At 41.3% G+C, this 60948-nt stretch overlaps 1 protein-coding gene across 2 annotated transcripts; it reads right to left on the bottom strand.

Annotated features, from left to right (window-relative positions):
• Nucleotides 1-18317: 18317 nt before the first annotated feature.
• Nucleotides 18318-58333, bottom strand: NPR3 (natriuretic peptide receptor 3). 2 transcript variants are annotated; one of them, XM_034073012.1, is made up of 8 exons: nucleotides 57628-58333; nucleotides 52828-52950; nucleotides 48081-48247; nucleotides 29953-30088; nucleotides 25575-25669; nucleotides 22162-22297; nucleotides 20652-20736; nucleotides 18318-18433 (listed from the first exon to the last, which is right to left on the bottom strand). In XM_034073012.1, the coding sequence occupies exons 1-8, from the start codon at nucleotides 58331-58333 to the stop codon at nucleotides 18322-18324; spliced, it is 1560 nt and encodes a 519-aa protein (XP_033928903.1). In that variant the 3' UTR covers nucleotides 18318-18321. The 2 variants fall into 2 exon arrangements, with proteins under 2 accessions (XP_033928903.1, XP_033928904.1); XM_034073013.1 differs by having other exon boundaries at nucleotides 20652-20739.
• Nucleotides 58334-60948: the final 2615 nt, after the last annotated feature.

The following is a 60948-nucleotide window of genomic DNA, read 5'->3' on the forward strand; positions in this document are numbered from 1 at the left end:
GGGGAGTGAGTTTTGGACATTTCCAGGCCAGAAAAGGACAGCAGAAAATCCTTCTTGTAAACAAGAAGTGGTTAAGTATTTGCTTGGAGACAGAGTTCCTATGTCTTTGGGAACAATGTTACTTGAAACGTTTGTTATCACTTCCTCTTTTAAACAGTTAAATAAAGAGTCCTTAAACCAAAGGTTCACAGTGATATTAGCTAAAGGTTAAGATAATATTTTTAGATTATTTTTTTCATCAATGATTTTAAAGCGGAAAAGTGTAATTTAATTTTAATTGCTGGTCCCATTTCCACAGAATGGTATGTATTGATAAAACAGATGTAATCACACCCTCCCTGAACACTCTTCCATACTATAGTTGCAGACAAGGTAAATGAACTAGAATAGAATAGGAGGAAGTATGGGCTACACGAAAACACTACAAACTAATGTGTAAATACTTTACCAGAAATGTGCTTTTATACAATACTGTTTTAATCATTTGGTGGTCAGCACTCCAGAGGCTAATCTGGTAGTCACTCCTGGTCCCTCACAGTCCCAGTGATACAGCACTGCAGGTGCTCTGGAGCATTGTGAGGAAAGTGAAGGCATCAGCTCCATCAGTAAATTACCTCCATTTTCTCTCAGCTTGGGCAGGAGCAGGGGCATCCTAGTGGATATTGCAAGGCTTCAAAGCATTTCTAGTTGCAATAGCCCACCGCAGGCCATTTCTTAAGCAAAGATTACTAGAGTACAGTAAAGCTTTGTCCATCCTCTTTTGGTCCTGTATGTACCTTCTTGGTACATTTTACCCTGTGAATGCAAGCCCATGTCTGTGCTGAATGGGCCTGCTTGAAGTGGTGTCTGAAATAATTTGAAGTATTCTCTTGGCATTCAGGACATGAATCAAGTTTTGGTGTGTCTTTCAAAAAAAAAACGATTTGTATCTGTGGCTTCAACAGTACAAAGAAAAGTTATACAGGAGAGAGAAATGAGGAAGCAAACATGAAATAATGAGAGGGCAAGACTGGAAGCTACTGATTTGAAAAAAAGATGAAAGATCCAAGCCGACTGGCCCAGGCAGCCAAAGAAGCTGGGATACAGTATAAAGCAATTTACTGAGATACATTTTCATAGTATTAGAAGTTCCTGAATAATCTCTATTCAAAAAAGAAACAGATTCCTTTTCCCCTGAAAAAATGGCAACATTTAGTGTGAGGTGTCCCTGCCCATGGCAAGGGGGTTGAAACTAGATGACCTTAAGGTCCTTTCCAACCCAAACTATTCTATGATTCTATGATTTTAGATATTTAATGGAAGAAAGGGATTAAATGATATTATAATATACAGCCCAGTTCATGTTTTTGCTTTATTACTAATTAAATGAACTGAAACACTCATATGCAGATAGAATGATAGACTCAGACCAAAATGAAATAAAAACAGGTTGTTTTCCCAGCAAAAGATCAAAAAATCCAGAATCACAGAATCCCAAGGGTTGGAAGGGACCTCGAAAGATCATCTAGTGCAACCCCCCTGCAAGAGAAGGGTAACCTAGAGTACATCACACAGGAACTTGTCCAGGTGGGCCTTGATTTTCTCCAACGCAGGAGACTCCACAATGTTTCAGATTATCTGAACTCTACTGCTTAACACAAAATAAATGTTTCATCTGGTGATTGTTTGGTTTGCTTTTTTTACCCTTTTCAGCTGGAATAGTTTTGTCCAGTTGCACAGCTGATACAGGCATTGTACCTAGAGGACAAGCAGTACGTGTAGAAATAAATACAGGTAAAAAGCCAGGAGCAAATGCTGAAATATTTTCAGTCTTGCCTATTTTCAGCATCACAGATAACAAACCGAAATCTTTAGGAATTCTACCTTGAAATCCAGAGAGACAGTTATCTGGTCCAGGGAGCTAACCTGACATCTTTTTCTATGTTTTAAATCACTGTTACTGCAAGAGTGACAAAGAAAAGCAAGTATTTGAAAATGCCTTTTAAAAATCTTATAATGGAACTGTTCTTGTAAATGAATGAATTAGGATACAGAACTGGCCTGAAAAATTCCTTATGGGTTTACAAGTTGCAGCAAGTCTCTGTGGAGTTAGATTCTGAGCTATAAAACTGCCAAAGTACACAGATCTATGTGGTGTAGACAACGTTTGGGAGCTGACAACTTTCCACAACAAAGACACCTCTGATACTGAAAACCAGACCTCTCTGGTTTTCTGTCTGCTGTGTTAAATCACACTTAGCATAGGCTTAAATGTAAAGTATTAATGATAATGTTAGGAAGAAGGAAAAATCCAGATAATGGTATAAAAACAAAAATAAGTGTAGTCATTCTCAATTTAACAAAGTTAGGAGGGTTTCTTCCTTGTTTCCTTTGATTTGCAAACTCTTGTAGAAATGATTTAATGTTCATTAGTGTTTTAAATGTGCTTTGCAAAAATATTTATCCTTCCCTTTCCTTGTCCTTTTCCTCTTTATTTCAATGCCAAATGAAATATAATGACTCCAACTTATACTACCATTCAAAACTGTTGTTGTGCAATAGGCCTGGGACAGCATGCTTCATCGCCCTCTCAGCGCATGGCTAGCATCAAGCCAATGGAGATGATAAATGCAGAACCCAGTTTTGATTCCTTACATCAATAGAAACCTTCAGCTCTTTCTCTCTCCCACTCACTCTTACTGCCTCCTTGTATTTAGTCATCCTTTTGCATGAAATCTCTGAACTCCAAGTGTCTTTCAGATCCATCTACCCCTCTGTCAAATGTGGTTGAAATTAGCCAGCTGTTTCATTCAAAACATGCCACTGATGGACAAAGTAGCAAAGCAGGCAAGCAAAGGGGAAATCATGAAAAGACCCTTAATTACAGAAACCCTTCCTTTATGTTTTATCTTGTTACAAAACTCCTGCTAGAACCTTTGAGGTTTTTTTCAGTAAAAAATGGTGAAGGTAACATTATTTAATGTATTTACCTTACCTTACCTTTAAGTCATTTCTTTGTGTTACACACTTGAAAACAGCTATTCAAAAGAAAAGGGAAAAGTATGATTTTCCTTGACTGGCAGAAAAGGTTTTTTTTTTTTAGTTCAAGAAGATGTAACAGTCTTTCAAATATTTTGAAGGAAAGAGGACTATGAGCAGGCCTCAACAATCTTTTTCGCAGTGTGAATGAACAATCTTCAGTCAACCTCATGTATAAAGCTTTTCACACGTGATCGTCAAATCAGGAGTAAAAATAGCAGCAAGTAGAAAATTTAACAAGAAGTTTCATAACTTGGAACAGGCATTGAAAAGCCTTTCACCCTTGAATGCATTTTGCTTTGATAGTGTTACATACAAGTGATGTAGACATATGTGGAATGTTTTTGAGAACTCTTACACTTGTGTCTTAAGGGCTAAATTCAGTGGTTAGATAGTAGAAATAATTCTACCAAATTTAATTTGGTATATCGTGTCTTGAACAATTTCTAAAACTTGTCCTTTATTCCAAGAGCTGTCTTTTCCTTTTCTGAATACTAAAAACTCTAAACAAGGTTGTGTGAAGAAGCATGGACAGGGAAAAAAGCCTCATTTCCATTAACTATTGTTGCTTCTCAACGACTAATTTTCTGTCCAAACACGGGGGAGAAATGTGTGTACCTACAGAGGCAGCATGATTTTTTTTGTGGTACACAAAGCATTTAGCCCTGACTCTTTGAAAATAACACATACATACACTACCTAACTCTGTTTTCACTATGGAGTTAATGCATGCTTTTAGTGTTTCTAGTATATATATATATATATATATATATATATATATATATAATAATCTAACAGGAGACAATGTGTTGTGCATAAGAATACACTGATAAAATTTTGGTAGATTTATTTAGTTGCAGTTAATGCAGTATTTAGTTAGTATAACATTACCTCCTTGATTTTTAAACTGTAATTACAATACAGAACAACTTACTCCATTAGCAGAACAAGGTGGATAGTTAGCAAAACTAACCTTCTTGAGAACTGTAAATTAATCCAGTTAGCTCTGCAACCACAAGGGAGCCTAAGCAACATATGAAACACAGAGGACTGAAGAACTGTAAATGTAATGTAAATATGTGGGTATTTAAAATTACCAGAACTGCAAACCTTAAAGGTGATGGCTTGGATTGAAAGCCCTGTTTCAGACTGCATCTTGAATACAGGTGTTAGTCAAGCAATGACTTTAGGCTTGTTACATCCACAGGGCTGGCAATGCTTCTGGAATTCCAGAAGATATTTGTGTCAAATCTTAACATCAAATAGGAAAAGAATTTGGATAATTTTTTACTTTCTAATGAAAGAAGCACATATGTTTCTACACTAATATTTAACTTTGTTAAAAATAATTTGTCTGGGTTTGGGGTTTGGTTTTGTTGGGGTTTTTTCCTATACAGTTTTCTTGCTGTTTTCTGTTTTCCGTATATGTGCATTTGCAAAACTACTAGTGAGAAGAAACCAGTTATCTAAAAGAGCTCATAAAAATCAGGTTTTTAACTAAGTAACTAAGGATTTGGGGGTTGAAGAGGACATATCAACTTATATATTTTCAGGCAAATAATTTATTCCACAAGGAAAACTGAGCTGGCATTCAGCCAGAATAAGAAAACATTCTTTGAGAGGCAGCACTGCTCACTGTCAGTGCCACATGTTGTGTGTTGGTTAATGTTCCCATAAGACTTTCTTGTCCTTGGGAAGCCTTGTGTAGGATGTAGTTACTGTCAGTATTCAAAGATCTTCTGCAATGTAGCTCTCTGCTGCCTAAACACATGACTGTAGGCCAACTGTTAACACAGTCAGTTTCAAATTTTACAGGCCTGTAGAAATAGGAAGGATTGTGCTGGCATCATGGGATACATATGGGTGTGTCTTTGCCTCCTCCCTCTGGATAGTACCAATGGTACTATCCTGTTAACATTAGTCTGCCAACTTAGGTACATTATGTTCTAGCAGAACATAGCCTCCTAATAATGTTTGTTTGACAGACAATAAACTTCATTTTCAACAGGTGGTCTGTATGTGATTGAAGGCTGCAATATTGCAATTGGATTTTGATCATTTTTCCAGTCCAGGAGGTTAAGGACTGAGGTGCACTGAGGTTAAGCACTCTTCTTTTATTTAAGAGAAAAGCCAGTTATTTCTACTAGCAAAAAACCCAAACAAACAAACAAACAAACAAAAGTTAAAAATATCCTAAGGATATTGTTTATGAAAAAACTAATCACACACTGCATGGACTACTAATGGACAGGTGATGTAAGCAGTGTCGTCTGAAGGAATGCAGTTGTTTGTGGTTATTTACATTTATGCTGTGAGCCAGTAATAAAATCAGAGCTCCATAGCATTCGAGAAAGGTATTTCCTCCCTCAGCACAAGTCCCTGCAGCAATAGTGGGTAAAATGACAGTAAGAGCAGGTCAGTGGCCAAGGGGCAGAATGCCGCACTCTTGAACACAGCTTGCAGGACCCAAAGAAAAGACCCCTGAGGTACAGATATGTTGCCAGGCTTGTCTGAGGCTTTTTCTCAGAGGACAATCCAGATGGACTCTTTAAGACAATACAACAACAATTTAAAAAATAGCTTTAAAGAAAGAGAAAGCAAGCACTTAGTAAAACTGAAACACAGAGGAAAGGAAGGATGTTAGGTGTGGAATAGGGAGACCGGAGAGGATGATGTAGGACAAAGTAAAAACCAGTGATGAAAGGAGGGACTATAGAAAGGACTGACAATGTAAAGAGGTGAAATAAAACATGATCTCTTCTGCAGACGTTCATGATTAGAGAAAGGTTATTTCTCCTTCATTTTTATTTCCTTGGCAGAGAAGGAGAAGCTGTAGGGTGGAGGAAATTAAGTGTTTGGTGCTTGTGCCGATGGAAACTTTTGTTTCAGCCCCACCTCAGGCAAGAGCAGAATTTCCCCCATGTCAGATGCAGGTGAGGGCTTACAGAGCAGTGGTATCTGTGTTGGAGGCAGAAGCCGCTAATATCTCTATTAATTTGTCAAGCCTTTACTAAGGAAAGCAGTGTTAATGAGGCTTTAACATACTTGCCACTGACATGTGACATGTATCTATAAATATTCAAGAAATGATGGGATCACTTAACCACTCCTCCTTCATTTCAGTCTCGGTTCCCATCCCAAACTGGAAAAATTTTTATGCACTTTGGCTTGTCTCAGTTAAATTAACACCCCCACCCCTCTTTCTATACCTCTTTTCCTGTCTACTTCTTCTGAATCACTCTCTCAAGCTGTGTCCAGGCTGCTTTCAGCCCTGGCGTTGAACTGCAGCTTGTCACTAAAGGCATCCTGGCGTGTACATAAAGGGATTTGGAGGTGGAAATGACCACCAGTTAAATCACCTCATCCTCTCTCCAGTCAGTACAGGATTGTTCCTGCTGCACACTCCCAAGGGTTTGGGGTTTTAATGCTTTGAGCAACAGAAATTCCACCTCCACCCCCTTTGGGAGGGGTGCCTGAGGGCTAATAGACCACAGTGTTATGCAATTTTTCCTGATACATAGCCTACATTTTCCTTTGTTTGATGTCTTTACTTCGTTATTCCTATTTATAACTGGTGCTGGGTGAGTCCCAGGTGGCTCTGAGGTTTATTTTTGTTTAAGAAGGCATGCAAAAAGGCAGAGACTCATTCACATTCTTTAAACCTTTCGGTGACTTCCTGACAGGCTCGTTATTTCTTCCCTAAAACTGCCCAAGACGTGGTAGAAAGCCTCATTTCTCTCTGTCCCAGGAGGGTAGAAGGTGGGATACTAGCCAGTCCTCTGCTCTGGTAAATCTCTTCTGAGAATGAAGACTAAAGCCCCAATCTCCTCAATCTATAATTTGCCTTTTCTAGTCATTACCCAGTAGCCTATTCCTCCAGTTTAATTTCCTTTACTCGTCAGGCTGTTGATGTGCTTTTGGTTCTCCCTGACCTAACTGAGGGGGTTTATCAATTCCTTTTTACTAGACCTGTTCCTTTGATGCCTGAGCATGGAAGGCACTTCTCGAGTATTTTTTCTTCAAAGTATTTTTTCTTAAAAAAGAAAGTTCTTAAGGTATTATTCCAGTTGATAATCCCATTACTGAAGTAATCATGGAAGCAAGTGGAATCCTCTCCCTTGTTCTGAAGAAATCTTGCACGCAGTCAGGGGCTGTGAATTCTTTTCTCTAGACTCTCCCTCCATCCTGCACATGGAGACAAGTACTGCAGAGGAGTCTCAGCATAGTCCACACTTTAAGACAACTTCTTTAAGCAATAGTTCAACATAAATGTTACTGGCAATCCTATTCAGCAGGAGCATATTATACATGTGTGCAAGTTTAAGGACAATCAGTGTTGTTGGGACTCTCTTACTATCTGAAATTCTTCATCATGGGAGCAGCTTTCTCTTTCAGATGTCCGAGATGAGTCCAATCCTTCACAGGTATCTAATTTGGCCTGAACACATAAGCCGCACTCAGAGGTACTGCTACTACTATTGTCCTTTTAAGAAATACTAGTTACCAGGGCTATAACAAGCCCCAGATTGTGTATTTTCTTTTGTTTGGTTTGAAAAGGGATTAAAATCCACAAATCCACATTGCTGTCAGAATAGCCCCTGTGCTATAGTGTATAGTCTGTCTTCTCACTCTTTCCCTTTGAAGGCTAACTTACAATAATAAATTGTTCAGCTGCAGCAAGAGAAATAAGTGAGAAATGCCTGCTGTAGTCTGGTAGTCTAGGCATTTAGATTATGGAAAAAATATTTTTACATGCCTTTACTAGAGGCATTTCATTTTTGTATGACTGTAAATGAGTTCAGCAAGACACTAGTTCACAAATAGTAGTCATGTCTAGATTATTCTTTCAGGAGACAGAAATACTGTAGTTCTATCCCTGATCCCCATCCAGCACACTGGTTTTCCCCTAGTCATGCTACTGCTACTACTCTAACACTAGGCAATAGGTAGGAGGAAGAGGCACAAGCACTGCTTGTCCTGTATGTTTTGTATTGTTTAGATATGCTATTAGCTTGCTAGACCCCAGAAGGGAGACAAAAGGAGAATTAATGAATTGTGAATCTTGCTGGCTTCTAGGCAGTACAGTAGTAGCTGGTCTTCAATGGCTGTTCATATAGTGAATACTAGGAATAGAATAGGATGGGGATATTGTCTGCTTAGGTACTGTAGAAATATAGGTGGGAGAAGAACAGGGCTTTCATAGACAAGAGCTTCCTATGTCCCTTGTCTTGGACAAACATAAATCCATGGTTACAGGTTTTGCCATCAGCTAGTTTTGGAGCTACATATATATGTATCTACAATTTGAAAGCTGATGTTTATTGTCTAAATTGAATGGCAGTGTCAATACACACTGATAATAAACCACTGCACTGCCAGAACAAACATCTGAACAGCATAATTACTTATAGAAAGGGAATTTTAATTTTTTTTTCTGAGACAGAGGACTGAGGACCATCAAACCAACCCTAACATGACTCAGGAAGATTTATTTAGAGTAGCTTATATACACAGGGAGACCCTTTCTGGCATTACAGACTGTAAATTATGGTTATTCCTAGGAGGCAACAGAAGAAGTTCTGTCAGTTGTACAATTTCTTGTTATTGGCAGTGCCCTTTCAATTCAAGAAAACATTGGCTGAGGTTCAAGACCAAGATTTGGCTCAAATGCCACCATAATTTTTCAGAAATGTAATGAATGTTCCTCAAGAAATAGTTTCCTAAGAAAGCCACAAAAATGTGTTCAGCTAGGTTACAGGGTATCTAGAATGATATCCAAAATTTTTACCATTGAAGATCAATTCCCTTAATTTCACCAAAGGAAATTTTTACCTGTTCAACTGGCTTACGGCTCCCTTACAAAAAGATATCCAACACATTTGGATGGACTCTTTCATAAATACCAATATGTGTATATATGCACACAACTCATCACACACATCTCAAACATTCGTTTTGAAGGATAAGCTATAGGAAAAAAAAAGGAATTAGTGAGAATGGAAGAAAGCCCTATCACTGTGAAGGTAATGACATGTCGGATATGCACTAATAGCCTGAGGGTCACATACTCAACATAAATTCAGTCAATAATATCTCATGCTATATTCCCATGCCTGAGTGAACCTTATCTTACAGAAGTTGATGAGATTTTTTCCACTGCTGGCAGTGAAGGCAAGACATCAAAAGCTTCTCCTGCTGTCTTCCCTGACAATGTATGCCTACAATATAGAAGGGGTAAAGCATGTTTCATTACTGAACTCAGTTCTAGGAATCATAGAATATTAGCAAACATTAGTAAACTAACCTTTAGGTTACTCTTACTAGAATCTTAAATTGCTAGAAGGGACTGGAGACAAGTCATGTAAAATGCACACTTTTGAAAAGATCACAAAACACCTTTAATGGTTACTGCAGTTATCAGGAATACAACAGACTACTTGTACATTTTTTTTCTACAACACTTTATACAAAATTACTGTAAAACTGCTAGATTCTTCCAGAGAATTCCTGTTTGCAACAGGATGAAGACATAAGAGCACAACAATCAAGCAAAAGCAGGAGAAATAGTAATTTCTACCTGTACAACATTCATACAATTAGAAGTGTATCTCTGAGGAGGCAGATGTAAAATTCTAACATATATTGGGAATATATTCTTTAGTTTCAGGAAGTTAAGCCCTTTGTACCTTTAATCAGCTGTCCAAACTGGTAATATTTATTTCCTTATAGACAATATTTAGTTAATTAAATTTGGTGACATATTTAGAGACTTAACAGTGAAAGGCACTGCAGCTAAGAAAGTAGTTCAACCCTTCCCTAACTGAATGGGCCTCTCTAAGCCTGTATTTTTATTCTTTCTTTTTTTGTTTCCTGGGCTGCAGAAAGATTTTAGGTCTGTAGTTAACACAGAGGTTCTTTCCATCTCTCTGTCAACTCTCCAATGAATTTTTTGGTACTTGGATTTTTGGTACTTGCAGTTTTGATGCTAGTGTGATCAGATACTTCTTTATCACACTCATTTCAAAGTTATTTTAGATTACAAAGGTCTGGCATACTCTCAAGCACAAATCTTAAATCTGGCAACATTTCTCCAACAGGCACATGCAACAGAAAGCAGAAGGCTAGACAAAACAGGATAATTTGAAGACTGTATCTAATAGAATAGTAAAGAAACAGAATTAAATTCTCCCAATTGGATAAGATTGCTGCAAAGAAACAAACTTGTAGCTCAGTAGAACGTGTTTTGCCTCTCTGCAAGCTATAAAAATTAATGCTTACTAGTTAAGGTTCCAGTGTATATAAATAATTTGGTTCCCATTTAATTGCATTTCTGGAGGACTGAGGAGAAATAGACAAATACCCAAAGTTTATTTATACTGATTAAAACCTTTCCCAGACCTTAAAATACCAGGGAGAATTTTCTTCCCAAAGAAAGGTCAGTTTCCTGATTTTATCAGTTGCTAATCACCATTAATATCTCAGTCTTAGACCCAAGATAACCCTCCCATACCATCTGATAGTACCGTTTATATGAAACAGACCAAGAATGTAGTATACAGGTGACAAACGACATCACAGAAACATATTCCTGTGTCTTTATTGAAAAATTTTGTTACAATTTAGGGTATGTGATATTTTTGCATTTTTAAAATGTGTGAAAGAAAATGCACAGAATAAAAAGTTGAAAGACACCAATGAATGTAGATATTTTAAATGACGAAGTCATAAAAGCAATAAAATACATTACACAAATAAACAAAGGTTATATCCACAGTCACGAATACACACTCTCCTCTACACAACAAAAATAAATAAAATCACATTATATGCAGATAGTTCTACTTACATCAGTACAATATACTGTGCAGCTTTCTGTTTGTTTTCTACTAGACTGGTATTATGTTTCTCTGTTGTCCAGTATTTTTACATTAAGAATGAACAATATCACCAATAAAGGGGGACAAAGTTAATGTCCATAGTGTCTATCCTGAGTCCTTTTAGTTTTGTGATAATCACACCCTTTGCACAAGAAACACAGCAAATTCTACCCATTACTTTCATCCTATTACTCTACCCAAATCTTCTCAGCACTTTTAGACCAGCACACAAAACCAACATTGTTACTAAGTGAAAACTCAACCTTAGGGCATGGTATACACCCTGAGCAGCTCCTACACACCACTTAAATCCTGCTTAAATTTTAGATAAGGGGACTATGTAAGATTTAAAAGGTGAATAAGTTTTCTGAATCTTCCATAAAGCAGATATTGAACAATAGGGACAGTGTATTGTGCAGAAAAAGCTTGATCCCAATCCTCTGTAGAGTCAACAGTATCATCATAGTAGTATCATCAATCCCTGAGCATTTTCCCTCTTCTCTCTCCCTAACTCAACTGCACAGACGTCTTCTGTATATTCTCAAGAGATGTTTTCATCCTTTGCATCCTATACTGCATAAGGCATCACAACTTCTTCCACAAAGCTACATCAGGGAGATACTAAATATGGGAGGAAACATTTATCATCTCACATGGCACCAAAACAAATGACCTTTGATTAGTAACTGTGGTTTTGACTTTTCAGAGATGGGTTTGTTCTTCTGTCACACTACCTACGCAGTTCACAGAGAAAGAGAAGTCCAGATCACCATCAGGCACAAGCCAACATAGCTGGGCTCATTATGTCTGCTGATAGTGTAGCGTAACACTAGCAAGACCTCTCAACATTGTCTGGGGAGGAGACTTGTGTGTTCCCTGTGCATATTAGTTGAGATTACAAAAAAAAAAAACCCCAAACATTAAAACAAGATTTTATTTTTTTTTTAAATCCCTTTTTTGGTACATTTTCTTTGCTTGCTCAAGTGTCCTCTAGAAACATTCACATGACAAACACCAAGCAACAGTTCACACAGAGTGGATTTTAACCTTTCAAAGATTTAACATCTAATGAATCCACATAAGATTTCTAAAGTATTATAGCTTAACATACAAACTTTAACAGTGTCAGGTTACTTAGAATACTTTGCCTTAGATGCAGCGTAAAAACTTAGTGGTTAGCGAGAGATTCTGAGTAAGCTCTAAGCCTCTCCTTTTGAAAGCTGGCTTTGTATGCTGCAGTTTTGGTGCATGTCAGGTAGGAGTTATTCTGAAAGGTACATTCTGGATGAAGTAATAGCATAATAAAACAGTCTATGTAATGATATTCTGGACATAATTAAACACTAGCCCAAGAAAGCCTTAAAGCTGTGGCAGCATTGTCTTCCTGATCAAAACCAGCAGTAGCCTCACAAAACCACCCTCATTAACCTGTGTCCTTTCTCTCTCGATGGGTGAGATAAAGGAAGAGCTGCATTTATGCCAGACTTAACGGTTCAGTGAGGCAAACCACAGTGCTAGGCCTCTTCTCATTCTTCGGAAAAGACACTATCAAAGTCTCCCACACAGTCTGATGATCCCTGTAGACAGCCAAATATGAGGTCGCTCACAAACAGCTATTTGTTTTAATTTCAACAATCATTTTCCATCAATCTCAGAGCTCAGATGTTAAAAGGTATTTAAGAATACAAAAAACACAGGCCTCAAGCCATTTGGTTTCATTTCTGCCTCTAAGCAGGGATACACCCATTGCAAACACTTCCATTCTTCCACTTGAAAGATTTCATATACGCACAATCCTGTTGTGCTTTCAACAGCAGAAAGAAAGGGTGGGAGGAGACATACACAACACATTTGAAGGTGAAACTTTTGTTAGCATGACCTCGAAAACATACTCCCAAAAATAACTTTTGTATTTCTTTGTTTCTAAAAAGGGCTAAAATTGCCTCCTACAAAACACCCAGTTTACTGAAATTTGTCCCTTCATCACTTACTCTTGTGAGCCAAGATATTAGGACATGTTGCTGACCCAGAAAAGGTAATGGACCATTAGAAACTCAAATTTCTATTCCCATATGCCTTGTTTTGTAGAGAGATGTCACTAGATTTGGTGTATAGTAACAACTAGGGCTTAGGAAAAAAGAAAGACTGGATGACATCACCTGGCATCATCTCACAGTGTTGGACTAGTTAATTTTTGCTGATCCCAGTGGCACCTGGTTATCATTTTAATGGGATTTTAATGGGATTGCTTTTATAACCACCTTTATTTATAGAAGCCTTGGCTGTTTTTAAAAGGAAAGGATACTAACTGAAAAAATCAGATTAAGCTTCAAAAGGTTTTGTTTGATCTGATTTTTCAGTTTTGCTTAGTTAAAAGGTGGGCCACATCAGATAATTCTGGATCTACACCTCCAGTAACAGCCAGTGTGGCTATTGCCCAGCACCAGATGTGAAGGCAGCTGAGAAGCACTGCAGCAATGACAGTGGCTGAAATTATAAAAAGCCACCTCTTGGTGAAGAGGGAGCATCTCTGACTAAATGCTGGAAAGGAGCTGTCTCTTTTCAAAGTACTTCTGAAGCTAGAGAAAAGAGCCTGAAAACAATGGAGAATTCAAATGTTCACACCAGCCTGGGAGAGAAAGAGGAAAAATAACCTCAGCTGCTTCATTTAAAGAAACAGATCAGCTACATGGCTACTCTGAAGCACAGGGGAGGGCAGTGAAGGATGTGGAACTGTCTTGAGCTCCAGAAAAGGTGGACTGAATTGCCACAGAAATTTATGACCAGGACTATTAGCTTCCTGTCTTTGATGTCTATTCTTGGCTTTCCAGGAGCATTATGGCATTCATGAGGTGAAAACCAGGCCAGAGCCAAGGTCAGCTAAGGCTGATGCAGCTTGTTCTACTGCAAAGCTGAGAAATTCACTCTGAACTGCTTCAAAATGCTGAGTTTAAAGCCTGGAGACACTTCAGTGAGGGTCCAAATCTACTTCCACTGAATCAATGAAAGGGTTTTTTGTCATCAGCTTAATGGAAGTGTGATCTCATCTCCTAGCTAAAAAATCAGAGATTGATTCAGTAAAACACTGTTAAAGAGCACACTCTTCTTTTGTCCAGCACAAATGTTTTCAAAGCATTAGATACACTTTAATAATTCTACATTAAAAAACAACAAAATACTTTCAATAATGCTGTAAAGCATTTGATAAAACCAAATTGAAAATAGATAAATAAAATTTATTTTCAGAAGTGAACAAATATAACTCTTGAATAAACTGAATTCTAGCCACGATCTTGCAAGGTGCACAGTACTCTCAATCAAAAGTCTCAGCAATGACTGAATGAACTTAGCTGAGAATGCTCTTCAATTAAGCACATCACAGAAGGAACTGGAAATTAACTGGTGATGGTGATAATCACAGACAACTCAGGACACACAAACTGTCCATAAACAAAACTTCCAGAACTACCAGTGTTCCAGGACATAGCATCCAGGCATCTGACTCTAAAGTTGTGGGTCTCAGCATACTAAATCACCAGTACTATGGCAAATTTTGCTTCATTGTTAACTTGCAGTGGAAGTCTAAATGTTGGAAGATAACAATGTGGAAGTCAGATCACAGAACCCTCATGAACTGTGAGATTAACCAGACATTAAGCTGACCAGCATTTAGTAATTAAAAAAAAAGCTAAATTAGCAGAATTTATCAAAATTTGACAAAAAAAAAGTATGAAGCCACTAGTTCTATTTAACAGGCACAACAGTAAGATTTAGCAATAAATGTATTACCTGTGAGGCCAGCCTTTCTCTGATTCAAGCATATGGCAAGATTCCCTTTCATTCAGTGATGGCTATGATCATACCCTTGGTTCCAAGTGAGCAAAGCTCTTATCAGCTGAAGTTGAGTGATTTAAAGTGTGTTCTAACATGCTGAGCTGTGTCAAAGTCCTCCTTGTGCTGCTCTGTAATACAGTTTTATGTTTTTAATATGGCCACTTTATTAAAGCCAAAAATTTAGGTTTTGAAAACTCTTTCAAGAATAAATTATTTTAATTAGACATTCCCTTACAGAGATTGAAGCCTAAACATTCTGACATTGAGCTAATGCAGATGGACCAGAAAGGAAGAGTGCATTAGCTGGTAAAGAATCTCTCTGCTGAATATCCTAAACTCCACACAGTTTTTGATTTATGGTCTATGAAAGACTTGGGAAGTATTAGTAGGAGCACTGTGAAAGGCAGCTAAGAAGTGCAAGTTTATTTATGCTATACAGTTATCTATTTATGTGGAATGTCTTTAACAATCTCCACACTTCCGTGGCGAAAATTAACATCTAGGTGTGCACCAATGTAAAAAGATTAAAGCCCATTAGTATAAAATGGGCAAGAAAGGTTCTAATGTGTAACAAAGTTTCACCTTTGCTGGGAGGTGTTCGGATGTAAAGTGTGGCTAGGCCTCCATCAGCATCCCACTAACAGTTATAATAAAATTTCATTATTAAAACCCTACACTGTTTTAATTAAAAAGTAGCCCCTCATTAAACTTTTTTTTTTTAATATGCTTAGTTACTTACAGTAAGATGACACAATAGAAGAGCTGTACTGACAATTTATTGTCCCAGACACATCTCCTGGCTTGTGTCTTCTCATCTGACCTGACCAGAAACATGCAGACCTATGGTACTGTCCTGCTCTCTAACTAGTGATTGTTTCAGTACCAATTCACACTGCAAGACAAGTCATAAACAATTTCAAAAATGTTTATGCTTCACATCATACCCTCTTTACATATTTGGAAATTTTCCTTCACTTTTTCTGGGGCAAAGTAGTCAAGTGGATTAAAGAAAGTAAAAATATTGAAACCATAGTTGCAAAACAAGAAGTAGATCAAAACTCCCTGGGAAATTATTTAAAAAACCCCAAATCTTATGCATGCCCATGAGCTAGACAAACTCAACTGCTTGAAAAGAATTCCCAAAACTGATCAGGAAGCCTTTGGTTCTCCAGAACTACCAGTGGCCTAGGACAAAGCATCCAGCCATCTAACTCTGAAGTTTTGGGTCTCAACATACTAAATTAGCAGTACTACAGCAAGTTTTGCTTCGTCTTTGTCAACTTGCAGTGGAAGTCTATATGCTGAAGATAAGAATGTGGAAGTCAGCACTCCACAGCATTGTGAATGTTGCTCTAGCCTACATTGTTTTCTGGTGCTCATGAGAAAAAGAGGCTACTTCAGAAAACTGTCCACTGACTGCAGTGTTACTTTGGTCACACAGGCTCAGACTGGGAAACAGGATGATGGAAATCTACTGTGTAACAACACCTATTTCAATGAGTCCTAAAGATAGCAAATCTACCTGGTCTACATCCACCAGCTATACTGAAGCAGCCCTGATAGTCAGGAAATCTTTCCCTCTGGCTGTCTGGGACATGGACAGTATTTTACAAGGGCAGGTGAAGAATGTGCTGAGAGGCAAGTGTAACATAAGGAAAAGAGTCCAAGGAAACACTCCATTGGTTATTTCCCTACCAACAAATGAAAGCAGAAACAAGGCAAAAGCCAGGTTTGCTCTTACTTCCAGCTCCTCTGAAATGGTTTCTATGAATTGGCACTCTTGCTTTTCAGGGCCTAGAACTTCTGTAGAACACAGGCTTTAGGGCCAGTTTTGAGATTAACTTTGAAGCCTGACTGACTGCTGAGACCAGGAGGTTCTACTTATGAAATCAAAATAGGATAAACCAAAAGATTTCATGCACTACAAAGACAGTCATAGCTGGGTTTTCCCACAGACAATATTTTTATGGATCTTGGTCATCACATTCATAATATGTACTGTTCATTTCCATTTGTTGACTAGAAAGCACAGAGCTCTCCTTTGTCTAGTATAAAATAACATGTTAGTAGCTAATTCATCACAGATTCAGTTTTATTCCTGGTAAAGTCAATGGCAAAAGTCCAAGGGATACCAACAGCAGCAGGACTAAAGTCAGCCCTAGAGCAGTATTTTACCACCCCAGTTCCTGAAGGTAGCTCTTCGTGTGTTTAATTGTACACACATGAATATTTAGTCTCACTGACTAATGTAGAACTATTTAACATGCGAAACTTCATTCAGGATCAGGTCCATCATCACATGGACAATTCAATTACTGCATGTATATTTTTTAAATAACTATCAGAATGTCTCACATGCCTGGAGAATAAAGTGGGGCAAAAAGTCTTTTACTATTAATAAAGTCACTTCTCCTTCCCCAAATACTAGTTCTAAAACATATTTACAGCTGTTGACTTTCCCTGCATGTTACTCCTATCATAAAAAATACGTCTTCAAAACATCCTCTTCCTTAATTTTTAATCCTACCAAAGCAAAAATAGATACTTTAATAGAAAAATACAAGATAAAAATATCCTAAAAATAAAATGGTAGCATGGAATGTCATTTTTACACAAAAAAAAAAGATCCCCTTTTGAACTGTGTCAGCTATACAAACACTTTCATATTTACAATTTTGGATGCAGCCCTGTGATCACTGAAGTTAATGGGATTTTTGCCATTGACTTCACTGGGAACAGAAGCAGGCCCTACATGGACTATACTTGTCTATTTAAAAGTCACGGCAGTGGAGAGTAAGAAGCTTGATAAAACACACATAAGACTGAGGAATTAGGCAGTCCTTTCTGGAGGCCTGATTGTCTTCTCTCTCACTATGTCATATCAGTGAAACTTCACATCCTTCACTGGAGTTTTTCCTAACTCCCAGCATCTAAGAGGGAGAATCAGTGCTTTTGATTGTGATACTACACACACAAGGAATTTCTTTGTGTGTGTTTCCACCTCCCTGACTTTCTTAGTGAAGTTAATTATGCCCCAATGGAATTAATTACACCCAAGTGCCAGTTCGCTGCCAGAACTAAACTCCATTTGCCCAGTCGTGTATCCCCTATATAATCAATGGCAATGATTCAGTGATGCACGATCATCCCCAAATGAATCCCTTTCTTCCTTTTGACAACAACCAACACCTCCACCTGTGAAACCATATTTGGTATCTATGAGTGAGATACAATTAAGGAAGGAGGTGGTAGGAGCTAAGGAAGGAAAAAATAGGGAACAGAATGAGGCATTCCCCATCAACTAAATCCAGATCCGCTCCCCTTTATATATGCTTTAAGAAATATCATCTTTACATACTAGGTACGTCCTGTAACATCAAACTGCATCATTTTCTTTTATCATGAGATGAAAGGCCGTGTGGCACAATGTAACTAGTAAATCATTCCTGAGCTTCTGAAAGAAATTAAGACAAAATTACTGCTTAAAAGAGTGAGTTCAAGAGCCTCTTCTTTTTATACTCATGTCTTTGGTTGTGTCTTTTTCTCTAATTCTTTTTTTCCCTAGGAAGAACTGGATTCTTTTTCTTCTTCTTTATGCGGCAGAAAAATGAGATCTAATGGAGTCTTCACGTAACTGCCGATGTTTCCCCATGTTACAGTCCTCCTGTCGAGTTCGTCTCTCAATAGTTATTCTGTATTTCTTTCTGCATGAAAGGAAAGGAACAAGAGTGAGAAATCCTTCTCCAGCTATAGGGTAACAGGACTTCCCTCATAAAGAATGCCTGTAGGGGACAGCTGGGTGCCAGTTGAAAAATGAAATATGGCAGAATGTGAAACCCTGGTCAAAGATTAAAGTAGCTTGCCTTGAAACATTTTACCCAGGCTCAAGAATGCCTGTTAATTTCTACACAGTAGTCTCAAAGCACCAAGACACAGACATTTTCTTCTTTGAACATTTCTGATCTAGTGTCATGTGAACTGTGTCACATCACTGCTTTGTATTGATCAAAGCCAAATTTCTTTCCAGTACCAGGGGTGGGGGAGCACTTTATGCAGAGTTCAAACAAGAGATCTGACTATTCAGTTGCATTTCTCACTGAAACTGTATATTAACTAACTAATCCTCCCTTCTTCCTCTGAGAAAGCTACTATGTTTGTAATGTCAGAGGAGGAGGTAGTATGATGAATTAAGAAAAGGGACGTAGAGGGTAGACAAGAAATAAATACAATTGCTCATGCATCAGAAACAGTTTTTCCTGTGTGTCTTCCTCTAAGGTCTTTTGAAGAATTCTGTTATGTTACTTTATACATCAAACAAGTCCTCTGACTGCCTTTCAGTTTCCCCCTTAGTATCCACAAAATCATTAAGAAGATTCCTATCTATATTTCATGCATTTATGCTTCTCCTCATTTTCAGGACCAATTTTTCTAAAAGGCATTAGTACAGCCCCAAATGCATATAGCTCTGCTTGTGAAGATGCGTGACAGAAAGCTTGTAAGCCAAGTTTGCATTCTTGGTTGTGGTAATTACAGATCCAAATGAGATGTAATCAGAAGTTATATACGGTTTGAAAGGTACCAAAGCCGCAGGTACAAGTTACTGCCAGGCACACAATTGCTAGACCTACATTTTATGAAAATCTGACCTATACAACTTCATATGGTATATTTCTTATGTTTACTCGAGTGATGGAATTAGAGGGTTGTCCCTATACTTGCTTTGAGTAACTGCAATCAGATGTCCAGGGTGAAATTCTCCCATGTGTCTTTAGGTGTCTCATACATGAAGACGTATCTGACAGAGTACCCAAGGCTTCCTTCAGCCCAGGATATATCTTTAGCGTCATTTCATGTCCTCACATAGCAATTCCATCCTCAACATCAGCAATGATAAAAAACACAGCTCAAATTTTTTATCTCAGATTAAGAATTTATAAAAGATGCAAGTACCTCTGATGACATAAAATATAAAGACAGACTTGTATTTTCTTTTAAAGAGAGTCTTTAATCAGTCCTGGCTAACTTATCTTCTTTCAAACAACATATTATATAAGCACCAAACACATGTAAGAATAATATCATACTGCAGAATTTTAGCTGTAAGCATCTGATGAGTAATCATGGTTCTGGGAGCTCTGAAACTCTGGAAATGTGCTGGTGAATTGAAGCATTTTTTGCTTTTTCATTTTGTTAACATTCTTTTATAAACAAATACTTTTACTGGATTGAAATGGTTAATTCTTATATGCAGAGGTTAATTTTATTCTCCTTTTCTTTTCCATAGTATAAAAGGATAAATTATAGTATAGATAGTATACTGAACATGTATAACTAATTTATTCTGTTAGTGTAGGATCAGCTCTTAAGACTTGAGATTTGTTGAAGAGCTGTGAAAGAATTCTTTTACTTAACCAGAAATAAACCACTGATCACCCTGCACTGACCTCAGCTTATTAAATTAAATGCACAGCTTTGAAATCCAAATTCTCTGTTATAGCAAAACAGAAATCTCTTTCCAGCTTCCAGTACAATTCTGCTCAATACTGAAAAACTAAGCATGGTACCAGGCAAGTGATATAAATCTCTTGCACAACCACAGCCTGCACAATTGTGCTGGCAAGAAGTACCAAAGGCAGCTTTTGAGGTCAGGGTACTTTACTGAAGCAACTGTGAATGACTAGAACTCATTGGAATTACTTCCACAAGCAAAGTTACTCAGAGATGTAAGTAGTTATGGGATGAGCCTTCAGTTAAAAAAATGATCTGGATATACACAAAAGGACAATCCAAGTGTGCTGTTTTGGTGGGAATTTTACCACAGATTATTATGGTGCCTCCCTGTCTCACATCAGGGATGTGCTGCCAGGAGGTAAAAGGCTTTGAAGTAAAGAATTCACAGAACTTTCAAAGAATTGGACTAACCTGAAAAAGTAAAAAGCCATTAGCAATCCTGCTCCGAGCAAGGCACCCACAACTATTCCTGTAACTGCTGATTCTCCTAGACCACCTGCTTGAAAAAGGAAAAAATAAACAATGAGAGTTCATATTGAGAACTATCTGCATTCACATGTTGGAAAATACACACAACTAGGAAATGAGTGACCAACATCAGAAAATACAAAAGCCTTTCAGAGCTCAGGACTCCATGGGAACTTCTTTCTTAGTTTCAGTTTCTGCATGTTTATTTTTTGTCCTTGCTTTTCTGGGATTAAGTCCTGAAGATCAATGTCAGACAAAGACACAGTTCTAGAGACGTGATGCACAGGAATGCTGTTAGCAAACCGGTCTGGACAACTTGGTCTGAATCATAACACAGACTGGGATTACAGTGACGCACATAATAGGAATCAGCAGTTAATATACCCTGAGTGATTATAACAGAAACAAACTCATTTCGCTTAGCATCATAACTCTCTATCACCCAGATTTATTAAAATAAATGTATGATTATCCAATAGTTCCCCAATTTATTTATTTCCTCTGAGCCCCTGTTGTTTCAAGTTAAACCTGTATGAGCTTTGCCTTGCTTCAAATCTCAGCAGATGCAGAGCAAGAAGCACACTGGCTGATGGGGAGTCCAAGTAGGGACTGTTACTGTGTAAAGTGCAAGGCAATTTTGTCTGTACATTAGGATGTGTGGAAAAGGGTGCAGAGCTACACCATGCTAAGCATAAAGGATGTGGGCTGGAAATAACCTCTACAGTATGTATATACACACAGGTTTTTCAGGAACTGAAGAACTGTCAGGCTGCAGATACCTTGTCACTGCAGCACTAGCAATTTGTTCCCTGTGGATAGGTGAGACCACTCTTTGCAACTGAGGCACCAGTATCTTCCTACCCTTATCTCCCTGCAACATCCTGCTCACTAAAATATGATCTGCAAGGTCAGTACGCTGCAAAACAAGGGCACCTTCTCTGTGGACAGTAGTCACAGCCTTCTGGATTCACAGACTTCACTTATTCTCAGTCTACTGGCTCCTCACAGTGCCATCTCAATAGCACTGAAAATCATTCTGCACTGGAAGAACACTACTCCCATCAATACTGCCCTCCCAGCCGCTAATTATCAATATGGTTATTCTTTATTTGAGGTTTCAGTTATGTCCTTCCCTTCTGGCTAAAACAGATTTTAGATTTCTCACTAAAAGAGATTTTAGTCCCTGGAAAGTCCTAAAGTCTCCAGGGCCCTGGACTGTGCATCATGATTACTGTCACGTTTAAATTCAAGGAAATAATTCAGACCACATATTACCCACAGCTGCCAGACCTTAACTTCCCAACATAACTTCCCCAACAGTCAGCAGAGACTTAGTCATGATGTCTCAATAGGACAACTGTGCTAACGAATTAGTATGTCCCACTATGTTGCATCACCACATGGATTTCTCTCTCTGACAGGCTGGGCAGAAGCATTAAGTCACAAAACTTACATGATTTACATGGTGTGTTGTTTGTGTGCTCTGAAACCCGGCTTTCATCTAGTCGCAGCCTGCCATGATTCCAAGGATATTTCACATTTGGCCGAATTTCAAAACGCCCCTGCTTTCCGTAGTAGTCCCCAATCACCTATGCAAAAAAAAAAAAAAAAAGGAATGAAAAGGTTTTCCAATCAATTTAGGGAGATAAAACTAAACAGGAGAGCAGCATCACTCACTTGGATGGCTGTGCAGGATGTTGAATCACAAAGAATCAGGCTGAAGGGGTCTGTAGGAGGTTATGCAGTGCATGCCCTGCCCCAGGGCAGGATCAGTTGAACAAAATCATTCCTGACAGACGTTTATCTAACCTGTTCTTAACAGCATTCAGAGACGGAGACTTGACAATTCCTGTAGGCAATTATTTTGGAATATAGCTATGCTTATTGTCAGTGTTTTTTCCTAAGGTAACCTAAATCACCCCTGTTGCAATTATCTGTCACTACTTACTGAACTGCCAATGGACAGATACTTGCTTTCTGAAACACTGCTTTACATATGCACAGTATCCTGTCTGGTGTGCCCTCAGGCTTTTCTTCTACATAAACCCAGTTCACATAGCACTTTTTAACCCTCTGAATACTCTTCCTGCTCTCCCTGGGCTTTCTTCAATTGCTCCATAGTGGGTTGAGTGATCAGGACTGTCACCCAGCTAAGTGAAAATATCATTTCAGATGTGGGGAGGCTCCTGAATAGACACACTCCAGCCTGAACTTATCTGTTTTGCAAGGATCTGCAGGTACTTGATCATGTTCAGCTAAAATCTTTGAATCTTCTGAAGAACTAAGATGGAGCTTGTCATTCTTCATTTTCCACCTTTTATTTATGCAGTTGTTGACATATACAGAGACTTTCATGCTTATTATTCTGGTAGAATAGACTATTATTTCAGACCAATTCATCAAGATACTTTAGAATTTCAGTCCTGTCCTCAACAGCAAATCCAGGCTTTATTCAAAATAATGTATGTTGGGTCTACTGAAAAGCTGCAGGACTGAATTGTGCTAGGTCAGTCACTGGAAAATAGTTCAAAACCCACCTAGGTACAGTAGTAAGTCAATTATTATGACACTGAAGTAGTCAGAAACAATGGTAGAAGCATGTATTTCTATTTGTAGTGTTTCTACCATGGATAAAAAAAAATCTATTAATACACTAGGTTTATAATTTGAGCTACTGATAGCATGTTCAAATCTTTCACTTCAACTTGATTTTGAAAGGAGTTCTGAGATAACGTTTGTCTGGCTTATGTACAGAAAGGCAGATTTCACACTAAATAAAGAAATTACTTAGTTTTGCTATGGAAGATAAATCCTTAGAAGACCTTTTTTAAACATTTGCTCAAAAATAAAGGCAAATTCAATGAACTGGAAAAAGTAAAGGGAAGAAACCTCTGAGACCATTTGCAGGCAGCAGACTGTTCCTTAAGAGACTGTTTAATTTATCAAACAGGAGTGGAAGAGTTCTCTACCAGCATGGCTTACTAAATACAAAAGCATGCAGAAAGGCTTAATAAGACCAAATAGTTATAAGCAGCCACCAAACAGATTCAGATCAGAAGTAGGATATATATCTTTAAAGAGCAAGTGTAGTTAAACAGGGGAACAAACATCGAGGGAGCAAGTGAGGCAGCCCCCGTTCTTTCAGTGCCTCCAAAAGAAAAACAATGCCTGTTACAGTGTGAGCTTTCATCACATGTAAATTACAGAGCTTTATACAACAGCAAGAAACCTGCCTGCAGAAGTCAAACTATGTCATCTAGTGTTTTCTTCTAGCTTTAAACTCTGTGAATGAACTTGGAAAATCAGATCTGCCCAAACACCCATTCATCTGGGTCAGTTCAGCTAAGAAACATCTCATACAAACACAAAAAATTGGCAAAATTAATAAAACAAGACATGGAAGAAACAATGTTTTTAGTGTGAAGCATAAGGGTAGAAATGAATGTAGCAGACACAAGTAGTAAGTAACCACATGAAAAATATATTAATTTATATTATTGTATATTATAGATCTATATACATTACATACAAAACAGAGAAATTAAAATGAGCAATATGGTAAAAGAAGAAATGTAACATCAAGAAATAAAAGATAGCTTAAATTGTGAGTGAAAGAGTAATGGAAGGAAGGGTAGGGGAGTGGGATTACATTGACAAATGAAAGAAAGAGCTAATGGGGTGAACAAACAGAGGAGATACAAGTAGCTCAAACCAAAGTTATCCTAATCAAACTGTACTCCTAGCTTCAGTTAATGATGACAACTCCTATCCTCTGGAGTGTCTGCAGTTTGCTGCTGTAGTTTTTCAGTTACTTTTAAACACTAAAATACATAAAACCACACCAGACATCCTGATGCTTTTAAAAAGGCTTCTTGAGTTTTTTCTCTGCTGCAGCAGAGACAGGAACATTATAACTTCACTGGATTCCACATATAGAAATGTCCAGCTCATACTTGCTGCTGCTGTATGGTTGAGACTGATGAAACAGGGGAGGCCAGCAAAGCTTAGGTAGATGCTGACACTGCAACTAACAGAAGTTTTACGCTGCAGCTGGAGTTAGAGCAATGCATGTATTAATAAACTCAAGCCAGTTGTGCTATTGTCTATGTGCAGCTGGTGCTGTTTCTCATAGACTGCTTTTTACTCTGACTGCTTCCACTCCTGCTGCATCCAGTGGAATAATCCATGTGGTGTAAGTGGAGCTGTCTGATTAAAATCATAGAATCATAGAATAGTTAGGGTTGGAAAGGACCTTAAGATCATCTAGTTCCAACCCCCCTGCCATGGGCAGGGTCACCTCACACTAAACCATATCACCCAAGGCTTCATCCAACCTGTTGTCAAAAACAAGACACTCAGATGTTGCTGCCTGATGGACAAGGTGAGGCAAGGTCTGCACTCCTGCCTATAGTTGACCACAGGGTAAGATTAAAATACCTGTAACTCACTGTGCTCATAAATCAGGGTGATTGGTGCAGCCCTATTGCTATAAGGTTAACCTCTCTTCTTACCAGTGAACAAAAAGTCCTGCTCATTTTAAGCAGCAATTTCCCATATTCAGAATTTACCAGCGCTTAGCTAGCTTCTAGGATTTCACCTTTTAAATTTTAAAGACTCTAGCATCATGTGAAGAAAGATGTCTTGTTGAAGAAAGGAAGATAAGAAAATTTTAAAAACCTTAGGATAACTTATTCAAGACAGTTATTTTACAGAAAGGATTTGGTCTTCTGGTTGATAAAATTAAGCAATACCATTTTAAATTGCATATTAAATAAGCAAATGTTCACCAAGTAAACAGATGATATCGTGTGGTATTGCATTGGCTAATTCATCAGTGGCCAACTGTGACGGTGTTTGTTTCCTTACCTCCTGTGTGCCTGCCTCTGGGTCCGTCATTCCAATCACAGAGAAATCCCCGTATCTGTCTCCATTGGCATCGATGGACACCTGCCCTGCAATGCCTACAGAATGGCATGTGAGAATTTAGAAAATTAATTAAAACACTGAGTCTTTCCAAGGAAAACAAGAAAACAAGTGGACAGGTTTTTACAGACCAATATGACAGGAAATCTCATCAGTCTCCCAGCATTTTAGCTGGCATTCCAAAAGAAATTGTAATTTCATCCCAATGTCTGCATTCCTGAATTCTTAACATTTCTCCTTTTTAAATATCAAATGTGTGAGGCTGTTTAGGGAACACGTGAGAAAAATCTCATCCAAAAGCCAGCATGCAAGAATAAAAAACAAATAGATTTAATGCGAATTACTTTACAGAAAGACTAACTCTGAAATACTTAATGATGCCTCAGTAAGGAAAGTCCCACTCATGTGCTGCAGAGAACACAGGGGCACAGCCCTACCTCCCCCAGACTAAAGGGGTTGGTGCACCCATAAAGGCAATCCAGTGTTGTTTCCACCTGATGTGGTACTGGAAGCGCCATGAAGAAGAAGCACCATGTGCACTATGCTTAAGTCCTGTATTCAGTTACATAGGATTAATTTCATAATATGGTGATTTTATTTTATATTTTTAGACACCCTCCCCCAGTTAACTTTCTTCCTTTACAAGTTCTAGGAAACTTAATGGAAACTGGGAATTGTAGAGATAGGGTAACTCAAGTTTGAAAGGACTTAATGCGGTCTGGAGTCCAACCTCCCACTAAGAGCAAGGTCAGCCAGAAGGTTAGAATAGGAGGATGTTCAGGGTTTTATCTAGTCTTCAAAACACCCAAGGATGGCAACTGCACAGCCTCACTAGAGCAACTTGTTCCAATGGGCATGGTGAATAAATACTTCCTTGTATTCAGTCTGAACCTCTTCTTTCAATGTAGGCCCTTGTGTATAAAGAGCATGGCTCCAGTCTCTTATGCTGCAAGTCAAACAGGTTCTTAAAATACATTACACACTAGCAATTAACAATGATGAAGAGACTGTAAGTCTTTGCTGATACGCTTTATCTCCTTAGATATTCCAAAATGCAATCCTCCACTGCCTGGCACCAGATGTACACATTTACACCAGTGCAAATCAAACACACATCATTATACATCCACATGACACCAACTTCATGACCAGACCAGGCACAAAGCAGTAGAGAATCAAATTCTCAGTGACTTTACATTAGAAGAGAGAGTGGTCAAAAATGCAGTCAGATTATAAATTCCCCTCAACATACCTGATGATAGTAAACATGGAACAGATTAACACACCTCTATTTATCTCTGTTCCCATTTAGTGATATTAGGAATGTTTAAACTTAAATGTGATCTTCAAAACACACAACGGTCACTGAAAGATTATTGTTGAGCATCTGTTTCATTACAATACAGTTACCAAACAATTCCTGATTTGATTACTGCAGAAAAACAGAATGGATATAAAAATCACTTGGCTGTGAAAGCACTGGAAGAGGCCACTATGACAAGCTGCAACATCCTTGAAATTTGTATTCTGGATCCTTCCTGGCTTAGAAAGCTAAAGCTCAGTTTTTGGAAGTAGGTATTAAATTGGCTGCAACTTAGAATTCCTATGCAATTTTTTAATGGGGTAGACTAATCTTTAACTTTTCCATCTGAAACAAACCAAAGAGTTTGAAATGTCAACATTTCCTGCAATATTCTTTCATGAGAAACATACTTAAGAAATTTTGAAACAACCTGAATGAAGAACTATGTTTGGATGAAGGTGACCAGCTGGTCGAAGGAGGTGATCTTGCCTCTCTGCTCTCGTGAGAACTCACTTGGAGTACTGTACTGTGTGCAGTTCTGGTGTCCTCAACATAAAAAGAACATGGAACTGTTGGAACAAGTCCAGAGGAGGGCCACGAGGATGATCAGGGGACTGGAGCACCTCCCGGATGAAGACAGGCTGAGAAAGTTGGGGCTGTTCAGCCTGGAGAAAAGAAGGCTGCGTGGAGACCTCATAGCAGCCTTCCAGTATCTGAAGGGGGGCTACAAGGATGCTGAGGGACTCTTCATTAGGGACTGTAGTGACAGGACAAGGGGTAACGGGTTGAAACTTAAGCAGCAGAGGTTTAGACTGGATATAAGGAAGAAACTCTTAACTGTAAGGATGGTGAGGCACTGGAATGGATTGCCCAGGGAGGATGTGAATGTTCCATCCCTGGCAGCGTTCAAGGGGAGGTTGGACGAAGCCTTGGGTGATATGGTTTGGTCTGAGGTGTACCTGCTCATGGCAGTGGGTTTGGAGCTAGACGATATTAAGGTCCTTTTCAATCCTAACTATTCTATGATTTTATGAAAGTATTTCATCTGGACTCATTTTTTGTTCTGCTAGGTACATACAGAAAATTTTGCTACTTTTTCAGAGGAAATGCCAATAAATAGAAAATATTCTCCACAAAACTTGCCCTGGAATCATACCAGGGTGTCCCTAGCAGCCCTAACAGTAAGAAATCCTTTGGTCACCTCAGTCTTATCCTTTCCTAAGCACATGATGTTGTCCATGCAGTTGCGGCTGGCAGACTGCAAACACTGCAGAAAACAGAATCCACATTCTATTAGAGTTGTGATGGGTGAGCTATTCAGAGCTGGCTGCACAATGAGGTGCCCTCGCAACCAAATGTCTTATTATTACCAGTTAAATTAATGTAATTAATGAAACTGGAATTCTTATCATCAAGGCCTGCAAAAGTTTAAGTGAATTAAAGTGAATAAAGCTTCATTCCTGCAGAACCTGGTGGATGTATGCATGGACCATACTCCAAGATGCTGCATCAACTTCAGAGAGAGGCTTCCAGGCAGAATAAAGGGACAATGTTTTCCTAAAAGGAAATCATGTCCAACAAAGTACTGCCACAGAGAAGAGATGGCATGTGACTTACTTGGCATTTTGACCTTTTAAACTGCACCCTCAAGGCTCAACATGACAGTTACATTTTCAGAGTAGGTGTGACAGGTCAGCCAGCATCGACAAACTGGTTTTCACAAGTGGGGAAAGAGAACATTTCTTCTTCCCTGGTTGGATTTACAAGGTGTGGGAATCAACCATGTAGCCTGCATGGAGCTCATGGTACTGTAAAAGTCTTGCATGGACACACCTGCTGGTGGCTTCCTAGGGAACAGAAAGCACAGAGAGGCTGTGCTGGGGCATCTGTCCATACACAAGATAAGCAAACAGTAAGGCAAATCCTTAGACACCAGATTCCCTCTGTTAAAACAGTGTGTTTTGGGAAACCATGTATGCAAAGGGAGGTACTAGGACATCAAGCACAGTCTGCATCTGATGCAGGGCTCCTTATGGGATGACTACAACAAGAACAATTTAAAGCAATCCCTTGTGTTGCCTTAAGCTGCCTTGGGAACCCTTCTGCCTTGTGTTCAGGACAAAAATTGAGAACAGAAGAGAGAAGCTGCTATACGTCATGCCTTCCTCCACTAGGTCCAGTGTGTCCTTAGAGCAGAGAACCTAACCCCTGAGGTTTTTCTTGCACATTCAAATATATTATTCATTCTTTATCTAGGGGAAATGTCTCCTTCTCTTAGGCATTTTCATAGGAAATCTTGCCAATCCTACACCAGAACATTGGAGTATTCTAAGAGATAAAGAGCAATATTCTAAGATATGACTGATTAATCCAGTAATACTCAAGTTTCTTTATGATGATCCCTACCTGGCAAAAGCACTTCCATCACCTTGCACCAGCAGGGTGACATGCAAGTGCCAGTTGCACTGTGGAACCACAACCTACAGGATTAGGTACAGAAAAGCAGAGTGCTGTTCAGCTGCTGCCTCTGAGATAATAGGCTCAGCTCCTGAAAGAAGGCTGGGGGACATCCTTCAGGGGCCCAAAGGAGTCCTGTCAGGAAACAAAAAAACCTGGCACCTGATTCCTTTTATCTATTCCCAGGCTTTTAAGATAAAAAAAGTCAAATGGAAAAAATGAGGCAATCTCAGAGCTAATAGATGCATATGAGTAAAATGAGCAGCTGTAATCTTTTCGAAAACAAAGAAAGAGCCTGAGAAAATTACTGGTATTTCTTTACAACATCAGTGAGGGTCATGAAATTGTTAGGAGTTTTTTGAAGTGAGTAAGACCTGAAGGGGTGGTGCAGAAGAAAGTCAAATGGGGGAGGTATGTGAGCCAGCCTTGAAGATGTATGTGGTTTCATATGGTTATTCCCCTCTCATTTGAGAATGGAGTAGGCATGGGTATTTACTCTGCACACAATAAATACCTGATTTTTTTTTACTCTGAAAGCTGGAATTCTATATTAACTCTTACCTTCATATGTTCTGTTTCGTGTTTGCTGAACAATTTTTTCACCATCTTTCTTACTGAAACCAAACTTCAGGACTTCCTGTAAAGCTAGAGCATAAAGAAGAATAGCATCATGGAATCCTTCCACAAACATGTTCACCTAAAAAAAAAAAAAAGCAATGGCAATTGACACACAAAAAACTTTTCTTCCCTATGGAATTAAATAACTACAGGGAATATTTAAATTAACCATTATGACTGATTCAGAAGGCTATTTTCTCAACTGCTAGAACACAAAGGAATGTGTCTCAAGAAAAAAAACAAAACACCAAAACCCCCCAAGCCCCCAAAATCCAGGAGGAAAATGGCAAGTTTTGACCCATTTTTAAAAACAGTTAACCACTATCTGTTATTCTGAACATTCACATCACATTTTAATGTTGTGTCTGAATAGCTCTGCAGGTAGGGGAGAAATCTGCAGATCAGAGTTCCCAAGGCCAGACACACAAATTCTGCAGCTGACCATGTAAGATTCTGTAAGGTGCTGAGCATTCTCACCCCACAGCACCAAGCATATCTTCTTCCCACTGCACAGAAGACTTAGCACTTCTCAGGATTGGGAAGTATGTTGTGCCATGATTTTTTTTGGAGAGCGCAACTAGTGGATTTGCTTGTTTAATGATTACCACTTCCATGTCTGGCCATTATTCAGCTGAACATCTCTCCACTAGCAAATGAGCAATGGAGGAAACTACTTACCCTCTACAGTAATGTGTTCTCTGGAATTGCCAGGGGAACAGTTTCCTGTCTTTCAGTTTTTTCAGTAAGTGACAAGAAATGATTGAGATGTTGCTTTATAACCCCAATGTAAAAGAAGACTGCTGCCTATTAGGTCTGCTTCCCATGAGTCTGTGCAGGCAACCTACAGTTTTTGGTCTACACCACTGTGAGTAACATCAACACTTAAAAGCAGAGTGCTGCAGAAACACTTTGGGTTTGTTCACAGAAGCCTGGTGTGCTTCAGTGATGAAGCAAGATTTATTTTAGGAGCTCAGTTCAAATGGAGACCCATCAGCACGAGCAGACACAGATGGCTTGAGTAGCACAGCTACTCCTCTTCTGTAAGTAGCAACTCACACCTCAGTAGTGCAATGCACCCTGGCTTGATGCACAGTAATTTAGAATGAATTCTTTTCAGCTGAAAGAAAGGTGTTTCCATTCACTTAGAGTTGCATAACAATGAAAAAGCTCCTGACATCCTAGCAAAGACATAACCAACAATTGTACATTACCGGGTCTCTTACTGCTGTTTCCAGTGAACAACCCACTTCCACAAATCTGCATAGCAGAAAAATTGACCTTATCTTCCACCTCTATGTTTTTAAACAATTTAAAATGTTGGTAAATAAAGTGATATCCTGACAGTCTTAGTTGGACATTAACAATGTTAAAAGATAAAAACATGCAGCCAGTTAAGTAAATAATTGCTCCATAGATAAAAAGTATTACATAGTTGATTGGCTAAGCTGAACTAACCAAGCCCCTGGTAATGTAATTACACACAAGATATTCCTTCACTGTTAAACCAGCTGCCAACGCTTAGAATTTCAGAATTATTCACTGATAATACAAAAGTTTACATTGCTCTGATATTTAAAATTTGACTCTTAGATAACTCCAACCTTTGTTTTATTGAGAAAATGCACTACCAGTTTAGGGGAAGAGCCCACAGTGCTATAGGAAACACAGAACAGCTCAGCTCAGCCTGACAGCCAAAAACTAAGAGGCAGCTGCAGTTGTTTTAACCTAAGGAGAACGCATGAAAGAGGAGGTGAAAATCAGGCTTTCAGTGGAATAACAAGAGCTGATGGACAAAGTGCACACTGGGGCAGGCTTTGCCAGTGGGGGGTTTAACTTTTCAGAACTGAAAAAAAAACCAAACCAAGAAACCACGAAGCTTGACAAATGCTTTATGTGCCAGCACTTGAGTCCAAGTGGCATGTGGATGATCAAACATGTGCTTTCTTCATGTGACACTCATTCTCCCGGGAGTGAAACTAGTCTCTAGCTGTTCTACCTCCCTGCTGGCTGATTTACAGCTTGTGCCTGGCATCTATTGCAAGGAAAGCTATTTGTCACTTCCTTTGTCCGTGGCAAAGACCTCTCAGTGTAACACAGCAGCCTTCAAAACCTGTTTTGTCAGCTAATTTGCTCCATCTGAAATCTACAGGTGCCACCAGTCTGAAAAAACTCCTGTAGACACTGCAGACTTCCCAGATAAGTCCCGTCAAAACTCACTTGGCAGTGTAGGAGGTTATAGCCAGAGCCCCTTGCCTTGACTCCTGGCCAAAAGCCCTAAGGTTACATATGAAAAATCACATTAGAAAATCATCAGATCACCTGTGCCACTTCCCAGTTCCAGCACTTTATCTTACATTGTCAAGGAAGGTGAAACTTATGGCCTTTTGTGCCATTTCAAATCTCCTAAAGGAGTAACATTCACTGTTTGCATGTGAGACTGCACCTACACTCTCCAGCCAAACTGGCTGCTTTTAACATTATTCCAGGAACATACTCAAGCACCAGTTGAAACAGGACACAGGATGCCATGAAGGGCATAACGTTTTCCTGCATCTCACCTAGCCTGATCTTTAAGAAGTTGCCACGATACTACACAGAGAATGGGTTGCATGCTGTGTAGGACTGCTCTAACCTATAAAAGGAGAAAACATTGAAGATGGAAGGAATATTACAGTGCAAAGTAACAGCTGCAGATAATTCTGAAGGGATTGCTCTGTCTTTGTTCCATTTTCCACCTGTCCAGAGCTTGCTTACATTAACTCTGCAGCCTGTGACTGTCTACAACAGATCCTCTGGGTAAAAAGAGTGCAAAATTTGCTCCAACTGATACTGCTCCTGATTTAGTAGAGGTTTCCCAAAACCATACAATCACAGGACTTCCTTTCTCGAGAACATTAGCTCTGTTAATGATACCTCATATACCTCATTGATATGAAGGATTTCCTTTCTTTTCTTAAGACCCAAACCCAACAATTTTCACACTTGCTGCCTTGGGTATCTTTGAATTTTAGAGTATCTCATGGTGAGAATAAATAATACTTACAAAAAAAACCCATCCTTCCTTTGCTGCAAGAAAAGGGTTAAAAGGGGCTAGAAGAGGTAAAATATTCCACGAATGCTTCAAACAGGGATGAGAGTAAATGTGAAGATGTCTTCATAGTTTGCTTGAAGGTCTCCATAGTAATTAATAATGTGTGATTCAACATCAGAGAGCCCTCAGGACAAAACTAAACAGATTATAAAAGCTATTAAAGATCTACTAATCTTGTACATAATTAACAGCTCTTTCAGTTAAGATCTAATAAAAAGCAGAATTTTTATTATAGTAGTTTCCATTTTTATTTATGCTTTTTTTTAATTACTAGTGTGAGCTTAGCTCCAAATGGTGTGATCGCAATTTATATGTCAGTTCTACTAAGACGTTTCTGTCCCTGACCTTAGCTGCACAGCAGAGCCACCCCTCATCATCAGCAATACAAGTAGAGCTGCCAGGTTTGCTGAACATCCTTGGAGACTGCAAATACGAGTATGTGGAAACCCTTCCTGCTGAGGTATCTTCCATATTACTTTCACATCCGATTCAAGATACAATATAACTAAAAAGCGGGTAAGCTAATTGCATAGTAGGAAGAGATAAGTACATATTTGTGCCTTTTATTTTCCTACTTTTCTACTCTAATTAGCCGTTTTCCGTCAGAAAAAAAAAAAAAACCTCTCCATGGAAATCACATGAACAAACTTTACACAGTTCAAAGTTATAGTTCCCCAAGCAGCTATAGTATGACCACACTATTCATATATACCAAGGTGTTAACAGCATATGCAGCAATACAGAATACTACCAACATGGAAGACAGCCAAGCTACAGCTATTCAGGACCCATAATTTTCCATATCCAGCCCACTGACTGTTAAGTAAGCTTATTTTCTTCCCTGTCTGGAACTGCCCAGCTCTAAATCACAGCAATTACAGCAATTCATACCACTTGTGTGCTAGGTAGGGAAGACTATCATCACTTTTTTTGTACTGCAGAAGCACACAGAATACACTCCCCAACTTGGTCTCTGCATATACTTCCCATTACATCTGCAGGGATTTTCAAGTTGTCAAACTATAGTCCCAATCAAAATCAGTTAGGACCCTGGGACACTGCATAAGGTGTATGCACTTCTTTCAAAAATCTTAACAATTTACATACTTGATATGATGCTCAAGGTAATGTATTTTTTGTCCTGTTACTTTTAGTTTGCATAAACTCAGTGAGAAACTCTGGGTGGAAATGAGATTGAGAAAATGAAGCCAAGAGGAGAATATCCTTAATCTGAGCATTACCTTTGAATAAGTGAAGTGCACTTCAAACCAGTAATGTGTATCCAGATTCAGCTTTTCCAATTATTTCTTAGACCTATTGCCATAACGCTACCACATATCACCCTGTGTGTTACCATCAGGACATAACAGGATTGTTACAGCTCTCATTAATTCACTGTCCAGCTCCTCAGATCCTCATGTGATTTCCTAATGCCACTATGTGACAGAAATTCATATTGTACCTAAACCTCACTTATGGACAACAGCCACTCCTTGGCATTGGGATTGAGATTTCCAGGACTCCCAAGTATAACAAATGCAAAGCCACAGGATTCGCCCACAGCCAGATGTCATTAACAGTGTATCTTGTGGTGGTCACAGACATGGATATATAACCCAACCTGTTTCCACAGAGATCACATCACTGTGAAACCAGGCCAGCAACTGGAAAGACAGATAAAGCTGTAAAACAGTTAATCAAAGCTGTATGTTTAGATACCTAATACTAAAAATACAGCCTGTCCACTTCCCTGACCAGACTGCTTCCCTGATGGAGATGGACCTTAGTGGTTCAAAGAAACAGGAAGGGAAGGAGAAAAATAATAGAAACACATGCGTTCTCCAGAGAAAGCCATTTCCTCAATATTTAATTCACAACTGAAAAAGAACATATGGCACTATGCCAAATTCTGGGCAAAGCAGCTGAAGCCAAGGACAGCCTCTCAATGTATTCACCGATATCAACTCTCTATAAATACACAAGTACATAAGCTGGCACCTGCTCAAGAACATTAGGCCAGAGCTGAGGACTTGGTTTTCTAAACAACAGATAACCATCCCAACTCTCATTCACTATTTGAGGCTGGTTTTCCCTCCCTAGAAAAAAAGAATGAGCGTTCCCCACTGTAAAGAGATATCATGTAACAAGCAAACATTGTATGTATTTAAGAGAGATTAATTAAAATACTATTGCATCAATTTAATCTTTTACGGGGAGATGGTGTGTATGTGGAAACCTATAGGAGACTTTTCTTATAGGGTAGCACATGACTTTCTTATCTGAATTCTGCAAACCAAGATTTATAGTCTACTTTAAAATTAAAGCTTACAAGGTCAGCACTGCAGTCGAACAAGACATCACTTCCCTTCAACTTTAAGGAGGCTTTTTCCAGCAAGGCTGCCTACTTGTGTCTGTCTCCTCACTAGTATTCATTGGTACAGCCATAATGCTGAGCACAGACATGAGCCTCCACCTAAGTACTCTGTACACCAGGGCAATGTGGCCCCAGCATGAGGACTTTACAACTGAAGTGCAAGTCAAGAGAGAAGGTGTAGGCAGAAGAAAATAGGGCAATTTATTACATCTGGAGAGCATGCAGCAGTTACAGCCCATCAGCTGCCCACCTCCATCCTCATATGGGAGACAAGATGTACAGACAGATTCCTGCTATCACTGCATTTTTACTTATTTGGACACAAAGACACTCTGCCACAGCTAAGCCCTTTTTCTTCAGGTTAAGACTATTCTTTTGCCTGCCTGGACTGTTCAGCCATTCATCTGACCAGCTAGTACATGAACTGATGTGCACCCTAGGCATGCCAAACCCTTGCTCCACGTAGACAAGAGGATTCTTACTTCAAAGGGACTGAAATTCCTCTAGTGACAAACTCCTATCCACTTTAAAGCCAGCTGTGGACCAGAAGCCAACTACAAAATGGTCTGCTGAAACAAATTAATAAAAAGAAAACAACTGATATCTGGGATTTACTTTTAAAAGGCTGCCAGTTTCAGGGAGTTTAGGCATTTCATCAGTGAAGGTTATTTTATGGTCCGGGAAAGAAAGCTAACAGCAAAGCTAGCCTTCCCTCTTGCACCTCATCCTCCTTCATGCTTTCTTCCTTGTTTTTCTTAATATCCTATTCTTGAAAAACAGCTAGATTTACACACTGTCATTCTGCTGGGGCAGACACAAGTTGCTCTTTTGTCTTAAAGATGAATTGAAGCAGAAACCCATTCAATTCAAGGCGTCAAGGGAGATGGGCTGTGAAATGCCAGTTAAAACATGACAGGACACAGCCACAACACAGATGCAAGGGCAGGGGAGGACCCTTCCATCCCGCTGCCTTCAAGAGCTGCTCATTTTTTGTTTGTTTATTGCTTGCAACACTCTCTTGTGATTATCTAGAAAACAGCTTTAAACTCCTAGTGCCCACTGCCAGCAGGGCAGGCAGAAAACTTCCAAGATATAGCCAAAACTTGCTCCTTCCATTACACAAAGAACACGGGAATCGCCACCTCAGCAGATTTAGAGCCTTACCCACAGTCAGCTCACGTCAAGGGGCTTTTACTGTCGCTGATTTGCCAAGCTTTGGACCAAACCCATGACCTGACATCACCAGGTCCTAGCATGCTCCCCAGACCTCAAAGAGTGTGGCCAAAGCAGGAGGGGGATGAGATGAAAATTGCCCTGCTCTAGGAAAGGGGAGAACCTCTGGGACCAGACTTTCCCCCTGCAAACACGTGTGGAATTTATTCCTGGCTCTGTTCAACACGCTCACTGATTCCTTTCTGCAAGTTGGTATCAGCCATTTTACCCCTCTGTGGTTTTGGTTCCTGTATTAGCTTTTAACACTGTTCTCAAAGAATGCAATCAATGTAGCTATGTAGCAGCACTGTTTTGAACCACAAGTGAACTACTACAGAATAATAATCATTTACATGAATTTTTCCTTCATGTATATTTTACACACATACTATTTGCCTATGTAACTTATCTCTAAAGGGCTTCAGGCCACCTATCAAGGAAAAAGAAACAAAGAATGTATTAATATGCTCCTGCACTCAAGGCAAAATCTCCATGTTCATTATACATCTCTAATTTGAGATAAGTGACTAATGCAAAGGATCTCCAGCACACAGCACTATATTATCATTGCCTGTATACTGAATGGATCTTAACTATTAAAGGTATAGCTGCCATTAAAAATGAACTGCCTTTTTAGAATTTCCCACCTTCTAACAAACTATGTGGCCATTCACGTGATGAGTTACAAAACTATGTTCAGAAACCATACTTCTAGTATGGTGAAACATAAGAGATACTAAAGAAGCTCCTCTTTTCAGCTGAACACACAGAAATTACAACAGTTTTCCAAAGACCCCATTGGTACTCTTGTACTAACCTGTTACACAGTTGTAAGGAATGCTTACATTTTAAGTTAGCATCATGCAACTGTTATGACAGTTTAATAGCATATATATACCTAGTAACAAAAAGCCCAAACTCAGTGCTTTTGTTAAATATTAAGTTTCAAATGTTATCCAGCAAGTTTGCAAGTTTGTTTTTCAAGCAGGAACATATTTCAGTTATCAGGATAACAGAGTCACTCATTTGAAAAAATCAGCTCCACCTGCTAAAATAAGCCAACTGGTTTAAATGAATGCAGAGCTAAGACAAACAGGAAGGACATATTTTGTTAAATGTTTATCCTTGTACGATGTGCAATTTTTTTTTTTGATTCTGGATTTTTAACATTATCACCAAACCACAAAAATCACAGAAAAAAAAATTCTCTATTCAAAACTGTCAAGATCACATCAGTTCTCACGCAAAACTCAAGAGAAAAAAATTGCTTTAGTACTGTGGAGAAAACTCATCTGTTCAAACCAAATTTACTTGGGCTGCACTAGCTAGTGAGTAAACAGTATGGGGGTGGGGTGGTGAAATCTCTGGTGGGATAAAAAGGATCCATCTGATGAAAGGACCATCTGATTTCTGCTTTGCTGCAGGTTTGCAAAGGCAACCCAGCAGAGCTTTTGCTTTACATAGAGTCTTAACAGCTGGATAAGAAAAAAATTACTTAGGCACAGCCAAAAGTGGTGCTTAGCTCAAAAGCATGCTCAGAGTTGGGATTAGTCACCTAAACTTCTTATTCAGTACCAGGCAAAAACTAGGCACACAAACCCATTCACAAGCACCAGCAGCCAGCCTCACCCTTGCCAGCTAAGCAGGTGAAGAATGAGGGATGGATGTGACCCCGTTACTCTGTGCAGGCAGCTAACCAACTCCCCACTGCATGGAGGTGCAGTCAAGTCTTTACAAAACCCCCACACTGAGCCACTCCTTTTAAATCCCCTGCCCCTTTCATCTAAAAGCCCTGGGGCTTCAACTGCTGTGCTAGCATGAGAGAAATTCAGGATAAAATCCCCAGTTTCAGTGAATCTGGACTCCACCCTTCCCTAAGCTGTCTGCAGGGCATCCTGAGGTGCACTGGGGAGCTGAAACTCAGGTGCTAGGGGAGGGGGATGACCTGCCATAACCTGGGGTACCTCTGGGCTGGGAGTAAATAATTTGCCCAGCTGAGGCTGAGGTTGCCATGACAAATTATGTTTTTATTAAATACCAGGGTAAATGGGAATACAAACTTGTACATCTTAACGGCATGGAACTAGTGCAAACCCTCAGGCTGCTATTAATCATGATTCCATTAAAAAATAATTACTTGGGTTTGTTATTTGCTTTCTGGATATTGGATTAAAGGTGTTAAGCTGGCTGATTAACTGTTCCTTCGCTGGCATACCTGCAAGGATCCCACTAGCATGGAAAGGAGAGGCGCAGCAGCTGTATCTGAAGATATTTATGTGTACCTGTCAGCAGGCAGTAATGTTCCAGCCACACACCCGGAATGTGTCCACCCGCCCTCCAGCACCAGCACGGTAATTAACAGCTCAAAATATGAGAATTTACAGCCCCTCCAAAAGGCTAACACTTCACCCTTACAGCTTCTTGCTTCCTTGCTAACTGTCTGATCCCTGAAATTCTGCTTGATTTTGCTTTCTAAGTGTTTCGTAATCTGCAGCCTGGTAGGCTAACTAGACGCATTGTACGAACACGTGTCCCATCAAATGTAAATGCCCTCTTGCCTACTGAATGTTGCCTTGTTCCCAGGCTCCTCTCAAAGGGCACCCAGAGCTCCTCACCTACCCTCCTCTCATTGTCCTGCTCACAGTTCTCATGCCCCTCTTACTCATTTGCTCTGGGACATAGACAGTCTTTGTCTTTTCAATCTGTCATGATATATTGGTTCTTCTCAGAACAGATCAGACCTTTTGATTTTGTCTCAGGCTTCTCTTCCTAATGAAAAGAATATCCACTAAAGAGAAAGAAAGTCGGGAGTATCCTCCTGTGGGCTTCTATGGCTCCCAGTGTGCAGAAGAACACCACCACCTTTATCCACACAGTCCAACCTCATTGACTGACTATATTAACTCCTCTGCATTAGAGGAACTGCTAAATATCCACTGAAATACAGATCAGAGCTGGCAGTGTGGTACATTGACCTCTCACAGCCCAGGTGGAGCACACCCCAGCCCTGCTGTCTGCCTTTGCTCTGCACTCATACACTTGGGTGACTTGACTCACCTACTATGCCAGTGTGCCTCCTGTTAGATTTGTCCCTCTGGAGAGTGAGTTTTTCTCAGAGCTACGTTCACCTCCCAGTACTCAGCCATAAGAAATTAATGTGCTAATGAAGAAAGAGATAACAGACTTCATAGAATCACAGAATGGTTTGGGTTTCAATGGACCTTAAGCCCCCTGTCACAGGCAGGGACACCTTCCACTAGACCAGGTTGCTCAAAGCCCCATCCAAGCTGGCCTTGAAGATTGCCAGGGATGGGGCAGACCCAGCTTCCTGGGGCAAACTCTTCCATTCTCACCACCCTGGTAGGGTGTAAACCCTGGTAATATGTAATCTAAATCTACCCTCTTTCAGATTAAAGCCATTCTCCCTTATCACATCCCTACATGCCTTTGTCAAAAGCCCCTCTCCAGATTCCTTGTAGCAGAGCCCTTTCTTCTCCATGCTGAACAAGCCCAACTTTCTCAGCCTGCCTTCATATGAGTGGTACTCCAGCCATCTGATCATTTGAGGTGTTACTGATTGCCACTTACACTGTTCTTTTACTAAGAGTTGTCACCCCAATGTCCTAAAGACAGACCTTGCCCTGCTATAATACAGGATGACCTTCATCATCTGAACAGCTCAAATGGGCACAGGAAAGCTTCCCTCAACCATCTCAGTGCAGGACAGCCGTTTATGGAAGCAACATCTCTTCTGCCCTGGAGCTCTCAAACAAGGAATAAGCATTTCTGGCCTTGAAGAACTGTCCTCCCTTGACGCCCCTAAAGAAAACAAAATGTGTCTCCTTCCCAAAACCCGTGCCACCCTCTAATTAAACTGTTTGGCACAGCCAGATTTCAAACACTGAACTCTTAGCCCAGTCTATGTTATTGCAGCATAAGCCTACCAGCAAAGGTGAACCCTCCGCAGCACCCACAGTACTGAGGCTGAAGCATCCCACCAGCCATCCAGCAAGAACACCACTCCCATGAGAAATCAGATTCCAGCTGCCTGCCAGGAAACTGCTGCTGGCTGCAACAGCATCCTGACATTGGATAGGCTCAAGCCAAATCTCCTGCTTCATGCCTTGTTAAGCTGAGAGGGTTTTTTCAGCTAAAAAGGAAATTTTCAACTGAGTATTATTTTCATAAGCTACTCAGGGAATGAGGCTTGTAGGAGAAGGTGTTAGCTACAACTAAGCCAGTTTTCATTTCATAAACACCTTTAATTTGTCAAGTGACATTTTGAGCAAAATAAGATATATAGTCTCTTTTTGCCTTCACTCAAGCATCTCTGAGCCAAACCTGAGGGCCATGTAATCCCAGTATCAAAAAATCCTATGAATTTACATAAAAACAATACCTTAATGGGATAAATTACCTTTTGGATCATTGGCAATGCAAATGGCATGGAGAGGAATTAAAACCAAAACCAGGTTATAAACTTTGCTGGAAGGCATATTTTTCACACTTTATTAGTGGAAAATAAGGTGTATTTCTAGTAAGTACTTCAAAGGGAGAGTGTCTTGCCCATAAATGTCTGAGTGTCTGTTTAAGTAAAGTGGAATGTGAATACCTGTGAAACCCAAGTGAAAACATGGGGCTATAGAAAATATACAACATATATGTGCACATCAATTCTAAACTTTTACATTCCCAAAGAGTTCAGATGTTACTATTTTCAGACACACCTACAGTTTTATGCTATCTAATGGTATCTAATTTTGAAGCTGCCGTGGTTTAAGGCAGCTCAAAATTATGCTTAGGCTAGAAAAACTAAACAGAAAACCTCTGGAAGAGAGAAGAATAATTTATTTCTTTTACTGTCTTTTATGACATCTGTTAATGGCAAATAGCATACTGTTACACTGCAGTTTTGCCTAAGACCCCAGTGTGAAAGACACTTGCCTTTCATATCACTGAGAAAGCATTAACTTCAGCAAAAAAGAAAGTTCTGCTGTATTCACCAAATTTAGCAGTCCAGAGTTCAACAGTGCTCTCACAGAAACTGAAGAAACTCTCGTTAATTCCAAGGGGTGAAGGTCACTAAAATCCTAAATATGTTTTACTAATAGAATTCATCTTGTTAATAAGCTGGCATGTGAACCCGTTTTTTTCCAGCAGCTGAAAGGAGCTTGTGGTTTGCTTTTATTCTTCTGAACACAATTAGCAAAGCACTCCAGAGGCTGAATAGACCTATTCAGTTGAACAAATTATTCCCGGGCAGGGCTTTTTTTGTCAAGGGTTTTTTTTTTTTTTTGAATCTCCCCAAAACTTTCTCCCATTCTGGTGCAGTCAGGAGAGACACAAAAGCCTGCCTGTCATTAGTCTTGCCTGCCTGTGCCTGAAGAAAGACAAGTGGGACCTTACACTGCTGAATACATTACATTTTCAGCATCTCTCACAGTGACATGCCTGAATTGCTCACTTCTCCCAGCCCTTATCTTAGCTGGTGTACAATCCTAATTCCAAGGCTGACGTAAGGCATACACACAAGGAAGAGTCTGGCACGGATGTTATGGATGAGATGATAAACTTTATGAGCATAGCTACCTCCCACATAGCTTTTATAGTTAACTATTGGAGCTTGAACATTTGTTCTTGTGGGCACCATTTCTCATTTCAAAGGGCTAAAAATGCTCAATAAAACAGACTTGCCCTTTCTAATAGGTAGTAGAATTTCACTGATGTAGTTAATCTATGTAGCTCACTCTTTCACTGAGATAACTTTGCAGGCAAATTGGGCTCAAGTTCCCTTCCCTTGCTGCTCATTTTCAGTGTGAAAAGGGCTGTTGATAGGGTAAAAATCTACACATCCACCTCATGAACAATGCTGTCATGTAATTAACACAGCAGAACTATTTGTTTAATTAGTTACATTTTCAGCCTTTAAATGAGAAAAAAAAAACAAGCCATGGGTGGTCTGTAACCTCAGAAGAGCAAATACACCATGCTGTAAAATCATCCCAGCTCAGAATACTAGGTTGGACATAAAAAAAGCATTTATTGAATCCTAAGCCTGAGTCAGGAACAGAAGGTGCATTAAGAGCTTCCCAACTGCAGTCTACCACCAATTCATTAAGTGTTCGGCATTATTTAATAAAAATGGCTTATGCATCTACTTTAACTGAACCACTATTTATTCATAAACATTTTTAACTAGAGTATCTGTTGGGACTTATTCATACACCAGTTCAGGGACAGTTTCAAATTCTTCCTTCAAGTAAATGCATTCAATTCTCATTGCTGTCTGCTCACCTAGGCTGTAAGTCTGCAAGCAGAGCTAGGCCTGTATTTTGCAATCAAACCAAGGATCTCAACTAGTTTATAGGGACCAGGACACATTTCTGCTAATTCCTTGGTAAAGTATTAACATACAGAAGTGAGTAAACTCGTATAATTCATAGAATCATAGAATAGTTAGGATTGGAAAGGACCTCAAGATCATCTAGTTCCAACCCCCCTGCCATGGGCAGGGACACCTCACACTAAACCATATCACTCAAGCCTTCATCCAACCTGGTCTTGAACATTGCCACGGATGGAGCATTCACAACCTCCCTGGGCAACCCATTCCAGTACCTCACCACCCTAACAGTAAAGAATTTCTTCCTTATATCCAGTCCAAATGCCTGCTGTTTAAGTTTCAACCCGTTACCCCTTGTCCTATCACTACAGTCCCTAATGAATAGTCCCTCCCCAGCATCCCTGTAGGCCCCCTTCAGACACTGGAAGGCTGCTATGAGGTCTCCACGCAGCCTTCTCTTCTCCCGGCTGAACAGCCCCAACTTTCTCAGCCTGTCTTCATATGGGAGGTGCTCCAGTCCCCTGATCATCCTCGTGACCCTCCTCTGGACTTGTTCCAACAGTTCCATGTCCTTTTTATGTTGAGGGCACCAGAACTGCACACAATACTCCAAGTGAGGTCTCACGAGAGCAGAGTAGAGGGGCATTGTGTAATAGCGTTAAAATAGTTCTACTGTCCTTATGCCTGAATTCCAAATTTGAAAAGAAATCCTCTTTTTTTTTGGCTACTTTATCATAGAATCACAGAATGATTTGTGTTGGACCTTAGAGCTCATCCAGTTCCATATCTCTGCCTTGGGCAGGGATACCTTCCCCTAGACCAGGTTGCTCAAAGCTCCATCCAACCTGGCCTTGAACACTGTCAGGGATGGGGCAGCCACAACTTCTCTGGGCACCCTGTGCCAGGGCCTCACTACCCTCGCAGGGAAGAACTTCTGCTTAAGAGCTCATCTCAATCTCTCTGTCAGTTTAAAGCCATTCCCCCTTGTCCTGTCACTACATGACCTTGTAAAAAGCCCCTCTCCAGCTTTCCTGTAGCCCCCTTTAGGTAGCCTCCTGGGAGTCTTCCCCAGCTTTCAGCCTGTTCCTACACCAGAAAAATCTGCTTCATCAGAGAAGTCTGTCTCCAAGTAGGCACTAAATAAAATGGTCAGACCTTCTACTGAACTAGAGCTGTCTCTCGAACAAAAGGCATGGCACTACTGAGTGCTGAAACGAGGGCTGAGCAGATCTGAGGCTTCAGCCCACAGTTCTTTCGGTTACATTAACAGGACAGTAACTGCTTTCAGACTCTGGAAATGGTGACCAAGCAAAGCAGTAATATTTGCTAATGGACTCAGGCAGCTGTTGCAATGGGATGTTGCAATGGGACATTGCAGACAGGGAACATCATCATTTTTAGCCCCACCCTATGCAACTACTACCTATCCAAACAGTTATAAGCTGGTTTCTCAGAACCTCTCTGCCACTCTTACTTTTGAAGCTTAAGGGAACTTTGCTTTACAAAAGAGATGCCTTTATGAGAGAGAGGAGTAAGAGAAATTCTACACTTTCCAGCTCACTCACAAGGGACAAGTTTTTCCACCTTCCCCACTTCCACAGCATAACACACATGCAGAAACAACAGCATTTTCTGACCTTGTAAAGATGTACCCATAACAGATTTTTCTCTTTTCTGTGTAATCTCACAGCTGGACATGAAGATGGCCAACACTCTTTGACCCATTACTCCTCCAAGGGCTATATGTGTTCTCCATCTGGCAACTGGACAGCTGCTGCTTTAGGACTTTGCCCTTTTTGTCTCCCTTATCTTTCCTTCTGTCATCTGCTTATTTTCCATTTTTATGGTATTCTTTTTTGGTAGATAATAATGCCTTCAGGATTAGTGCTGGTAAGAGGCCAGGACAAAGTGGCAGCACTAACGACTTTTGTTTGAGTTAGGGTCAAAGAGAGATAATTTAGATCACAGACCTGGGGCCCCATTTTCCCATGACATTGGAAAAATCCACACAGAGAAGCAGAAACTCTGAATGCTTCAAATACAAACCTCTCTGAGTTTATCCTCTTGGTACACAGCTTGCAGAAAAGGATGAGGATTATATTTCAATACCCGTGGACAGGACTCAAGATGGACTGTACCACCAACTACTCTTTCTGCATATTTTTTGTTTTCAGGAGCAGAATCCAGCACGGAAAAATCCACCTCTGTTGCTTCCCACCCCCTCAGCTGAAGGACCTCTCCTCCTAAGCTTCCCTCAGGGGACACAGCCTTACTTAGCATGTGCCAAAAATTGCTGCTTTCTTCCCCTGGTGCTAAAAGACATGCTGTTAGTGACATGCCCACTGCCCACATACCTTTCAGAGAGGAAGGAACTGGCCCTCAGTTTGGCTTTTTATTTTTCCCCATTATTTTTTAAATGTTTTTTCTTTTAAGCCTGAAGGCTGCCCTAAAATGCTTCTCCTCTGAACACAACAGCAGGGCAATCAGTTAAGGGAATATAAAGTATCTCTTTCCCACTGGCCGAAGTGGGGAACTGTAAAATTCATCATAAATGATGAAAAGCAAGGCAGGTAGTTAAAATTCACACACTGTTAATGAAGTCACACTGCTAACGGCTTTTCATATGCTCAACCCTAGGGTATTCCTCTTAAAGAGATTTTATTTTCCCGTAGGGTTAGGAGGAAGAGAAAAAGCAGGTAGGGAAGGCTCTGCTGAAATCTATGTGAATTAAGAACCCATGTAATACCACAACATCCTGCATTTGAAACCAGATCTCCTTCCCATGATATGTAGCTGCTCCACTGAGAAACCCAGATCCCTATGGCTTCCACCATTAGCTTCCCATGAGGACTGATAGCAAGAAGCTGTGGTAGGTGTGCACAGATCCTCCTTCTGCTGCAACATGGAGAGACTGGGAAGGGTGCAGAAAGCCAGGTGGGAAAGGAAAAGTGGGAAGAGGAGTAGGAGAAGCAGCAGCAGCAAGAGTCCCCATTCCACTGCCTGGCCCCAGCAAAGGATGATGGTTTTGTGAGGGAGTGGTTGGAACAAGATGGAAAGCTCTGGATCACACGTGGGAGCGTGATAATAGTGGGAGGCAGCCCTCAGAGCCAGGCAGAAGGTGGTCAAGGATTAGGAGGGAGCACGGCACCTGCACAGTTGCCCTGGGACAGCCAGGAGCACTGCCAGCATGGATGGCTGATTGCACAAGCAACCATGAAGTGAGGAAAGAGGAAAGAGGCCTTCTGGCAGTGCTGATGCTGCTATGCGAGGAGTCTCACTGACAAACATTAGTCTGCAAAATCTCCTCCCTGCTGGCATGGAAGGATTTGCTTTCTCATGCATTCTGCTTGACCACAACAGCTCTTGCATCTATCCAGTGTCTATCAACACTGAACTTGCATAAGGTTTGCATAAAAAGAATCCTAAAGAACATCCTAAAGAACAGCAAAGCATACCCCTCCCTGCCCCAAAACCACCCGCAGACCACTTCTCTCATCTAGGGAAATGTCAAACTGTCCAGACTAGAAAAGCCACAAAACTGTGGGTGGCTGGATTTTTGATACTCAAATTTCTCACAAACCACAAGGTAAAGCAGGTGGCAGATTTTCAAGGTATGTATCTTGTTAATTGACACCTGCAAAAGGGCACATGGAAAATGGAGGAACAGCACAAATTACAGTCTTATGCCCTGTTAAAACCGCATTTAGCAGGTTCTTCAGAAAGCAGCACCTTGAAATCAGCAATTGGGATTTATCCAGTAACTCAAGGCAAAGAATGCCAAGAATAAGCCGCTTCTGCCTGCTTAGACTTTCAAAGATTCACAGTAATAATATGTCAGTAATCTGATTCAAACATAACATTTAGATTAGATCAGGGTGGTGAGGCACTGGAAGGTGCTGCCCAGAGGAGTTGTGGCTGCCCCATCCTTGGCAGTGTTTAAGGCCAGGTTGGACGGGGCTTGAAGCAAACTAGCGGAAGATGTCCCTGCCCATGGCAGGGGGTTGGAAGTGGATGAGCTTTGAGGTCCCTTCCAACCCAAACCAGTCTATGATTTTAAATAAAATATTTAAATAAAATATATTCAAGTTCTAAGAAGCACCAGTCTTCTGAAGACAACTGAGGTTATGGAATGAACTGCATGAAAGGCCATTTGTTAACACCAAATTTAAGTTCATCACTTATGCTTTGAAGATGGTGCCTCCACCTGTGAGGAACACATTGCTTAAAGCAAAGGTGAGATAGGTGCCTAAGTGGGAGCTGGCAAATGAGGAAGTTGGGTTGCTTTCTTGAGTTTCAGGCATAAATTCCTAGTTCTCATTTCCTACAGTTAAAGACTGATCAAACTCTCGTCAAGCCTCTTTTCTTTATAAATGAATCTGGAAAGTTTACTCCCCATAATTAGGAAAGCTGACTCTCTGTAAAGTGCTTTTATCAGCACGCAGAAGTCCTTTTAGGTATGTGCTATACATTCTCACTTTTGCAGAAGACTTTTCTATGAAGATGCCTAACAAACTAGCTTAGCAGGAACTCAAAAGCAATTTTCAGAGACAACCTAAATGTGCTTGGTTAAGAAATAAGACTACCTTTCCCATTCAGATCAAGAAAATCAGATGCAATACAGAGCATAACTTTCTGAGACCTAGTTCTACCAAAAAAAAAAAAAATATTGAGAGAAACCAAACAAGAATAACACAGATTTTTTTTGTCTGTTAAAAAAGACAAGTGATTGGCAAGAGACGCAGAGAGACCTGTCAATCTGCTTTTCCCCAGTATTGCTTCTGATGAATAAGGGGATGAACACAGAACAGCTGGTCATGGATGTTGATGTACAGACTTGGTACACCCAGACTAAGTTTATTTTCACTGTCTCCATTATCCACCAGAAGAAAAAGAAGAAATAAATACATAGAAGATATTATACAGGCAGCAGTAGGATTTTATAACTAAACCCAGGTCATTCTGTCCTGATAAGGTCTCACTGCTACTTTTGCTTTAATTAGGTGTGTGGTTTTGAAGATGCTAAGACCTGAAGCATGTCATCATGTACTTACATAGTCATCCTCATGCAGACCTTGCTTCTGAACAGAACTTTTCACCTCCAGTGAAAACTTCTCAAACTCAGGCTTCACGGTCCTCAGCAGAGTGACGGTTTGGAGGTACGAGTAAGCTTTCTTGGCTTCAAGGTCATGTTTGTCTCCTCTTCTCCAAGAGCCATTTCCTAAAGGGAAAACAAGAATATTTCCAACTCCAAATGAGGTACCATTAGAGGGTTGCCTTCATTTTTCCTCCCAGAAGTCCCCTCTACTGCACCTTGGGGAAATGGCAGAGTACATGAGAGAACTGAACCTGCTCCAAGACATGCAGGAAACCGGGCAGGGAAGAATGGCTGTTGGGAAGTAAACCTGCAAACATATGGACAACTTTACTTCCATGCTGCGCTTGCTTATTTTTAAAGGGTGGGATGAAGCCTAAGTGTAAGCAAACATTTCTGAGTGAAAAACGTGTGCCAGATCTCGAACACAGAGCTATTTAAGTGAGGAAGGATTCAACCACAGAATTTGTTACACATCTCACCAGCAGTGACACTCCTGGACAGTCAGAAAAGCATCAGTAAAGTCAATAGTATGATCATCACTTTCTTTCTTTTTTGACAATACAGATAATTGGAGGTTGCCCTGCTTCCTCAAAGAGAAGGAACAAAGGACCTGCACTTCTCTGGAGGACAAGTCTTTCCTCCTGCTGCTTTTGGCCCTGGGGCAGCTCTTGTCACTCCCAACACAGGGTGGGAGGCACAGGACCACCCGAGCTCTTTTACCTCTCTTTTCTACCCCAGGAAAGCCTTATTTACCATAGCTCAGCATGAGCCGAGCTATTCTTTCCCAATATGAAGTTCAGCTGGTCAGAATTACTTATGCCAGGACTTTATTTATCAGACCTGATGAAAACACTGGAGAGCAGCTAACATCCCACTGCCTAATTTTGGTCTCAGAGGTGGCACTATCCCATTCAGTGCTTGCACTCTGCCTTTATTACTGCTTTTGAAAATGAAGAAACGCACATCTGGCAATGGTAAGATAATACATCTTGCTAGCTTCCCCACAAAAGGGTACAAGTCCTGCCACAGCTTTAAAGCTGAAATCCTCTGCCCCAGCTGGGTTACCTGCATTTCACAGGTGCAGTATTCAAAAAACACGGTAGAGACTACAGCACAGGGGGCTTTCCTGTAGCTTTAATTTACAAATGGAGGTTAAAATGAGAAGGATTATAGACAGGGGGGTCTATAATCCCCCCCACCTAATAATAGTGTTGGTAGAATGTGAGTAAGTTTCTGTCCTGGACACTATGCATACTTGTTTATAAAAATCCTGACACTGGGAGCAGTGACACATACACTTGCATAACAGTGTTCCTAGAATAATTTACATATTTAAATTCCTCCATGGACTATATCGTGGGAGGTCGTCTTGCCACAGTGCTTATGTGCAATTATTGCAGCTCTGGCATTCTAGTGTGTCTGCTCTTCTGAAAAATTAAAAATATTCAGAACAGAGGGCAGCAGCAAACTGCAACACAGCCATCTGAACTTCACGGCACAATGCCAATCTTCCAATCACACCCAGTCTTGGGTTTTGTATCTTTTATAAAGTATACAATCTGCTATTCCCAGGCACTGGTAACAAGGAATTTTAAGGCAATTTCTCTACATTTCTTCTTTATGCTTGCTTCCCACATGTGATGACCATCTACACAAAAGTTAACTTCTGATGCACAGTCGTTTCATTCTTCATGGAAAACACACCCACAAAGAAACAGAAAACAGGTTTAAAGAAATTATTAGAAATGCCAGGAAATGTCATGTTCTAACTACACTACATCAGAAGACAGAGTTTTCATTAATCCCTTGGAAAAGCAACAAGACTGGACTACCTGTGATGCAGAGGAGGATGGTGCTGAGGCTCCTACACAAAGGTGGTGCAAACAGATATTGCATGGAAGTCCCATGCCAGCATGGCACAGCATGCCCTGTTGGGGCAAAGTGCCGCCTACTGGTGGCTGCATCACTGCAGACACCCACCCCACATCAGCTGAGACACAGGGTCCCTCCTGGGACAGGAGGCTGGGCCTGGGGGCTGCACACTGCCTCATACAACTGTCGCTATCTCCTAGCAAATATCATCTCTGAAAGCAAAACCATTTCAAAACACAGCATCCCCAGCTCCTGCAAACACTGTTATTATGTGACCAAAGTTAGAATCATACAATAGTTAGGGTTTGAAAGGACCTTAATATCATCAAATTCCAACACTCCTGCCATGGGCAGGGACACCTCACAATAAACCATATCACCCAAGGCTCTGTCCAGCTTTGAATACCACCAGGGATGGAGCACTCACAGCTTCCTTGGGCAACCCATTCCAGTGTCTCACCACCCTAACAGTAAAGAATTTCTTCCTTATATCCAACCTAAACTTCCTCTGTTTAAATTTTAACCCATTACCCCTTGTCCTGCCACTACAGTTCCTAATGAATAGTAATGAATAGTCCCTAATGAATAACCCTAACCCTCCCCAGCATCCTTATAAGCCCTCTTCAGATACTGGAAGGCTGCTATGAGGTCTCCACGCAGCCTTCTCTTCTCCAGGCTGAACAGCCCCAGCTTTCTCAGTCTGTCTTCATATGGGAGGTGCTCCAGTCCCCTGATCATCCTCATGCCCCTCATCTGGACTTGTTCTAACAACTCCATGTCATTATGTTGGGACACCAGGACTACACACAATACTCCAAGTAAGCTCTCACGAGAGCAGAGTAGAGAGGCAGGATCACCTCCTTCAACCTGCTGGTCACGTTCCTTTTGATGCAGCCCAGCATACAGTTGGCATTCTGGGCTGCAAGATGTTGAAGGACAACTCTGATATGTCCCACCCTTCTTCAGTACTTCCAAGGTAGTCCTGAGCTCATTTCAGCCAAGGCAAGGAAACCATCAGTTGTAGGGAATGATTAATCTAAGACACTATGGACAGCTAAAGATGTGGTGAATCATTGTCCAGGGGCACCTGCTTTTCTTCTGTGATTCCAAACGGGGCCCACCTCACACACAGACTTGTACTTCTGATGCATTTCTACTCTATGAGATGAAACACAGCACAGCAGTAATGAGCCACTGCCATCAGCCAGAGGGGTTATTTGATCAGTGACTTCTAGTAAAGTCAAGCCTGCAAAACTCCCAGTGTCTACAGAAGGCCCAAAACTTCATTTTTTTGTGACTGCTGACAAGGGTAGACCTTCAGCTTTTTGCTTTGGTTCTGATTAAGGTTGCAATGCCAAATGGTTTTCCTTAAACCACAAAGGATAAAGTCACTCCAAATTCAACTCAACAAAAACAAAACTTTGATTTGAGCCACTGGCTTTGATAATTTTTGTTGTTGTTCTGCAGCTTTATCTTTTACTTATTTAAGTGATATTCTTACTACCTGGCAAAATTTGGAACTTCTTTAGCTAAGCTAGACAATACATGGAGCAGGATCTGTACTTCTGTACACATGTGTATCTCTGAATTTAAACAGCTACATACTGAGCTCTTCAACAAACATCACTGTTTACTGTAAAATGATCTCAGACATGGTAGACAAGTAACAAAAAGTTTATGCAAGATTATAGCTCACAATTATCTGATTTGTTAAACAAAATACATCATCCTCTTGTGAATTCAGCTGTTCCCATTGGTTAACTTTTTGAGGCTTAGAAGAAAGAAAAAAGCCCAAGTTTTCCTCCTTTCTCAACTCCCACTTGATTTTCAATTTGAAATGAACTTGTTATTATAGTGGATAAGTTAAGGTAGCCCATAGGGTGGAAATTATCTTCTCTGCACCTGCAAAAGAGGGTGTTCCTTTCAAAAGCCATGCTGACACTTCAGCAAAACCTAGTTCCCAGGCATGAACTCTCCTTAGCTTCAGTTACCTGATGCTGTTTAAAACTCAGCAAAAAACATCACTCCAGTATTACTTTAACTGAGACAGCTACAAGCAGCTGAGAGCAGGTTTAGTCCCTGCCACACAATCCCATGATATCAAATGTAACTGAATGTAGGGACATTTCAAAATGCAAATGTATTTAATTTACATTTTACATTGACAAATCTGATCCTTTTTCTCAGGGGTGGAATCAGCCACCTTTACCCACTCTACTCTAGTAAATCTGGATGGTCCATGTCCCATTCAGTGCTTTCCTGTCAACACAACACTACTGAACACTTTTGCAGATGCAGTTTCTGATCAAAAGCTGAAATAAATTAGATGTGTGGATCTCTCAGCACAGAGATGACTTCTGGACACCCAGGCCCTGTGGCTGCCCATGGCTCTGGCCATTGCTGGTGCCTCCATCCAGCCACCTTCACAAACTGCAGGCCATGGGGCAGCCAGGAATACCCTGCCCTGAGACGTGACAGTGACAAGCTGGAGACTGTGCAAGCTACCCAGAGCTGAGCACACACACCACAGCATGGGGTACCCACACCTGGCTGCTATAACCGTTGTCTTCATCTGGTGCTGCTCCCCCTACAACTAAGCAAGTAACACCTATAGTGTTTGGGACCTTGTGATCCACCAGTGGCAACTATAGCCATGAGGTCTTTTTTACTCCTCGCAATACCAGAGCCCCAGTGGAAGATAACTGCAACAGCAGGGAGAGACAGTGGAATATTTTGGGACTCAGTGCTGTGTATTTTGAGCCTAACAGATCTAAAAATATTACCAGGCTTACAGAAGATTTTGTAACATACTTGGACAGGAAGAACGTTACCATATGATGAGCTGTTGAAGAGTTCAATATTGAAGAAAGCATAGTCCCCATTGGTCATTCCTTGCCGATGAGCAGCCAGCATGATGTTCCTGATTGTGTCACCGCTAGCACACATGATTACAACTGGTGGAAGAAAATGAGGAACACAGATAAGAGGCAGTTCAAGAACTTCAGGGAACAGGCTGTTAAAGCACAAGCGCTGCCAGAGACAGTGACCCCAGCTGTCCTTCCAGTATTGCAACAAACATGACAACACAGATAGCAAACAAAGCTCATTTCCCAAGCTGCTGATGGAAGACAGGTACCAAACATGAAAGCTTCCTCCTTCTTTGTCTCCTCTGAAAATAATTAAATGGAGCCTGTGTGTGACCCAAGTTCTTTCTACTCCTCCAACATGCGATAAATTCTGGCTTCAAAGTTCTTCAACTACATGTATCTGTGGAGTCAATTTCAACCATAAGCCTCAGTTGTTACTTCTAAGTGTCATACACTTAAAAGTACTTAGTGAAGTACACTATGTAAGACAATCTCAAGATAAAGACCTAAGGTGATACAATGGCATTACCATTTTAATTTCCATTCCATTTAACAGTTTGGTGTAGAGTCATGCTGCCTACACTTCAGCTACCTAAAATTTAAGTATCTGGTGTAGAATTTGTTGCCTCTCTACCGTTAACAGAGAGAAGTATCTCTGCAGCTAAGGACAATCTCTTCAGAATGTGACTTCCTCTCCAGGGATTATACAATAAGCCTAGGCAACGACCTTTTAAGCGACACTTAATATTCAGAAACGGGAAAAGCAAATGCCACTTTCTAAGTGTGAAGATTAAAGGTGGTTACAAGATTAAATGCCACAGAGACTTGCTTATTATGGACCAAGAACTAAGCAGGGGCTTTGCTGCTACAATAGGACCTACAAGTCCACAGGTGTGTTCCATGTGGCCACCACGATCCACGTTGTGACAACTGTGGTTGAGAAGCCTCTTCCCTAACCTGCTGGGGAGGAAGCAACAACTCCCCTTGCTATCCTTTCCCTGGGCAAAGGGAAAGCATACACTCAGGTGAGGTCTTTGGCAGTTGGGACACAGCTTCCCCACTGAGCATCTTACACTATAAACTTCTTTATAGGTTCACAAGTCTGTGGCTGTGAAGCTACTGACATCAGAGGGAGCTGCAAAGTATTGTACCTGTGCGCGCTTTGGGGCTATATCCTACAGCAAAGTCATAAGACATGCTGCTGGGATGATAATGTGAAACCAACTGCACGCACGTTTCCAAGAACACCATCACGCATGGCAAGGCTCAAAAGACACAATAATGTACACAAATACTTTGAACCCAACAATAAAACTGAACCAAAACCACATTCAGCTTTTCTGCGTAGAAGTGTTTGCTGTTGTAAGAAATGAAAAGGCCAAACAGGCCAAAGCTTTTCACACACAATAAATCTTCTTCTATTGCTTTTCTGGTTGGATGCCATCATAGGCATACAGCTCCAGATGAGCTGCTGGGGTGAGTCACGTTCAGTACATCCCCACACTTCAGGAGAGTTATACCATGCATAGCTCTATCATACTGATTATAGCAGCACAATATAATAATTTCCAGAGCAACAGAGCAAGACATATTTCATGACCATTGTGAAGGATATTAGCATGAAGGAAAAGAAGAAGAAAAAAGAATTTCTTACACTAAAATTTGCATCAAATCTTTTCCAGATGCACATCAGGAATGAATTTGTCTCACTGTTCCTAATTTCTGTTTAGGTGAGAGATTTCCTTTTGAAACATTTCCTTGTTGTACTCCCAATTCTCCCTTGACTTTGCCTTTATAATTCACATCTTTCATAAAGCTGTAATCTGTAGATGGAAGCAAGGAGATTCCCACAACACTAGCAATAGGCCCTGAGTAAAAGGAATAAAGAAAAGAGTGTGTGGGGGGGTAAACCTACTTTAAAATATATTAAATCATCTTTTGTAAGCCTCTAAAGGAATGTAAGGGAAGTAATATTAACTATTTGGATGTGGTTTTTAACACAGCAGGAGAACTAAGATTATATATTTCAAGATTGTGAAGCAAATAAGCTATGGGCATGTCTCTCACAATCTTCCAAAAATGTAAATTATGTCTATTTAATCTGCATCTGTACTTTACTATTGTGTACATACAAACGTGTGCGTGCAAACACATACATAATGTTTTCCCTCTGGCACAATATACATAAACCGCAGTAATTCTAATACTAATATTCTGAATTTATTGACTAGGATTATTGACTCATCCTGCAAATACTTGATAGTTTAATTCCAGTTCCCTCTGCTACATGCACCCCCTGCACTATGTGCTTATGCCAGAATGCATTTAAGCACAGTCTAGCGTTTGTGGACAGCATTACGGTAAATCTGAGCCCACAGCATCAAGTCTGCAGTGTGGCTAAACAAGCCTGCAGAGCAGCTTGAACTACTAACAAAATTCGTTAAAGTGGTTAACTTTTATTGTCATATTTTACATCACAATTTTGTTGTGGCTCCAAGACTTGAGCCTTTTGCAGAGGCTCCAGGGACTGAGCAGGCAACCCCTGGCAAACACTGGTGCATGGCTGAGTGTGCCCCTGCCTCCAGGACCACAGAGAACTTGGTGCAAACCCCCAGTCAGCAGCAACCTAGCCCATGGGGCCAGCCTCTGCCACACGTCCCCATGGGCCAGCTGGTGGGGCAGCTTCTTTCTCATCCCTGGCAGAGTATTGCACAGGTCTCCTGTATTTGCTTGAATGCCCACTACTATTCAGGCACCTCAAGGAAACCCAAACATTCAGATGGGACCAGTACCAGCAGCAATCTCAAATCTCAAATAGACAGAGAAAATGCAGGGTCAGAGCTAAGGACAGTGTCATTGTAGCCCTTAAAAACTGGTGGGAAACCAATCAATCAACCAAAAACGTTCCTAGAAAGAGCTTTGGATAGTGTCTTGGTGACCACAAGCCCTAATATGCTACTGGGGAACCTCCAATGAGTTCATAGGAGAAATGAAAACTTCACCTGGTCAGCTAAGGCACACAGTGCACCCTTCACATGATATATGACTTCTAAAATATTGTGACAACCTGAGAGATGTCATGATCAGCAGGACTACTTCTCAGGCCCTCCTCAGGTGGAGGAACATGCCAGCAGAGTCCTGTGGTCAGTCTTTCAAGTTAAAAAGGCACAAGTGGAAGCTGAAGGGCCCACAGGGCACAAGGAGGGGAAAGAAGACAGAGCACTGCTTTTATTTAGTCATTTGGAAGTTACAAACTGATGCAAGACCGAAGGTCTCAGCTCAGCAAAGCATTTAAGCCCAGGCTGAAAGCAAGCCTCTCTTTCCTGACTATGCAGACTTAAGAGCAGAGCTCTCTTTAGCCATCAGTCATGTTCCCATTGCATAGCTACAGCTCCCTATGGCTAAGGGTGAATACTGTCTTTTCCTGCTGTAAGCATGCTGGTATGCACTTAGCATCAAGAAAGCTGAGTACACATGCACGCAAGTTATGCTGGTTAAAAAAGAAAAGCATCTTTCCCCACACAGCACTCTCCTCTAGCACCTACACACATTCCCTTGTCCCCATTCAGTGTATTTCCCACATGGCACTTACTAGGAAAGTTCTGCTTTAACCACCTGCTTCAGTGAATAAAGAATTGAAAAGCCATAGGCTATTAGTCTTCAGTTATTTCCCACACACTCCTGAGCACATTAAGGATTTCACAGCAGCGTTAACAACACCTGCAGCACAAGGCTGCATCGGCAGCCTACAGCACCCAGCACCAGTTGTGACAGCACACAAAGCATCATCTTTATCAGTCCAATTTGGATGCTATTTTAATATTCTATAACCAAGGATGAAGAAATTGTACAAAACACTTTACACACACCTACACCTCTTTCAGAAAACAGCTAAGGAATTTCTTCAATGCTATCCTGCTGCCTGCTCTTGGTCTACATCTTTTCTTTTAATAACTTAGTGGGGAAACCCTTGGCTGCTAAAAGCCTCTAAAAGAAAATGCCTTTTCAATTGCCCATGTATCCACACACTGCTCGGCACGACCTCACTTTAAAACCCATTACTACAATCTGCACATCCCGAAGCACTCCAAGTGGTTTACTACTTCATGATGCAAAACCAGTTCATCCAGCCCATGGGTGACTTTCCAAGATGTTTTACAAGCCATTTATCTCTACAGTGTTTTGCTAACAGCTGGTGGCAATATTATTGCACACACTCACAGGTTTTGCATCCACACATCCCCCGAAATGACCACTTCCCTAAATGCATTTGTTATTTATGAGGTACTCAACAAGGCTTCCTACGGCAGGAGCAGGGAAAAGGATCCCCGCTGCAAGACACAGCAGGGTGAGAAGAAAACATTTTTGCTTAGACTTTGAACCTATTGAGAGTGACTGCACTAATTTCAGAGGATAAGCAATAGATTTGCTGCTCCGTAGATGCAGGCGATTTTGGCTAACCCAGACTTCTGGCAGAAATCTCATTTCTTACCATGCCACAGAAGAACCCTCCCAGTGTGGTCCCTGAGGCTGAGCCTCACTCTTCGCGGTGGGGTGCAAAGCTGCGGTAGACTTCTGTGAGCACGGTTTTCACTCAGGGCAGCTGGCCCCTGTCCTTTGGGGGATGCCTGGCCCAGGGATGCCGGGCCATGTGCTTCCCCAGTCCCACAGGATCTTTCCTCCGCAGTGCTCCCACCACCCCAGCACCCATCCCTGACCCCATCCACCACCGCGGAGCAGAGCCAGGCATCCATCACCACTCACCCCTCTCGCCAGTCTGCAGGGCGCGAACAACGTCGTCGATGTCGAGGTGCCGGCTGCTCTCGTCGAAGCTGTGCACGGCCATGTGGAAGGCCTCCTCTTGGAAGACCACATGGACGCCCTCCATGGCGAAGTAGCAGCTGCGCTCGGGGTTGCTGTCGCTGTAGAGCAGCGTGGCCCGGCTCCACTGGTGGTGGCGGAATAGGGCCAGCAGCATCTCTCCCATCTTGGCATAGGCCGGGGCGACACGGGTGAGGTGCGAGTACTCGCCGCCCTTGGCGCCGAAGCCCGCGGCCAGCGCCCCCGCCGATAGCATGGGCACGTCCCAGTGAGCCGCCAGCCGCGCTACCGGCGCCGCCGCGTACTCGCAGACGGGCCCCAGCAACAGGTCGGGGCGGCGGTGCTGCAGGGCTACCATGTCCACCAGGCTGAACAGAGCGCGGTTGCCGCACGCCGAGTCCTCGTAGGTGAGCTGGAACGTGTAGCCGGGAGGGAGCCCGGCGCCGCTCTCCCGCAGGCTCCGCACCGCGTACTCGATGGCGGGACGCACCCGCCCCAGCGAGAAGAGGTAGGTGTCGTCCTGCGGCAGCAGCACCAGCACCCGGATCAGCTTCTCCTCCTCCTCCTCCTCCGCTCCCGCGGAGCCGCCTCCCAGCGCCGTCCGCGCCGCCAGCACGCAGCAGAGGCTGCCGAGCAACCAGGGCGGCATCGCGCCCGCCCCCCCGAGACGCCCGAGCTGCGGCAAAGTTTTCTTCCCCCCCTCCCTTCCCCTCCCGCCTCGAAATTGTTCGGTCGTGTTTTATTGCTCAGGTGTTTGGCGAGTTCACAACCTGCCCCCGCCTGCGGGTTACGGACGGAGCATCTCGGCTCTGCTTGTCTTGTTCTCTTAGAGACTATGATTATTACTACTACTACTACTGCTGCTGCTGCTACTGCTGCTGCTGCTAGTACTAGCGTCTTCTCCCGCCGGCCCCCCCCCGCCGGATTCCCCCGCGGGGCTGCCTTGCTTCGCCCGCCCGCTTAAGTAGCGCGGTTCTGCGGCGGTTCTCCGCACGCCCCGAGCGGCGCGACCGGCTTTGTGCGCAGGGAGGAGCCGCGGCCGTGCTCCCGCCCACCACCACCCCCCCCCCTCCGCGCCCCCCCGCACCTCTGCTGCCGGCCGGCACCCTGGGGCGGGGGGAGCCCTTATCGCCGCAGTGTCCGGGTGTGCGTGTACCGCCTGCTCGGCCACTGCCCTCCGCTCCCAGCGAGCCCCTGCGACTGGGAGGAAAGGGACCCACCGCACTCTCATGTGTTCAATGTTTTGGGGTTGCTTCAGTCTGCTTAAGCCGCGCTTTCCTGCATAGGAAAAGAGTTTGATTCCCCTCCGCATCCCCGAGGGTTCGGTGCGCGGCAAGGCTGGGGGATTTGGGGAACGAGGCTTGAAGCATCAGCAGTGCGGGATGCAGGCAGCGCCCTCAGGGACGCTGCGGCAGGGCACAAGCAGGGCTGCTTGGCTCCCATCTCACGTGAAAAGGTGCCCGTGCTCCCCGTCGCTGGAACCCTAAGGGGAAGACAGCAGTGGGTCCCTGACTTCAGCCTGTATCCTGGGATCTTCTGAGACCCCCATAGCGACAAGGCCCAGGTGCAGTTTCTGCTGCTTCCCACTCACTGCATCTGAGACACAATTGCATGCCCCAAGCAGCAGAGCTTTCCCCCAGTGAAGGAGACATGTTCTGGGACTATTTTCTTGGGGAAAAAGAAGAATTATAACTTTCTTAAATTATCTTAACAACATTGCCTAGTAAGATCATGTTAAATACATCCCTGAGCCGATCTTGCTGACCATAAAGCTGCTATACCTAAGATTTTGTTAATGTCCATTTAAAATGGACACTGTTATGGGATAAAGTCCATGCAAGATGTGCAAAATGTTTCAGCAAAGAGGCTTTGGAATACCTGATGCTTTTTGACAGCAGAATTACAAAGGACATCTCTGTGGAGTTTTCTATGGCCACAGCCTCCATCCTCAAACTCAGAGCAGGGCTGCATGGTTTGATGTTTTACGGTTACTCACAGAGTGCCAGGTTTGCATTAGAAAGGTGAGTGAACTGCTCCTGGCTTTACAGAAGGGGTTTGTTTAGTTCAGCCAGGAGGTCGTGTTAAGGGCAGTGTGTGTAAACTTACTTTTGTTGCTGCCTTCACTGTGCAGCCCATGAATGGAAAACCTGAGCTCCTGGGGCAACCATCTGCTCACCTTTGAGATGCCTCGGTTAAAAAGGAATCTGGAAGTGCTTGTGCAATTACAGCCAAGAAGTGGAATGAAAGCTGCAGGTAACACAGACCTACAGAAATAATAATCAAAAAAATCCTTTTTTTTTCTTTCAGAAGCATTTGTCTAACAGGGGCTCAGTAAAATAAAGAAGCTCAGAAATTCAAGGGTGGGTAGCGACCCTGAGAAATGTGCCTCTCACATCGCTTTATTTGATTACTGAATCAAACTTCAGAGTGTTCTTGAAGATTACATAAACATCCTCCCTGGTGAAGCTGGTTTTGTATGTTCCTGTACTGTAAGTTATGTCAGGCATTTTTTTGTTGTAAATGAGTCCGTATAACATAGTGGGGATTAAGCAGAATGTTACAATATACAACACACCACCCATCTTCACCACAAAGCTTGCAAAAACATTTTCTTAAGACACATTTTGAAATTATGACCTTTGTAGTCACTGCTTTATGATGACCCTACAGATGTGTTTACAACAGTGAAATCTGGATGGATCTCTCCTGATTCCCCCTTCCCCGGCCAGAATATCTTTTCCATTTTACATGTGAGTTCCATACTCTCCTAGCTGACTTTTTCTGAGCGTAAGCTGTGTAAACACAATGGAAGAGATAGTAAGCCCATAAATCACAGGGCTGCCATCCCTTCACACTGGCTGCTCCTTGTGAGGTGAAGTGCTGCTGGGAATGAATCAGAGTGAGAGAAGCAGGGCCAACATGAGGCAAAAGAGAAACAAAAAGCATCTCGCCAGTAGTGTGTAGCAGTAGTAGTGTCAAAGACTAATTTTGATGCTTTCAGAAAAAGGTTTGGCCTGTATCATGTGGTCCTTTCTCACCTGGACAATTGTGTTCAGCCTTATGGGAGTCAAACTGTCCCTGAGGGGTCAAAGTGTCATGAACGTTTCAGTTGTTTCCCTTCACTCTAACTGGTTTTATAAAGAAGAATCCCAGCCTGTGATTGATTTATTTATCTGAGCCAGAAAGTTATGCATGAGAATTTACTTGTTAGTCCCAATTCAAAATGTCATTTAATCCACCTCACCATTACACTTACAGGATTTT

This window comes from Melopsittacus undulatus, chromosome Z, assembly GCF_012275295.1.
Source record: "Melopsittacus undulatus isolate bMelUnd1 chromosome Z, bMelUnd1.mat.Z, whole genome shotgun sequence".
Taxonomy (NCBI): domain Eukaryota; kingdom Metazoa; phylum Chordata; class Aves; order Psittaciformes; family Psittaculidae; genus Melopsittacus; species Melopsittacus undulatus.

Excerpts from the sequence above, each read along its gene's own strand:
- NPR3 (XM_034073013.1), bottom strand. The coding sequence starts at position 58,333 with ATGCCGCCCTGGTTGCTCGGCAGCCTCTGCTGCGTGCTGGCGGCGCGG. Across the intron at positions 22,298-25,574 it reads CAGAGGCAGGCACACAGGAG|GTGATTGGGGACTACTACGG; the intron begins GTAAGGAAACAA and ends TTTTTTGCATAG. Across the intron at positions 18,434-20,651 it reads ATGGCTTTTTACTTTTTCAG|AAAGAAATACAGAATAACTA; the intron begins GTTAGTCCAATT and ends CCTTTCATGCAG.